This window comes from Myotis yumanensis, unplaced genomic scaffold (genome assembly GCF_028538775.1).
Source record: "Myotis yumanensis isolate MYYU_CA2020_CCGP unplaced genomic scaffold, mMyoYum1.0.hap1 SCAF_2, whole genome shotgun sequence".
Classification (NCBI taxonomy): Eukaryota; Metazoa; Chordata; class Mammalia; order Chiroptera; family Vespertilionidae; genus Myotis; species Myotis yumanensis.
The window spans coordinates 172,110,700-172,177,401 of NW_027223753.1; the positions used below are offsets into that span (position 1 = coordinate 172,110,700).

At 42.2% G+C, this 66,702-nt stretch overlaps 1 protein-coding gene across 1 annotated transcript; it reads right to left on the reverse strand.

The window, feature by feature from the left end:
* Positions 1-40,206: 40,206 nt before the first annotated feature.
* ADIPOQ (adiponectin, C1Q and collagen domain containing) lies at positions 40,207-58,692 on the reverse strand. The gene is made up of 3 exons (XM_070406606.1): positions 58,589-58,692; positions 43,368-43,589; positions 40,207-42,457 (listed from the first exon to the last, which is right to left on the reverse strand). Exons 1-3 carry the CDS (start codon positions 58,671-58,673, stop codon positions 41,937-41,939), a joined length of 828 nt encoding a protein of 275 aa, XP_070262707.1. The 5' UTR covers positions 58,674-58,692; the 3' UTR covers positions 40,207-41,936.
* Between the last annotated feature and the right edge of the window lie 8,010 nt (positions 58,693-66,702).

Consider the following 66,702-nt stretch of genomic DNA (forward strand, 5'->3'; position numbering starts at 1 on the left):
ATAAACTGTGTGCAGCCAAGCAAAGTACCTCCTTGGGTGAATATGCAGCCTGCTGGGCTCAGGCTTTAGAAGGATTTAAAGGAATTGCTAATATTTCAATATCCCCTGTGGTGAAGAAACATTTGAATGTCAGCAATCCCTTGAATTTCACTGGTTTCTAATTGTTGTTGTTATTTAGCTTTTATTTTTAAACAATAGAATATGGAATAATCCTGTGATTATAATTTTTTATATTTTCATGTATCATTCTAACATGCAATCTACTTGGAAAAATCTATAATCATGCTCACCAATACTTTTATTTCTGAATGGTAAGATTTGAAGGTCACTTATTACTTTCTTCCTTGTACTTTTCTAAATAATGTCTACCACTTTAGTAAAAAACAAAGATTTTTGAGAAAAGAAAATGAGAAACTTGCTTAAGTTTATATACCTTGAAGCTGAGATGCAAACTCATATCTTCTAGTCCTTAAGAACCATGCACCTAATCATTTATCCACCTTCTGCACCCTAAGGTTGAAGAAGTAAAAGTCTTAATGTGAGTAATAGATACACTAGTATATGATAGAAATTATGGTGCATTTAAAGTGCTTGGCACCATGTCCAGCAATAATAAGCAGCAAATAAATGTTTGTGGTTATAATAATGGTAATTATTATTATTCAGTGCTACTATAGTACATTATTAAAAATACAGTGATGGCATGAAAACACAGAGGAGAAAAACCTGCAAATCCAAAAAAGTAGTCAAGGAAGGCTTCCTGGAAGAGTTGACAGAAGCTGACTTTTAAAGAGTCTGATTTAGCCAGGTAAGTGGTGGGGAGAGCAGGGCATTCCCGGCAGCAGAATAGCATGATGGATTAAAATAACTGGTGTGGCTAGAAAATGGTATGTGGAAAATGCAGCTGGAGAAGAGATGGGAAAGGTAAATCATTGTTGGATCAGAGATTACCTCCTATGCCATGCCATGCTGAGTCTGGACTTGAAACTCAGTGGGAAGCCACTGAAGGGTTTAAAGCAGAGGAGTGTTTTCCCAGTGACAAACGCCTTTCTGAGAGCTCACTGCCTGCTGTGGGGAGGACTGGTTGGAAGAGATGACTCTAGAGCAGGGGTGGGCAAACTTTTTGACTCAAGGGCCACAATGGGTTCTTTTTTTTTTTTTTAATCTTTATTGTTCAGATTATTACATTTGTTCCTCTTTTTTCCCCCCATAACTCCTCTCCTTCCAGCTCCCACCCCACCCTCCACCCTCACTCCCCACCCACTGAGTTCATCCATAGGTGCATGATTTTTGTCCAGTCTCTTCCCAAATCTCCCATTCCCCTTTCCCCCCCAAGAATAGTCAGTCCATTCCCTTTCTATGTCCCTGATTCATTATAGTCACCAGTTCATTCTGTACATCAGGTTATTTATTCACTTGATTCTTAGATTCATTTGTTGATAGATGAATATTTGTTGTTCATAATTTGTATCTTTACCTTTTTCTTCTTCTTCCTCTTCTTAAAGGATACCTTTCAGCATTTCATATAATACTGGTTTGGCGGTGATGAACTCCTTTAGTTTTTCCTTATCTGTGAAGCTCTTTATCTGACCTTCAATTCTGAATGATAGCTTTGCTGGATAAAGTAATCTTGGTTGTAGGTTCTTGGTATTCAGCACTTTGAATATTTCTTGCCATTCCCTTCTGGCCTGCAAAGTTTCTGTTGAGAAATCAGCTGACAGTCGTATGGGTATTCCCTTGTAGGTAATTGAGCCTCTTTCTCTTGCTGCTTTTAAGATTTTCTCTTTGTGTTTTGCTCTTGGCATTTTAATGATGATGTGTCTTGGTGTGGCCCTCTTTGGATTCCTTTTGTTTGGGGTTCTCTGCGCTTCTTGGACCTGTAAGTCCATTTCTTTCTCCAGGTGGGGGAAGTTTTCTGCCATTATTTCTTGAAATAGGTTTTCAATATCTTGCTGTCTCTCATCTTCTGGGACTCCAATGACTCTGATATTAGTCCGCTTAAAGCTGTCCCAGAGGCTCCTTACACTATCTTCACACTTTCGGATTCTTTTTTCATTATGCTTTTCCAATTGGGTGTTTTTTGTCGAATCTTTGGTTTGATTCTTGTGCTCCTCTGGTCTGCTATTGGGTATAATATTCTTTATTTCAGTCCGTGTATGCTTACTTTCTAATTTCTTTATCGTAGCATCGAGGGTCTCATTAGTTTTCGTGAGGCTCTGCACAAATTTATGGCAAGCCCTCAAAATTGCGATTCTTAGCTCCATATCCTCCATTTCTGTCATGTTTTTTTGTCTCCGCATCTTTTATGCTTTCTTGGTGCACCCCCTTGTGGTCTCTGTGCGCAGTCTTGTTCTAGCCAAGCCTTAATTGTTGTAGTTAACACTAGAGGGATTTGACCACCAGGCCGACTGGCGGTGGAAATCAGCTGTGGGAAAACTTCAGTCCTCAGGGGAGGTGCTAGTCCAGCCCTTGCCTGAGGCGATCGGCAAATGGCTGTGCGCAGGGTTTGGGCGGGGCGGGCTCAACAGGGCGGGGGGGAGGGAGCAGCTATGGCCGCTCTCAGTCCGTCCCCAGGGGCTCTGCCTCTCTGTCCCAGCAATTGCTGCAAACCTCGGAGGGGCCGTAGCCAGGCAGTCCCGCTTCTCCCGTTTGAGTCTGGGTCCCTAGAGACTCGCCCGGATCTGTAGCCCAGAGTCTGAGACTCGCTCCTGAGTGAAAACGACAATCGCGCCCTCAGCCGCCAGCCCGCTTTGCGCGCGCACCCTCACCACCGCACCGCCGTACCTTTAAATTTTCCACACTGCGCCTCCGCTGAGCGTCGGAATGCTGTTGTTTTTGCTTCTAGTTGAAGAGACTCTCCTCAGCCAGCCTTCCCGTGGTTCTGGTTGATGTCCGCTCCGACTTTTAGTTGTATTTTTGAAGTGGTTGTCCACGGCGGCAGTCTCCGGTGTTTACCTATGCCGCCATCTTCGATTCTCCCCCACAATGGGTTCTTAAACTGGACCGGAGGGCCGGAACAAAAGCATGGATGGAGTGTTTGTGTGAACTAATATAAATTCAAAGTAAACATCTACACTAATAAAAGAGAAACATGGTAATTGGCGTACGACCGCTACCCTTCCCATTGGCTGATCAGTGAATATATACAAAGTAACTGTCAGCCAAGATGGCGGCCGGCAGCCAGGCAGCTGATGCGAACAGGGAGGCTTGCTTCCTTCAGTGACAGAGGACTCCAACGTTCCCCGCTGGCCTCTGAGCTTCAGTTGGAAACATAGTAACATTTATAGAAGATAAACAAAACTCCAGAAACCTCCTGTCAGTCAGCCGGGATCTCAGAGCTGGAGTCGCAACATTGTTTCGAATACAGAAAACAAAGGCCAGAAACCTGCTTTCAGCAGAGCCTCAGAGAGAAAGCCGGCTCTCAGCTCCAGTGACAGCCATTGAAGGTAAATAAATGCCAGAATAAAAAAAAAAAGAAAAAAAGGAGAGGTTTGGAGCTCCAGTCGCCCGCCAGCCTGAAAACGGCCCTCAGCCCCTCACCCAGACTGGCCAGGCACCCCAGTGGGGACCCCCACCCTGAAGCAACAAGATGGCGGCTAATTTGCATACTGAAGGCAGGCGGCAGCGGGCAAGGCTGTCTGCGGTCTGGGACCCGGATCTGCAACCCTGCCGGGCGGGATCAGCGGAGCCTCGAGGCCTCCCGGCACCGGGATCAGCGTGACAAGGGGCAACGCCCAAACGCCCTGATTGCCCTGCGGCTCTGTGTGTGACAGAGGGCAGCGCCCCAACCCCCCCTCACGGGCCCTGCTCTGTGTGTGACGGGGTAGAGCCATACCTCCCCATCGGCCCTGCCCTGAGTGTGACAGTGGCAGTGCCCCAACCTCCTGATCGGCCCTGCTCTGTGTGTGACAGGGTGTGGCGCCCCAACTCCCCTATTGGCCCTGCTCTGTGCGTGACAGGGGGGAGCTCCTCAACCCCCTGATCGGCCCTGCTCTGTGTGTGACAGGGTGTGGCGCCCCAACTCCCCCGCCCCACGGACCCTGCTCTGTGTGTGACAGGGGGCGGTGCCCCAACTCCCCTATTGGCCCTACTCTGTGCGTGACAGGCGGGAGCTCTTCAACCCCCTGATAGGCCCTGCTCTGTGCATGACAGGGGGGAGCTCCTCAACCCCCTGATAGACCCTGCTCTGTGCGTGACAGGGGGGAGCTCCTCAAACCCCTGATGGTCCCTGCTCTGTGCGTGACAGGGGGGAGCTCCTCAAACCCCTGATGGTCCCTGCTCTGTGTGTGACAGGGGGCAGCGCCCCAACCTCCCCATTGACCCTGCCTTGAGTGTGACGGGGGGCAGTGCCCCAACCCCCCAATCGGCCCTGCTCTGAGCCTGACCAGGGGCTGCACCTAGGGATTGGGCCTGCCCTCTGCCACCCAGGAGCAGGCCTAAGCCAGCAGGTCGTTATCTCCTGAGGGGTCCCAGACTGCGAGAGGGCACAGGCCGGGCTGAGGGACCCCCTCTCCCCGCCCCCCCCCCCCCCCCCCGGAGTGCACAAATTTTTGTGCACCGGGCCTCTAGTCATTACATAAAAGGGTACGGTCTTTTTTTTTTTTTAGTTTTATTCATTTCAAACGGGCCGGATGCGGCCCGTGGGCCGTAGTTTGCCCACGGCTGCTCTAGAGACAGAGAACTGGTTATGGTTATTGCAATAATCTTCCTAAGGCCTGATGGACCCTAAGACACAGGCAGAGTCAGTGGAGAGCTGTCGTGGACTGTGATTCTCAAAGTATGGTCCATAGACCTTTAAGGGTCCCTAAAGCCCTTTCAAGGGGGCTGTGACGTCAAAACTATTTTCAGGATAATAGTAAGGCTTTTTCACTATGTTGACACTTGGACTAGTAATACAAAAGCAATGATGGGTAAAACTAATGGTGTTTCAGCAATAACATCCACTAATAGTTTTGCCTTCTTCACTACCACATACTCATAGAAAAACAGAAGCCAATTTCTCTTTAAATATTCTTGATGATGCCAAAACCAGTTTGGCTCAGTGGATAGAGTGTCGGCCTGCGGACTGAGGGGTCCCAGGTTCGATTCCGGTCAAGGGCATGTACCTGGGTTGCAGGCACATCCTCAGTGGGAGATGTGCAGGAGGCAGCTAATCGATGTTTCTCTCTCATCGATGTTTCTAACTCTCTATCTCTCTCCCTTCCTCTCTGTAAAAATCAATAAAATATATTTAAAAAAAATATATTCTTGATGAGCCCAGCCAGAGTGGCTCATATTTTAAAAATCTATAATAATAAAAGGGTAATATGCTAATTCAGTGGTCAGCAAACTGCAGCCCCTTGAGTGTGGCTCTTCCACAAAATACCACGTGTGGGTGCGCACATACAGTGAGATTGAAATTTCGTGGCCACACTCAAGGGGCCAAAAAGGCGCATGTGGCTCACAAGCTGCAGTTTGCCGACCACTGTCCTAATTAGACCAGATGTCCTCCTGGACATCCCTCCTTCCAGACAAAGCTGCAGTGGGTGGGGGCTGAGGCAGTGGCGGGCAGGGGCTGGGGCCAAGGCCCTTACATGAATTTCATGCATCGGGCCTCTAGTAAATAAATAAAATAAAATATTCTTGATGGAGCAATCAAAATTACTACTTCTATAAAATCTTGACTTTTGAGTTTTTTCTTTTTCTTTTTTAGTATATTCAGTATGATGAAAGAGGAAAGACACATAAAGCACTTTTTAAAAAATATTTTTTTATTGATTTCAGAGAGAAAGAAAAAGGGAGAGAGAGACAGAAATATCAATGATGATATAAGCATAACTAATGGACATAAGACACTGGGGGGTAAGGGAGGCCAGGGGATTGTCAAGGGCGGGGGCGGGGGCGGGGAAGGACACATATGTAATACCCTTTGTAATACTTTTAGCAATAAAAAATAAATAAATAAATATCAATGATGAGGAAAAATCATTGATCAGCTGCTTCCTGCATTCCCTCCACTGGGGATCAAGCCCATAATCAGGGCATGTGCCTTGACCAGGAATCAAACCATGACCTCCTGGTTTATAGGTCAACGCTCAATCACTGAGCTACACCGGCCAGGCAAAAACACTTTCATTACAGAAAAATACAATCGTCTCAAACAAAAAGTGCTTTTTTTTGTGGAAAACCATTTTTGACTAAAAAATGACTGATAAACTAAAGTTGTTCATACTTGTATATTTGGGGCCCATTTTCTTAAAAATGAGCAAAGTAAACCTGCCACTTCAAGGAAAACAGGTATTGCTTGTTTTTATTTTAGTATTTATTAATTGTATTTGTTGCTGATGATGAAATTTTAGTTTTCAGGCAAAAATTTGAATTACAGAAATTTGTTTTTTCCATTGTGAATGTGACAGCTTCCAATTCTTAAATATTTTTCAGAGGAGGTGGTTGCTATGGGTTAAATTGTGTCCCTCCAAAAAACATGTTGTAGTCTTAATCCTCAGTACCAATGAATATGACCATATTTTAAAATTGGGCCTTTGCAGATATAATCAAGTTAAGAGGAAGTCATACTGAATTAGGATGGGCCTTAAATTAAATGACTGGTGTTTCTGAGTAAAAAAATATTTGGACCCTGGCCAGTTTGGCTCAGGGGATAGAGCGTTGGCCTGAGAACTGAAGGGTCCCAGGTTCAATTCCATTTTAAGGGCATATGCCACAGTTGTGGGCTCAGTCACCAGTGAGGGGAGGGGGCGTGCAGGAAGCAGCCAGTCAATGATTCTCTCTCATTGTTGATGTTTCTACCTCTCCCTCTCCCTTCCTCTCTCTGCAATCAATTCTATATAATAAAGAGGTAATATGCAAATTGACCCTCACACCCTCGTGTCATCACAAGATGGCTGCCCCCATGTCATCACATGATGGCCACCACAAGATGGCTGCTCACGTCATCACAAGATGGCCACCCCCACATTGTCACAAGATGGCCAGCAGGGGAGAGCAGTTGGGGGCTACGAGGTCTACAGAGGAGGGCAGTTGAGGGTGATTGGGCTGGCAGGGGAGGGCAGTTGGGGGCAATCGGGCCACCAGGGGAGGGCAGTTGGGGGTGATCGGGCCAGCAGGGGAGCAGTTAGGGGGTGATCAGGCTGGCAGGCAGAAGCAGTTAGGGGCAATCAGGCAGGCAGGCAGTCAAGAGGTTAGCAGCCAGCGGTCCCAGATTGTGAGAGGGATGTCCAACTGCCTGTTTAGGCCCGATCCCACAGAGAGTCGGACATCACTTGAGGGGTCCCAGATTGGAGAGGGTGTAGGCTGGGCTGAGGGACACCGTCCTCCAGTGCACGAATTTCATGCACTGGGCCTCTAGTAAAAATATGTTTAAAAAATATATATCTGGGTAGCCCTGGCTGGTGTGGCTCAATTGGTTGGAGCATTGTCCCTTACACTGAGGGGTTGTGGGTTCAATTTCCAGTCAGGAGTTCTATCCTCAGTCAGGATGAATATGGGAGGCAACTGATCAATGTTTTTCTCTCACATTGATGTCTCTCTCTCTCTCTCTCTCTCTCTCTCTCTCCCTTTTCCCTCTCCTTCCCCTTCCTCTATTTCTAAAACCAGTAAAAACATATCCTCAGGTAAGGATTAAAAAAAAGAGAGCCTAGCCGGTTTGGCTCAGTGGATAGAGCGTCGGCCTGCAGACTGAAGGGTCCCAAGTTCGATTCGGGTCAAAAGCATGTACCTTGGTTGCGGGCACATCCCCAGAGAGGGGTGTGCAAGAGGCAGCTAATCGATGTTTCTCTCTCATAGATGTTTCTAACTCTCTATCCCTCTCCCTTCCTCTCTGTAAAAAAATAAAATAAAAAATAAATCAATAAAATATATTTTTTTAAAAAGAGAGAGAGAGATTTGGGTAAATACACACAGGCACATACATGAAAGGAATCCATATGAAGGTGGAGGTAGAGATTAAAGTGATGCAGCTACAAACTAAGAAATGTCAAGGATTGGTGCAACCACCAAACGCTGGGAGACAGGCATGGAGCACATTCTCCCTCAGTGCCTCAAGAAGGAACCAACCCTGCCAACACCTTCATTTTTTGACATCTAGCCTTCAAATATGTGAGAGAATAAATGAATAAATTTTTGTTTTTTTAAGCCATCCCATTTGTACTGCTTTGTTTCAGAAGCCCTATCACAGTGGTGATAACAAAATGCATCAACATTTCAAAAAATCCAGTGCATAATTTTATAAAATAATGTGTGTGTAAAAGATCCATTCAAATTGTAAAATAGATCAATATATTTTAATATAAGAGAGTACAAAAAGTTCATCTAAGGTTTCAGTTGCCACTAACCTTTAAGAAACCAATACTTGTTGTACTTTGGAGTAGTATCAAAAAAAGCAATATACAATTATCTGAAAAGACTGTTTAAAAAAAAAAAAAAACACCCTCCCTTTTCTAACTATTATCAGTGTGAAGCTGGATTTTCTCCAAATACTTCAACCAAAATAACATTTTGGAAGAGATTGAATGCAGAGGCAGCTATGATCATCCAGCTGTCTTATATTAAGCTGACATTTAAAAGATTTTCAAAAATGTAAAACAATGCAATTCTTCTCATTAATTTGTTTTGTTTTGAAAATGAAGTTGTTCATAAAAATATCTTATTTGTGTTAATATGTAATTGATCTACTGTTATTTTAAGTAAATATTTCAAAATTTCTGTTTTAATTTTTAATAAATAAATATTTCTAACTACACATAGCTACAGCAATTGAAGGCCCACGAAAGCACAGTATCACAAAGGGAGATAACTTCCCTGAGAAGAGTGCTCAGGACGGAGTTCAGGGTTACACCAACATTAAGGTGTATCAAGAAAGCCAACTAGAAACTAATCTATGAATCAGAAAAAGAGTGTCCATGGAGAAGAGAAACCTTGCAGAAAGGGATGTCACAAAAATGAAGCAAGGCAGAATTTTCAAGAAGGGAAGAATCAATAGCAACAAACACTATAAAGCTATCATTGGAGTCATTATAATATCATTGTAATTGGCAAGTTATTAATAATATGAAAGGAGCAAAGAGAGAAGCCAGACATTACAGGCATGTCATTTTGGCAGCTTCACCAGGAAGCTGCAATTTTGCACTCTCCAGGAAACCACCAGCATATTCCCTGAAAGACACTGGGGAAAGGGCTACAACAAAGGGAAGACACATTCATCGTGGGGTGACATAGGGAAGGTACTTGCCTGTCAGTCAAACCTGGGGACACAGATGATTGGCCAGAATGGGCATGGCAAGTGCAAGTGCACAGAAATTTGGGAATACATAATCTCCTAAACAAAGGAGGTCTCTTGCTTGTGACTGTTGGTTCTCTTGTGCTCTTGTCTCTCTTGGCTTCCTTACTTTCGCCCATGTTTCCTCTATAGACATGTGGCCCTGCAGACCTGACATGCAATGAACTGAAGGACTGTATCAAGAAACAGAAACTATGCTAGTCTAATGTTGGATTGGATTCTGCTCCAACATGGAAAGAAAATTCTGGACACTGACTCTGATTTTAGCTCTGCTAAAGCCCCAGCTACACTTCTATGACTGGACAAAGGGAAACGGGAACTTGGAAACTCAGGGATGTAATCCCATGGAAATAAAACTTTCTACTATACTGTATCCTCCCATCTGAGTCTCAGAAAATTCTTTTTCTTGGGGTGTCGCAAAAAATCCTCCCCCACTAGCAACTGAGGAAGACAATTACTGACCAATTAAAAGCAGTCTAGAGAAAGAAGAATAATCATGGAGGCAGCAGGCACGAGCTGCTTGACAGTAACCAGCCTCAGATCTGAAGAGTGATATTTACATGATGAGTGAGAAGAAGGCCAGAGAACAGAAATTCAAAGTCAGAAAAGGGCGGTATAAACAACAGGACAAGACCTTCCAAGAAGGCTAGAGGATCAGACGATAGGACTTTCAAGTGCCCAGGAGACAGTGGGTTGTAGAAGGCAAGCCCATAATGGCTTTGGAACTAAACTATCTGGTTCAAGTCTTGCTGAGACTGAAAGTTTGTATCCCCTTAGTATTCTTATGTTGAAACTCTAATCCCCTCTTAACCCCCAATGTGATAGTTCAGAGATGGGGCTTTGCGGAGATAATGAGATCATGAATGAGGGTCGAGCCCCTATGATTAGTGCCCTTCTAAGAGACAAGAGAACTTTTGCCCTCCCCCTTCCCCACTTCTTCCCCCTTCCCCCATCCCTGTCCCATTCCCTTATTTCTGGGTTTATTAAAAGGTAGTTTAAAACTTCAAATTCACTTATACAGGCTGGAGCTGGGTTTCTGATGATGAGCACCACTTCCAGTGAGGTATGGCCAGGAGGGAGGGGAGAGGGGACAAGGTCACTCTCCCTACCTGTGCTGGGCTGCATATCTGGTGCTTTGGCCAGATGAGTCATGCTGTGCTGTCTGTTCCTAAAACACATAGATAGGAAGGTACTGACATCAGGCCAGGCCTTGAGATACGGTCTCATGGCCTCTTCCCAGCATGCAGGCCTTCTTTCTCAGAGGGCCCCGAAGTCTCATTCCAAATTTGGTTGACAAAGGACTGGAAAAAGTATAAATAAAGAGAGTTTCCTCCATATTGGGGGGCCCAGAATTTGAAAGACACATTTTTCTCTGGGCCTCCACAAAATTTAATAATAAAATGTAACTCCTGTAATCTGCGCTGCAGTTCAGCCTCTGCTCCGGCAGGGTGCTGTAACTGTAGTCAACTGGCCAGCTTAATAAAGGCTCTTAAATTAAATTCTGAGTCGGTGGTCTATCTCGCTGAGTGAACCCATAACACTACCCAGCCGCTGTGTGATTTGTTCTGCTGTTACTGCTGCTTCTCTGACTAATGCTGGCTGGCCCACTTGTCCCCTGTGTGGTAGATGTCCAAGTGCTGAGTCGGTTGTGCGCTCATCTGAGAACTGTTGTGAGGGCCCCCAGATGGGAGATACAGGTTGGCCAACCCCTCCACCCCACCACTGCTTGCCCCCAGCAGTCTGCCACTCTGCTGGGTGAGGGGCACAACACACAGCCTTCCCAAGGGGAGGAGCCAGCAAGGCACCTTCACTTGACCTTCACCATCATCAGCAGGATACTCTGCTATTTGCTTTTGACAATCCCCTATTTCTCCAGTCTTGGGGTAAGGGGTAGGGGTTGTGGTGGTTGCTGGGGGCAACAGAGCCATTTCTGCCACATCTTAATAAGCCCCAGGAAGGCAGCTGTACCTAAATTGGCAGCTGTCTTTAGAAGGGGAGGGAGGAGTACTACCACCTATTATTTTCAATTGTAGGCCCTGGTGCCTACAGCCACAAACAGGAAAACCCCTTCTCACCCTGTTAGATAGCTGGTGGGAAGTAAGTGAATAGCTGTTGGCTCAGCTCAGAGCTGCAAAGACATGAGCTTAGAGAATCATACCTGGCCAGGTCTCAAGGCACTGACAGATAATTCAGGTGAACTAATTTAGCCTGATCTTGAATTTCATGGCGTCTTTGAAGGGTTTTACTTGAAAAGAATGACACGATCAGATAAGGGTTTCAGAGGAATCAGTCTGGTGGGAGGTTGTTAGGTCTGATCAAATAATTGAATCAATAGCCCCTCCCCTGGGAAACTGACCTTCAGACCATTTTGCAGCCGACATTCTCTTTCACTTTGACCACATTCCATTTGCTAACATCACTACATTTCCTCTCCAGATTTGTCCAGGATCTGGACCTGCCCAGAGAATTCCCGCAAAAAGCCCGCCTACAGTCCTTTCAAACCTCTGGCTCCAGGCCCTGGCTGCTGACGCCATTTTGGGCAGCCCATCTGGTTTGCAGATGATCTAATAGATTTATGATCCCTTACCACTGTTGACCTCCTGCGTTCCTCCTTCAGCGACCCTAACAGAGGTCAAGACTAGAAAATGATAAGGGTCTGCACCAGGAGTGATGGTGAAGAGTCCTCCCAGAGTAAGGATGCCGGTCTGCCTCTGGATAGGCCTTCTTGGGCTCAGGGCACTGCTGGCACATCTGTGTGCCATTGCAGTGCTCTGCCTGAGGCAGGTTAGTAAGAAGCTGGGAAAATCCCTTGGCAAGTGGAATAAGGAAACTAAGACAGACTGCTGCAAAATAAACTAGCTGAGCAATTTACAGTCAGGTACAGAAGGTCACCAGGGCGAAAAGCTCCGGGTGCCTAACAAGGGACAAAACTGGGAAAAGAAGGACCTTGCCCTCAGGGTAACCTTGCCTCCCCTGGCTTTTCCTCCCTGGAGATAACATCTAGGCCTCAGTTGTATTTCAGCTCCAGGCCCAGAAAAGCAGCAAAACCCTATGGCTGACATCCAGACCAGCTGCATTGAATAATGATGCTCTGCCCTGGTGCCAACCAATCAGTGGAGACCAAGAACCTGAAAGGACCCACCTAGAAAGCTGATGAATATTCTATCGAGGTCCTCCCCCGGGACCTCCCCTAAGCTCTCCACCCTTAAAAGCTTTTAGGAAGGAAGACCCAGCATGCTCTCCCTCCTGGGGTCTTTCCCTTCCTCCTCTTTTTCCTCCACATGCATGCATCTCCTAAACTCCAAGGGACCCCACCGAGGCTTGCAACCAGGGAGCACTGGGCAGTGGCAGCTGGTCCCCGGCTAGCCCCTATCAGTGTATGGTAAGGAATGTCGAACCTGAAGAGGATTTTTATTAATTTATTTGAGCCAAGCTGATGACAATTGCCAGGAAGCAAAATCTCAACGCATTGCGAAAATGCTCCTGACAGTCACAGTTTTGTACCTTGTTTTACACATTACAATAATAATAATAATAATAAAAGGAGACTTAAGTGGGTAACATGAAATCCACTGATGATAGATTAGAGGGGTGAGAGAAAGCAAAGCAGGGATGGGGAAACGTCTGGAATTGGATAAAAAGTAAAACAATAGATTTATACTGTACATCTTTTATATAAGTGGGTATAGGATAGTTAACAGTCAACAATTAGCATGATAACAATAACAGTGAGGAGATTTGTGGTCTCTGGTCTGGTGTGGTGGTTGTGTCTGGAAAAAGGGAAGTTACCTTGACATTCCAAAGGTATGTTACCATAAATGCAAAAGACAATTGACAGGCTAAATTAAAGATTGAGTTTTGTCAGGGAAGATTCTAGCCTAGGACAGAATCTGACTATCCACCATAAAATTTTAGTTAAAACAGGTTTAATTTCAGACCAACCAGTGTGGTTACTTTAGGTCTCTGAGTTAGTAAGGTTGCCACGCAGGCCTCCCCTGAGCTTATCAAGTTTAGTGTGTGGCCCCTTTTTGTCCACACCCCCTGACCCTGTCTCCAAGGCCCCCTTTTCTCTGACTTCTTAGTGAGCCAAAGCAACCCAGCCTCAGCTCATTTCCCCACTTAATCCATCCTGTTGCTCCTACTATCCTCGGCACTTCCTGGTTCACTGTCCCCAGCTTTGATAAACATCCTCTAAAATTGTTATCGGTGGAAGTGGGATATCCCTTTCCCCACTGAGTGCTGGGGGTGGTGTCCTTACAATATCTCAAGAAAAAAGAATTTTCTGAGACTCATATGGGAGCATGAGTGATTTTTATTCATATAGAATTACATCCCTATGTTTCTAAAAAGTTTCATTTCCTTTAATTCAGTCCTGGAAAAAGTATAACTGGGGCTTCAGCAGGGCTAGAAGCAAAGCCAGTGCCCAGAGTTTCTTTCCATCTTGGAATTGGGTCCGGTACAGCATCAGGCTAATTGCAGTCCATTTATCCAGTGTGTGGGGGGTCCACATGGCTGTGGGCCATGTGGGCAAATGCAGGGGAGTGAGAGCCAAGAGAGCATGAACCAAGAGCACCAGCATCCAAGAGAGCAAACTCCTTTGCTTAGGGATTAAATATTCCAAATCTTCCCGTGCTTTCAGTAGCCACACCTACACTGGCCAATGACCTGTTTCCAGGTGCGACCGACAAGACAAGCAAGTACCTTTCCTATTTCACTCAGACTTTACTGGGCATGCGTCTATTCTCTCCTCCGTCCAGTCCCTTCCCCCAGCGATCTGTGGGGACTAGACTAGAGGCTTCCTGGGAGTGTTAAACTGCAGCTTCCTGGCAAAGCTGCACAAATGGCATGCCCACAATATTTGGCCTTCCCCTTGCTCCTTTCCTGTTATTAATAAGTAGGTTAATTACAACAGTGTCAAAATCCCCTGGACTCATATTGTGAAATCTTTCCTACACAAAGTCAAGAAACCACATACTACTGCCCCACCCTAGGCAGACCCATTCAGGGCCAGGTCCCCTTTCTGGTAACATAACCACCACTTAAAACATCCTATACTCAAGCCCTAGGGCCAACTGTGGGCTAATCTTGGCTATGGAGGCCCTCTTCTATAGGATCCACTGTGGGTCCTACTCCCCATCTCCTGACCCATTGTTTGAGCCTGGATTTTCCTGAAGTAGACACTGAAATAAAGTTTGGGATGCACTATGTGTATTAGGGATCAACATCTATAAAAGGAAGAGGGAGGAAGCAGGACCAGGCCCAGGAACAACTTGAACTGTGATGCAGGCCTGATTAATCATGAGCGTGATGGGGAGCTCTGGAGCCAGGGCTGTCTGTCAGTGTCTCAGACCAAGCACAGCGGTCCAGAGCTTTGTGCCTCCACTTCCCTCCGTTCCAGGATGCAGGATGCTCCAGAAAGGGCATGGCCACCTGTGAGGATACTCTGTAGCTGAGGCAGAATTTGACAGAACTCAGCACTGGAGCCTGTCTGCTGACCAGTCCCACAGCTGGGCAGCAAGCCTTAGAAGAGGGTCTAGACAAGGCATCCCCATGGCTGCCATCCTGCATTCCCCTCCAGCTTCAGGTCTTCATAGTCAGGCCTGCCCCGTCCAGCCTGCCTTGCCCACATCTGCAGAATTTGATAACCCAGGAAACACTTTAGATTTTGGAAATGTTTCCAAAACACTTTAGATTTTGGAAATTATCTGTCACTGTAGCCCCAGGCATCCATAATTAGGAAGGTGAGTTCACTTCTGAAGAAATTTCATAGCAGCATTCCTGGCAAGAGATATGTTGGAGATTTTCTGCTGTCTGTATCTGTGTCTGTCATCTGTATCTGACTTTTCACCCTCATCTGAAGTAACCTAAAACTGAGAGCACTGACCATTAACAAGATGGGGCCTTCTTGAGCCTTGGACACCTTATTTCTAACCCAGGTTTGGGGCTAACACTAACCAGATTTGCCCTTGCCCAGGAAAACCTGAATTAAACTAGAAGTGGGGGTGGAGGTGTTATTTTTATGTTTATCTATAAGTCTCCTTGAGTATCAACTTAAGAATGTAGAAACCAGCATGTTGCCAGGGGCTCAGCAGGAATATGATTCTATCATGACATTGATCTGAGATGAGCACAGCTAGCAGTCAACCATCCGACCTTCACTGAGTGAATTCCTGTTAAAGGGCAAAGCAGACTTTATTTTCAGGAAGGAGATCGGCAGATTAGTGACTGAGAGAGAAGATGAGGGAAGGACAGAGGCACTTCCAGTAAAGTCTCAATTTATGCCGGAAAGTCTATGTAAAACCCTGTGACTTCCTAAATGGGTAACCCTGAGCTAACTGCTTATTATTTATAAGGCTTGTTGGTAAAATGAGCATACTTTTAACACATACATCACAAGGCATTATAAGGATTAATGAGACAATAGGTCAAGTGCCGAGCAGGAGGCCTGACGCTTGAGGTGAGGTTACTCTTGTATTTGTTCATCATAATAAATAATGGCTTGTGTTTCACTGCAGAAGGGGAGAATGGGAGAGAAGGGACAATGAGGCATGGGACACAGAGGTTCTGATGGGGAACTCAAGAAGTTAAAAAATTTTAGCTTTAGTTATATTGTCAGTAGGCTTGGTAATTAATGCATATAAAACACTATTGTTACCAGGAACTGGAATCTGATTAACCTTTTTCCTAAATTCCAAACCCCTCACCTACTTTGTCCTGAATTTCAAACCCTTTACCTACACTTTTCTTCTTATAAAAAGGTTGGCTTGAGATGAGATGTAAGAGGTCTCTAACCGTCTTCTCTGAATAAAGTGCCCATAAAGATTCACTCCTTATCTCTGCTTATTGGTTCCAGTAGTGACAGGCAGCATGAATACTGACTTTTCCAGTTTCATTTCTTTACTCAGGCACAAAGAAAGGTACCCTGTTACTCATCATTTGTTTATTCATTCATTTAAGATACTTATTGAGTACCTACTATGTGCCAGATATCATGTAAACAAGACAGGCAGAGATTATTTTTTTTAAAATATATTTTATTGATTTTTTACAGAGAGGAAGGGAGAGAGATAGAGAGTTAGAAACATCGATGAGAGAGAAACATCGATCAGCTGCCTCCTGCACATCTCCTACTGGGGATGTGCCCGCAACCCCAGGTACATGCCCTTGACCGGAATCGAACCTGGGACGTTTCAGTCCGCAGGCCGACGCTCTATCCACTGAGCCAAACCGGTTTTGGCAACAGGCAGAGATTATTACCTTTTTGAAGCTCACATTCCAGCGGAGAAGACAGACAATAAAAATATACAGCATATTAGGAGATGGTGAATGCTGCAGAAAAATAACTTAGGAGTTGAGCCTTAAGGAGGATCAGAATTGAGGGGGTGAGCAGGGTGGAGGAAGGGAGGCAGGTTACAAATGTAAACACAATGGCCAAGGTTAGTAAGTGTCCTTGAGGAAGTGGCATGGAGCAAAATCTGAAAGGTAAAGATTGCTGGACATCTAGGGGCCAGCAGGCCCACAGCTGCAGCAGAGCTCTGGCAAGAGCAGCCCCACAGCTGCAGCACAGAGCTCAGGCAGGAGTTTCTGGAGCCGTCTCTTCAGGGGCAGCAGGAGCCGGAGTGTCTGGGCCAGTGAGCAAGGGGCAGAGAGCACAGAGGGGTCACATTGAACAAGGAGCAGAACACATTGGCTGTGTGGCTTTGTAGCAGAGTTTGCTTCTGCTCTGAGTGAAACAGGAGTCTTTGCAGGGTTTTAAACAGAGAAGTGATAGGATCTGACTTTAAAGGGCTTATACTGTCTAAGATAGGGGATCCTTGAGAGGAATTTCTACCACCCTTCTATATGGTGGATGTAAAGGAATCTGTTCAAAGATAGATTACATAGTTTATGTGGGACAAGTCTCAGCAGGTTGTTGCTGGGGATTACAGAGAACAAAAGCTTTCTTAGGTAAGAGAAATGCAAAAAGATGCAGATCCAGATCTTTCAGGTTTTATGCATAAACCATTCATCTTCTGCAAAGAAAAAAAAAGAATGTTTAAAATGCAGACAAAAATAAAAGATTGTGAGACTCTGATATTTTTCCCCTATTTTTACCTAGTTGCATTTTTAAATAGGTATTACCTGCATAAGATACTTCACAAGGTACAAAAGGATGCAAAATATGTCTTTTTCCTTACCTCTTTCCTGGTCCAACAGTCCTCCCCTCCCCAAGCCAGGCCCCATAGAATCAAAGATGGTCACCATTGGTTGTGTAGCCTACTAGAAGCATAAAAAATAGTACATATGTGCCTTATTATTGTGGACTGAATTGTGTCATTTCCCCACCTTCTCACCGACCCCTGCCAAATTTATATATTGAAGCCCTAACCCCAGTACCTCAGAATGTGATTGCATTTGGAGGTAGGACTTTTAACAGGTAATTAAGGTTAAATGAGGTCATTGGGGTGGTGTCATATGACTGATGTCATAAAAAGAGGAGATTGGGACACAGACAGACACAAAGGAAAAACCAGGTGAAGACATCAAGAAAAGATGGTATCCACAAACCAAGAAGAGTGACCTCAGAATAAACCAAACCTGTGACAGCTTGATCTCAGACTTCTAGCTCCTAAAACTCTGGGAAATAGCCCTGGTCAGTTTTTCACAGCGGTTAGAGCAGTGGTTTTCAACCTTCCTAATGCCGAGACCCTTTAATACAGTTCCTCATGTTGTGGTGATCCCCAACCATAAAATTATTTTCATTGCTACTTCATAACTGTAATTTTGCTACTGTTATGAATCATAATGTAAATATCTGATATGCAGGATGTATTTTCATTGTTATAAATTGAACATAATTAAAGCATAGTGATTAATCACAAAAACAATATGTAATTATATGTGTGTTTTCCGATGGTCTTAGGCAACCCCTGTGAAAGGGTCGTTCGACTCCCAAAGGGGTCACAACCCACAGGTTGAGAACCCCTGGGCTAGAGCATTGCCTGGTGCACCAAAGGGTCTCAAGTTCAATTCCTGGTCAAGGGCAAATACCTGGGTTTCATGTTCAACCACCCTCAGGGCATGTGCCAGAGGCAACCAATTAATGTGTGTCTCTCTCACACTGATGTTTCTCTCTCTCTCTCTCTCTCTCTCTCTCTCTCTCTCTGTCTCTCTCTCTCTCTCTCTCCCCTCACACCCTTCCACTCCCTCTAAGGATCAATAGAAAGAATATCCCTGGGTGAGGATTAGGAACAACAAAAAACAGACACAAATCAGTGGAACAAAATAGAGTCCAGAAGTAAACCCATGCCTATATGATCAATTAATATATGACAAAGGAGATAAAATATACAATGGGGTAAAGACAGTCTATTCAATAAATGGTGTTGGCAAAACTGGACAGATACATACAAAAAAAATGAAATTAGACCACCTTATTACAATATATATAAGAAAAAATTCAAACTGGATTAAAGACCTAGATATAAGACCAGAAACCATACAATTCCTAAAAGAAAACATAGACACCCAACTCTTGCCATTGCTCTTAGTAGTACTTTTTCTGATATATCTCCTCAGGCAAGGGAAACAAAAGAAAAAAATAAACAAATGGGAGTACAATGAACGAAAAAGTTTTTACACAGCAAAGGAAACCATCAACAAAATGCAAAGACAACCTACCGATTGGGAGAAGATATTCACCAATGATACATCCAATCATCAGAGAAATGCAAATTAAAACCACAATGAGATATCACCTCACACCTGTCAGAATGACTATTATCAATAAATTAACAACAGTGTTGATGAGAATGTGGAGAAAAGGGAACCCTCATGCATTGCTGGTGGGATTGCAAATTGGTGCAGCCACTATGGAAAACAGTACAGTACGAGAGTCCTCAAAAAAATCAGTCTGACTTACAAGAAACAAAAGTTTACTCCTGCCAGGATTTGATTTCCCTGTTCCCTTGACTCTTTCATTCACTTTTTTTTTAACATTTGCAATTAGATTTTTTAAAATTCTTTATTGTTTAAAGTCTTACATATGTCTCCTTTTTCCCCCATTGACATCTCCCGGCCATTCCCATCCCCCAGCACATGCCCTCACCCCCCTACTGCTTGTATCCATGACTTATGCTTATATGCATGCATACAAGTTCTTTGATTGAGCTCTTATCTACCCTGCCCCCATCCACTGCCTTCTCTCTGAGGTTGGATGGTCTGTTCAATACTTCTAAGTCTCTGGATCTATTTTTGTTCATCAGTTTATGTTGTTCATTATATTCCACAAATGAGTGAGATCATGTGATATTTATCTTCCTCTGACTGGTTTATGTCACTTAGCATAATGCTCTCCAGGTCCATCCATGCTATTGCAAATAGTAAGAGTTCCTTCTTTTTTTATAGCAGCAATAGAGGCCCAGTGCACAAAATTCATGTGCAGGTAGGGTCCCTAGCAGCTGCTGGCTGCCAGCCGGGTGCCTCCCTTCCCCTGGCCTCCTGCTGCCACCACTGGCCCCACCCCCTGGTCAAACTCCCAGTCGAACTCCCAATCAAGGGGACAATTTTCATGTTAGGCTTTTATTATATAGGTTAGTTTTCCATTGTGTAGCTATGCCACTGTTTTGTGTGTGTGTGTGTGTGTGTGTGTGTGTGTGTGTGTGTGTGTGTTTAAATATATTTCTTTATTGATTTTAGAGAGGAAGGGACAGGGAGAGAGAGATAGAAACATCAATGAGAGAGAATCATTGATTAGCTGCCTCCTGCACTGCCCCCACCAAGGATCAAGCCCACAACCTGGGCATGTGGCCTTGTCTGGAATCAAACCCCGGACCCTTTAGTCTGTAGGCCAATGCTCTATCCACTGAGCCAAATTGGCTAGGGTATGTACCACTGTTTTTTAACCCACTCACCTGCTGATGGGCACTTGGGCTGTTTCCAAATCTTAGCAATTGTAAATTGTGCTGCTATGAACATAGGAGTGCATATATCCTTTCTGATTTGTTTCTGATTCCTTGGGATATATTCCTAGAAGTGGGGTTACTGGGTCAAGTGGGAGTTCCATTTTTAATCTTTTGAGGAAACTCCATACTGTTTTCCACAGTGGCTGCACCAGTCTGCATTCCACCAGAAGTGCATGAGGGTTCCTTTTTCTCCACATCCTCTCCAGCACTTGTCGTTTGTTGATTTGTTGATGATAACCATTCTGACAGGTGTGATATGGTACCTCATTGTCATTTTGATTTGCATCTCTCGGATGATTAGTGACTTTGAGCATGTTTTCATATTGCTCTTTGCCTTCTTTATCTCCTCTTTCAAAATGTGTCTATTTGGGTCCTTTGCCCATTTTTTGATTGGATTGTTTATTTTCCTTTTGTTAAGTTGTATGAGTTCCCTATAGTTTTGGAGATTAAACCTTTGTCGGATATAACATTGGCAAATATGTTCTCCCATGCAGTGGGCTTTCTTGTTGTTTTGTTGATGGTTTCTTTGCTGTGCAGAAGCTTTTTATTTTGATGTAGTCCCACTTATTTATTTTCTCCTTTGTTTCCATTGTCCTAGGAGCTAGTCTCGGTAAAGATATTGCTATGACATATGTCTGATATTTTGCTGCCTATAGATTCTTCTAAGATTTTTATGGTTTCCCTTCTTACATTTAAGTCCTTTATCCATTTTGAGTTTATTTTTGTGTATGGTGTAAATTGGTGGTCTAGTTTCATTTTTTTGCATGTATCCATCCAAATTTCCCAACACCGCTTATTGAAGAGACTGTCTTGACTCCATTGTATGGTCTTGCCTCCTTTGTCAAATATTAATTGAGTATAATGGCTTGGGTTGATCTCTGGGTTCTCTGTTCTGTCCCTTTGGTCTATACGACTGTTTTTGTGGCAGTACCAGGCAGTTTTGAGAACAGTGGCTATGTAATTCATTCACTTTCAGTGCCTGCCTCTCCATTGGACCTGGTCTCCATTGGATTTGCTTGCAGTTCTGCCCTGGAACCTTGGCTTTCATTTGTTAGGGGGTTGTATCAAGGCCTTGACAAGCCTAATAGCTAATGTTCCATAACATACCACTCCAAAACTTGGTGGCATAAAACATTTTTTTGTGGTGGTTACATGAGAATATACACTTCTGTAAAATCATTTCATTATATACTTACAATGTGTACATTTTTGCCCATTTGGAGTGGCTCAGTTGGTTGAGCGTAGTCCTGGGCACTGAAGGGTTGCCAGTTGATTTCCAGTCAGGGCACATATTTGGGTTAAGGATTCCATCCCTACTTGGGGCACATGCAGAGAGCAGCCAATCCATGTTTCTCTCTCACTCGCTCTCTCTCTCTCTCCTTTTCCCTTTCTTTCTCTAAGCATGTCCTCAAATGAGGACTAAAAAATAAATTTTAAAAAATGTGTGCATTTTTATATGTAAATTAAACCTCAGTAAACTTGATTAAAAGCACAATGAGGGCCTGGCTAGTGTGAGTCAGTAATTAAGCATTGATCTATGAACCAGAAGCCCATGGTTCAATTCCTGGTCAGGGCACATGCCCAGGTTGCAGGCTCTATCCCCAGTAGGGGGCATACAGGAGACAGCCAGGGGATGATTCTCTCTCATTACTGATGCTTCTATCTCTTTCCCTCTTCTTTCCTTTTTCTGAAAATAAATGAAAACATATTTTTTTAAAAAAATACACAATGAGGCACATAACACTGTGAATGTACTTAATGCTACTTAACCGTACACTTAAAAATGGTTAAAATGGTAAATTTTATGTTATGCCTATCTTACTACCATAAAAAATGCAATGAGGTACATTTTTTCCAAAATTATAACACTTAATTAGAATTCTAAAACACAAAGATAAATGGAAAGAATAGTACAATTATTTTCTCTGTATCCTCCATACATTATCTAGATTTACCAATTTATCCACATACTTTATAGTTTTCAGCATGGAGGTTTAAAGTTAGATATTGTTACACATTATATTTTTAAAATATCTCATTGTTATTTTAGTTTTAATTTCCTAAATACTAATAAGAATAACCATATTTTCATATATTAGTAGCCAATTATGTATTTTGATAATTTTATAGAACTATTTTTTAGTTTTTTATATTTCCTGAATACTAATTTTTATCATTAGTAATATGTGGTGCAAATAACTTCTTCCAACTTATGGCTTGAGTCTGTCTTAAAAAATCCTTTTAAAAGTTTTATAAAATTTGTTCTTTTTTTATATTTCTAAAATTTTTAAGTTTTCTCTTTCATATTTAAGTTTTTAACTTTCTTGGAATTAATATGTGTATAATACAAAGAAAGTACTTAATGTCATGGCTTTTTCAATCTATATACCCAATTATTCCAGCATTATTTATTAAGTGATTTATTATTTTCCCACTGAAATGTGAGGTAGCCTTCATTATGAATGAAATGCTCATATATCACATATCCATGTTCATATATATTCTATGTTTTTCTTCATAAACCACATTGTCTTAATTACCAATAGCTTTATAATAAGTCTCATTGCCGAAACCGGCAATTTTTCAAGGAAAAATTCAACATATTCTATTGAAAGGATTGATTAATTAAGCAGGAAAAGTTCGTTTATAATTATATTCTAACTTTATAATTCCATTTATTTATTTTATTTTTTAAATATTTTTAAAATTGATTTCAAAGAGGAAGAGAGAGATAGAAACATCAATGATGAGAGAGAATCATTGACCTGCTGCCTCCTGCTGGCTCCTACTGGGGATTGAGTCCACAACCCGGGCATGCCCTTGACCGGAATCGAACCTGGGACCCTTGAGTCCGCAGGCCGACGCTCTATCCACTGAGCCAAATCAGCCAGGGCCCCCCAACACCGTTTGTTGAAGGAACTCTCTTGATTCCATTGCATGCTCTTGCCTCCACTGTCAAATGTTAATTGAGTATAATAGCTTGGGTCTATTTCTGGGGTCTCTGTTCTGTTTCATTGATCTATATGCCTGTTCTTGTGCCACTACCAGAGAAGCTGCCTGACATCCTTTTTTAAAAAATATATATTTTTATTGATTTCAGAGAGAGAAACGGAGAGGGAAAGGAATAGAAACATCAATGAGAGAGAATCATTGATTGGCTGCCTCCTGCACGCCCCCCACTGGGGATGGAGCCTGCCACCAGGGCATGTGCCCTTGACTAGAATCAAACCTGGGACCCTTCAGTCCGCAGGCTAACACTCTATCCACTGAGCCAAACCAGATAGGACCTGCCTGACATTCTTAAATGAAACATGTTTATTTCTAATCTTATTCCTTTTGCTTAAGAAGAGGGGCTTAAATGCTGTTTTCCTGCAAAGCTACATGTAGAAACTTTCATGGAGCACATGGGGTCCTTCAGTGTCTGCCATCACTACAGACAGTCCTGTGTGGAGAGAATGAGTAGCAGGCTGAGAGCCCTGACTATCCAACCTTCTTCTAATTCTTGAACTTCCCATAACCCAGACATATTCCAGGACTTCAAATTCCCTCATCATGGCAGGCCTCATTAATTTCTCCTGCTTGGTTTCATGTTTGATCTCAGGAAGACTTTGCTCAGAAACAGGAAATCGTTAGGAAAGTGCTGACTTTCAGGGAAAACAGGGATAAGAAAAGGATGTTTACCCAACAGGGGAGTGAACCAGATTCAACACTAAACTGACAAAGGGAAGTGGTACCACTGGTTAATCAGGTCAACTGACTCTATGTAAACACTTCCTGCCCCTTTCTGAGAAGCCATAATTGACCTTGGATAGGCTGAAGAGTGAATTAGAAATCTCATCTTCATTGAGGACCCAGGCTCTTATCAACTATGATTAACTCCTAAAAGCTCTACACCAACAGGCTCTCCTCAGCCTTAGAAGCCATTTATAAAGGGCTCATACTTACATAAATTCCAAATATCTCACCCCCTGTTGTGCATAACACCATCCCTCAACATATAGATAGCCCTGTGTTCAAATAACAGAATACACTATAGAAATATAAGATGAGAAAATAAATGAGTTAAAAGGCGATAGTTCTCAATACAGAGGTAACATTTCAAGAGTTCCTTTAATAAAACAGACTTCCTAGGAGGAAGTGGCCTTCTTGTAACTTCAAGTGCCCAAACGTTAGGGAGGTTACAGAGGATTTTCCTGAATGAACTGATATACACACCACTTTCTAACTCTGCCTTAGTATGTAGGACAGAGATGGTGCTAAACCCTATGTCTTTATTCTCTGTGGGTAGGAGCTGAGACACCTGCCTTCACCTAATATACACTCATGGTTCTTCTTTCATCTGGCTCATAACAACATTTTAATTGAATTAAGCAGGAAAAGTTAGTCTACAATTATATCCTAATTTTATAATCCCAATATAGGAATATGTCAAGAATTGAGTCTTTCCTCTTCAACTCAATTACTACTACTTTTGTCTTCACTTGCTGGGACTCAGAAAAAATACCCTCCAATCTAGTCTCTCAAAATCAATAAGGCCAGCAAATTACCTTAATAGAATGCCAGCCTAATTATATCATGCTCTTGATTAAGAAGATTTTTGTTGGGAGGGGGAAAAGGGTACATCTGTAATACTTTCCACAATAAAGATACAGTTTTTTAAAAAGATTTTAGATGGCTTTCCATCACCAAAAGATTAAATTTAAACACTCTACCCTACCAGCCTCTTCTTCGCCTGCTCTTGACACACCTGTCTGTGGTCTTTTATCTTGCATATTTTTTCTCTCAGTCACATTAACTTCTCACCTTGCCTTATCAGCCTATTTATGCTTTTAAAACTTTGTATCTGCTTTTCACTGGAATGTTCTCCCTTGCACCTTCTCAGTTTAGCAAATCCCTTCTTATATTCTAAGACCAAGTTCAAATATGATCTCCAATGAGCAGACTTCCTGACCTCTCTGGCAGCCTAAAGCATATGCCCCTCTTAACTCCTAACCATATTTTATTAGTTTTTATGGAAACAGTTATTAAGTTAAAGGGAAATTGTGATTTTATATGTCTATCTTACTTCTAGAAGTGCAAGTCAGGAGAACTTTCTGGATGATGGTAATGTTTTTCTGTGTTGCCCAATAAATATTTATATGTTGCTATTGAGCACTTGAAACCTGGCTAATGTGACCAATAAATATTTACATGTTGCTATTGAGCATTTGAAATGTGGTTAGTGTGACTAAAGAAGTGAATTTTTAAATTTTTATTTACATTAATTTCAACAATTTCAAAAGCCACATGTAATTAGTGTCTAACAAATTGTACAGCACAGTTGTATTCTGTGCCCAGCACAGATCCTGCCTAATAATAGGTAGCCAATACCTTTTTGTTGAATGGATAGATGGATGGATGGAAACAATATCACTATTTTAGCTTTCAAGCCATCTACTTATTACATATACCTCTAGTCCTAAGAAGAATACAAGGTTTTTCAAATGTATCTAGGAGTTTCTGAAAGTCATAGTACTCATTTCAGAACACAATAAAATTGATATATTTATTTAATTATAAAAATAAAAAAATGTTATTATATTCCCAAAATATACATAAATTTTTTTAAAGATCACTTTTTAGCAGGATAAATCCTCTTACCAAAGTTATGAGAAAGTTGAAACTGATAGCTTGAACAAAAAGCTTGATACTATGTGTATTCTTTGACAATTAAATGTTTCTTTCCAGGAACGTTCTGTGCTTTGTTTGAAGAAACATGGGTGGAGTATTGAGTTTATCTGAGTGTTCATAGTAGAGGTGGGAAGTTGTGTTCTAAAGGAATAAGGAATGCTAGCAGCAATAATAAATGACCACAAAAAATTTCATAATGCTGCAAATCACAACAAAACGAGTGTTTATTTCTTGCTCAATCATAGTCTGGCGGACTTTGGGAAGCTCTCTAGGGAGGCTCTCCTCCAAAGGTTGGCTCAGGGATACAGGCTCCTTTCACCCAATGACTGTACCAACATTCATCATTAACATTTAGCCTCCACTCTCACTGTGGACGGAGAGCACAGTGTGTGGGAAGGCACATCAGACACTTAATCACTTTAGCTTGGAAATGACACCCATCACTACTCACATTCCATTGACCAGACCTAATTGTGGGCAAGAAAATTTAGAGGAACATGCAAATATCAGTGAGTTCCAATGCTTAAGGCCCTAGCCAAATCCATTAAAATTACTCTTGACGATTTGATTTACCCTTAAGAATTTTTTTAAAAATATATTTTATTGATTTTTTACAGAGAGAAAGGGAGAGGGATAGAGAGTTAGAAACATCGATGAGAGAGAAACATCGATCAGCTGCCTCCTGCACATGCCCCACTGGGGATGTGCCCGCAACCAAGGTACATGCCCTTGACTGGAATTGAACCTGGGACCCTTGCATCCACAGGCCGACGCTTTATCACCGAGCCAAACCGGTTAGGGCCCCTTAAGAATTTTTATTGTTGCTGTTAATCCTCACCCGAGGATATCTTTGATTTTTAGAGAGAATGTAAGGGAAAGGGAGAGACAGAGAGCGAGAAACATCGATGTGAGGGAGAAAACATTGATTGGTTGCCTCCCACACCTGAACCAGAGACAGGGATAGAGCCTGCAACCGAGGTACATGCCCTTGACTGGAATCAAACCCAGGACCCTTCAGTCCACAGTCGGATGCTCTATCCACTGAACCAAACCAGCTAGGACTACTTTTAGGAATTTTAAATACACACAAAGTATTTTGCTTACATCAGTGGCTATATAAGATGATAAATATTCATCTCTATATAACAGATAATTCTCAATCAGGTGAGAAGCTCATGTCCAAGAAAGAACTAAAGAACAGTAAAGGAAACCGAGGTTCACATCTCAGTTCTCATTTTACTGCGAGGGCTGTAATTTCCTCCACATTTTAAAGACAGCTCTCTCTAAAAATTCATTTTTATGAGACTGCACTACAATAGGAAAAGATGGAGAGTAACGGTAGCATCTTTTGTTATATCTGGGAAATCATGGCATATTTTATCTCAAATTTGATCAGGTTACTACTACTGGGAAACATCTTAAATCTCTACTACACCTGAGTTCTACTCTGCGCTCCTCCGTTCATTACTGGAGACAGGGAGTGTGCTATTGCATGGACTGTGTCAGAGTTTCCAGTTTTCAGAGAAAACACTCACTTGTGAAAGTAACTTGGCTTGCAGACATTTGCAGCATTGTACCACTCCTCACAGACTCATCGTCATGAAATCATTCTCTGAGAGAAAGTTTTCCATGGTGGGAAAGCAACTCAATAGAACTTTTTCTTCATTTCAATACCAGAATTCCTGCTTCTTCGTGTGTGTGTGTGTGTGTGTGTGTGTGTGTGTGTGTGTGTGTGTAATTTTGTCATGAGTAAGGAAGATAATAAGGTCTTTGTCTTTAGGATTCAGATTTAATGTATTTGTATTTACTGAAATAAAAGTGTCTGCAAAGTAAGCAAGACTATGAACCAGATAATATCTTGCTTCCAATAAGTCGAAAAGATGGTGTGAATTTGAGAAACAGCTGCTATTTCAACTCTTAACTGAATACTGACTGGTGCTTTGCCAGACTTCAGCCAGTCAACAGCTGTGTGTGTGCGCCAGTAGAATATTAAGGGAGTTTTCTAGAAGCTCAAATTATAGAAAACACTTAAGCTTTCATAAGCCTGGATTTTCTAAGTTTTGCTTTGTTAATATTATTCAAACACATCCATGTGTCTGTGGGACATTTCCTCATCTCCATTTTTTTTGGCTGTAATTAATACTGAGCCAACTAGCTCAGAGTGGAAATTTTCAAGTTATTTCGGCTGTGACATATTCTCCAAAATAATCAGGCATTTTGCCCCCTCTGTATACACATCTGCCAACATGTGTCACTTCTAGGTATTCACATTATCCAAATAAGTCTCTGTGACATCCTGCTATGGACTGAATGTTTGTGTCGCGCCCCCCTCCCCCCCCCCCCAAATTCACATGTTGAAACCCTGTGTGATGTATTTGGAGGTGGAGCCTTTAGAAGGTAATTAGGTCATGAGGGTGAGCCCTCATGAATGGGATTAGTGCCCTTATACAAAGAGACACAAGAGAGACCATCTCTCTCTCTCTATCATGTGCTAACAAGAAGATAGCCATCTGCAAATCAGGAAGAGGGACCTCCTATACCTGACTATGGTATCAGATTTCCCAGCCTCCAGACCATAAGAAATCAATTTCTATTGTTTTTATAACCTAGTCTACAGTTTTCTGTTACAGCAGCCTAGACTTGGAAACATCTATATATGGAACATTATGCGCCCATACAAAAATCACACTTACAAACTATATTTTATGACATAGAAAAATATTTAAGATATTTGAAAAGTCAGGGCAAACAGTTCAATGTGATCCCAATTTTTAAACAAATATATTGTGTAACCCAAGTTTCCTATTTCTCTTATCCCTTTTAAATGGTCTGTTTTCTCTAGAAAAAAAGATATTGGAAAAGCAAAGTTTGTGTCTTAGGTCATTGCAGGTGGCCCTCTTGTGGAGGGGCCTTGCAGCTTTGCCACAGGCCACATCTTCCTTGTCAAACACTTCTGAATCCAAACCACACAATGTACTGTTTTCTCTCCATAAATACTAGAGATTAATATGACAAGTATCACCTTATTTGATTGTCTTGTTCCTTTCTTGTCCAGAACACCACCACTAAAAACTGTACTCAGTGGCTGATGAAATTTAAGGAAATATTATTACATGTGGGAAAAGCAAACCTAAAGAAATGCTCAAAATATGACTTTTACCAAAGAGCAAAAGAAACTTCCAAAAAGTTAATCCCAGTGTAGGAATCCTATTGTAGGAATAATCCCATCTTTTTTGTAAAAAAATATTATTGATTTTAGAGAAATAAAGGGAGGGGGAGAGAGAAAGAGAGAGAGAGAAACATCAATCTGTTGTTCCACTTATTTATGTATTCATTGGCTGCTTCTTGTATGTGCTCTGACTGGAGATTGAGCCCACAACCTAAGCATATCAGGACGATGTTCTAAGCTACTGAGCTACCCAGCCAGGGATAACCTTTCTATTTTTAATTCATAAAATATTTTAATAACAAGTGATTGAACATTTACTCAACCTATTTCAGCTAGCATAAACAAGCTATTTTGCAAGTTCCATTTTTTTCTTATATCACACAAAGAACCTCAGTGCAGTCCTCAGAACTTGTCCCCATGAATGATGAGTGAGACATTTCATCATATTTCCTTTTAACAACCAGACTTTCCCTCATGTAGCAAATTTAATGACTCATTTACAAAGGCAAGTTTTCCACTACTAGTATTTACAGGATTGCTACAGGTTGTGTAAATCCCCCATCCTCCAAATGTCATGAAACTAAGAAGAAAATGCTAGTGGGATTGTGGTTCATTCTTTATACAAGCATGAGCTTCAGAGTCAGGCACATCTGAGTATGAATCCTTGCTCTACAATTTACTAGTAATGGCTTTAGGCCATAAGTTAGCTTCTCTAAGCACCGGTTTATTATTTGTCAATAAGGCTTATGATATTTAATTTATAGGGTTTTGTAAGGATGAAATAAAGGAATATATTTTAAGCAGGTATTTAAAAATGATTATTTATATTATTACTAGAGGCCCAGCGCACAAATTTGTGCACCAGTGGGGTCCCTCAGCCTGGCCTGTAGGATTGGGCTGAAACCGGCTCTCTGACATCCTCCGAGGGGTCCTGGATTGTGAGAGGACACAGGCCAGGCCAAGGGACCCCACCAGTGCACAATCAGGGCCAAGGAGGGATGCAGGAGGTTGGCCATCCAGGGAAGGACTATGGGAGGACTCCAGAGCAGGTCCGGCCCGTCTCGCTCAGTCCTGATGGGCCGAACCCCAGCAGCAAGCTAACCTACCGGTCGGAGTGTCTACCCCCTGGTAGTCAGTGCACATCATAGCGACTGGTCGACCAGTCTGCCCCCTGGTGGTCAATGAATGTCATAGTGAGTGGTTGAGCGGCCTTAGCATATCATTAGCATATTATGTTTTGATTGGTTGAATGGCTGACCAGACAACCAGACACTTAGCATATTGAGCTTTTATTATATAGGATTATTGCTACTTTTTTTTTTTAAAGAGGAGACTAAGTAGTCTTCTCTGTTTCTTCTTTTTTTTTTTACATACATGTTTATTGATTTCAGAGAGAGGAAGAGAAAGAGAGAGAGATAGAAACATTGATGAGAGAGAAACATTGATTGGCTGCCTCCTGCATGCCCCCTACCAGGGATTGAGCCTGCAACCACGGCATGTGCCCTGACTGGGAATGGAACTGGTGACCTCTCGGTGGATGCTCAACCACTGAGCCCCACCAGCCAGGCGCTACTATTTTTTTTTTTTAATTATTATATGCCTGGCACATAATAGATACTGAATAAATATTTACTGAATGGATGAATGATCTCTATAAAGAATTTAAAAATGAAAAAGAAAGTTCTGCTCACAAGTAATTTCCTAGCTAGGAAGTTGGTAGCTAATAAAATAAATATAAATGAAACTAGAGTTCTAGGTTTGATTTCATGGGACCTAATGACTTAATTTTATTACCCCATTATCAAATATTCTCAGTAACTAGAACTCAGCATAGTCCCTGAGCATAGACAATTCTGAGCATAGACAAGTCCCTGCCCTGACTAATTCCTGACCCCTTGTATTCTTTGAATGTGAGTAACAAAAATCAACTCAAGGTAGCTTAAGTTAAAAGGGGAAATGGTACAAAAATCTAGGAACTGATGTCTCATGGGAGCCATGGGCAGGGATACACTGAGTGTTAAGGACTGGAATAAAAAAGTGGAAAGCTTCTAGGAACCAGAGTTCTGATTCTCTCTCTCTCTCTCTCTCTCTGAATTTGGCGATAAATATTTCTGCTTTGATATCTGTTGTTGTGGCTATGCTGACTACTTTATTCTCTTCACAGCCTGTGATGTATTACTATAATTTACTCCAGGCATAGGACAAATCAGAGGCTGGGTTATAAGCAAGATCATACTTGGCCTCAGCCTCCCTTGGTGAAGGAGTTTTGAGTACCCCCCAAATTCTCTCTTCAACAATGGAATAGTGGTTTATCTCATGATTAGATGATTGGACTTATTTTCATTTATTTATTTATTTATTTGTGTATTTATTTATTTATTTATAGGAAGGGGGAGAGAGAGAGAAATATCAGCGAGAGAAACATCAATCAGCTGCCTTCTGCATGCTCCCTACTGAGGATGGGACCTGAAACAGTAGCATTCACTCTAACCAGGAACCGAACCGGCAACCTATTGGTGCATGGTTGACACTCAACCACTGAGCCACACCACCTAGGGTAGACATTTTCTTTGACTTCCATCAATTTGGGGTACATTTTATGCCTTCTTAGGGGTCCTGCTATTCCTTAATTCTTCCTCTTTTTTTTTCTCCCTCCAGGAGTATTACGAAACATGGGATGTTTAGTACCAACCAAGATGAAGTAAGTCAACTATAGTTTACATTTTTCCACTTATTACAACCAAAAACTGGGTAAAATGAAAAAAAAAAAAAAAAAAAAAAAAAAAAACACCACAACCACCTAAATACATGAAAAAATCTGAAGGGAAAAAACCCACAACCACCAAAATACATGAAAAATTCTGAAAAGTAAACACTACCAGGCTGATTGAGGACTAAAGTAAAAATTTGAATAAGAACCCATAATCTGCCTGCCCTACTGGTTTGGCTCAGTGGATAGAGCATGGGCCTGTGGACTGAAGAGTCCCGGGTTCAATTCCAGTCAGGGGCATATGCCCGAGTTGTGGGATCAGTTCCCAAGTAGGGGGTGTGCAGGAGACAGCTGATCGATGATTCTCTCTCATCATTGATGTTTATACCTCTCTTTCCCTCTCCCTTCCTCTCTGAAATCAACAAATATATATATATATTTTTTTTTTTTTTTTTTTAAAGCTCTGGCTGGTTTGGTTCAGTGAATAGAGCATTGGCCTGCAGATCGAAGGGTCCTGGGTTTGATTCTGGTCAAGGGCACATGCCCAGGTTTCGGGCCCCAGTAGGGGGCGTGAAGAAGGCAGCTGTTCAATGATTCTCATCATTGATGTTCTATCTCTCTTTCAATATATATATTGAAATCAATATATATTGAAATCAATATATATTGAAATATATATACTAGAGGCCCGGTGCACAAAAATTTGTGCACTGGGGGGGGGAGGGAGGGGGGTCCCCCAGCCGGGCCTGTGCCCTCTCGCAGTCTGGGACCCCTCGGGAGATAACGACCTGCTGGCTTAGGCCTGCTCCCGGGTGGCAGAGGGCACGCCCAATCCCTAGGTGCAGCCCCTGGTCAGGCTCAGAGCAGGGCTGATTGGGGAGTTGGGGCGCCACGCCCTCATGCACAGAGCAGGGCGGATTGGGAGGTTGCGATGCCACCCTCAGTCACGCTCAGGGTAGGGCTGATTGGGGGGTTGGGGCACCGCCCCCTGTCACACTCAAGGCAGGGTCGATGGGGAGGTTCCGGCACCACCCCCTGTCACGCACAGAGCAGGGCCGATCAGGGGGTTGGGGTGCTGCCTCTGGTCACTCACAGAGCAGGGCCAATCAGGGGGTTGGGGTGCTGCCCCCCTGTCACTCACAAAGCAGGGACAATCAGGTGGTTGGGGTGCTGCCTCCTGTCACTCACAGAGCAGGGACAATCAGGGGGTTGGGGCACTGCCCCCGTCACTCACAGAGCAGGGCCCATCAGGGGGCTTGGGGCTCCGTACCCTGTCACGCACAGAGCAGGGCCCATCAGGGGGTTGAGGAGCTCCCTCCTGTCATGCACAAAGCAGGGCCCATCAGGGGGTTGAGGAGCTCCCCCCTATCACTCACAGAGTAGGGCCGATAGGGGAGTTGGGGCACCACCCCCTGTCACACACAGAGCAGGGCGGGTCAGGGGGTTGGGGTGATGCACCCTGTCACACTCAGGGCAGGGCCAATGGGGAGGTTATGACTCTACCCTGTCACACATAGAGCAAGGCCCGTGGAGGGGGGTTGGGGCGCCACACTCTATCACCCATAGAACAGGGCTGATCAGGGGGTTGGGACGCTGCCACTGTCACACTCAGGGCAGGGCCGATGGAGAGGTTATGGCTCTACCCTGTCAAACACAGAGCCACAGGGCGATCAGGGGATAGGGGAGCTCCCCCATATCAGGCACAGAGCAGGGCTGATCAGGGGGTTGGGGCCCCACCCCCTGTCACACACAGAGCCACAGGGCGATCAGGGGGTTGGGGAGCTCCCCCCTATCAGGCACAGAGAAGGGCTGATCAGGGGGCTGGGGCACTTTCCCCTGTCACGAACAGAGCAGGGCGGATAGGGAGGTTGTGGCCCCGCCCCCTGTCACTCACAGAGCCTCAGGGCAATCAGGGGGTTTGGGCGCTGCCCCCTGTCACGCTGATCCCAGTGCTGGGAGCCTCGCTGCTCCGCTGATCCCGGTGCCGGGAGGCATATTACCCTTTTACTATATAGGATAGAGGCCTGGTGCACTGGTGGGGGCCGGCTGGTTTGCCCTGAAGGGTGTCCTGGATCAGGGTGGGGGTCCCCACTGGGGTGCCTGGCCAGTCTGGCTGAGGGGCTGAGTGCCGTTTTCACGTTGGCAGGTGATTGAAGCTCCCAACTGCTCCTTTTTTTTCTTTTTCTTTTTTCTATTCTGGGCCAGCTTTAGCTCTGAGGCCTCGTTGCTGAAAACATCGATACAATGTTGCGGTCAGGCTGGCTGAAGGCAGGCTGACTGAAAGCTGGTTTCTGGGGTTTTGTTTAGCTTCTATATTTGTTACAATGTTTCTTAGAGTTGCAGCTGAGAGGCCAGCAAGTCAGGCAGGGAACATTGGAGCTCGCCATCACTGGAGCAAGCAAGCCTCCCTGTTCGCTTCAGTGCATGGCTGCCAGCTGCCATCTTGGCTGACAGTTAATTTGCATAAGGATATGCTGATTAGCCAATGGGAAGGGTAGCAGTCGTAGGCTAATTATCATGTTTCTCTTTTATTAGTGTAGATTGAAATATATATATATATATATATTAAACCCATAGTCTGAGTTAGTTTTATGGAGGTTTTTTTTTCTTTTTTGTCTCATGGATCTGACCTGAGGGAAGGTCAAGTCCTGGAATTGTTTACCAGGCATTGTTGAAAAAACTTCAGAAGAAATCACCTCTTGGTGACCAGAATACCAGGAAAAGCAACTCCTGTGTGACATAGAGCATAAAAGGAATCATAGGTACTATTTTACATGCTTTATTTTTCTCTTTTCTCTCCCAGCTCTGCCCTGAGACCAGCCCCAGCCACTAGGCTTATTGCCATAGCAGCAGAGGCAACATGGGATCTAAAATTCCCAAATAAAATCCGTCTCTCTATGTAAAAGGGCTGTGCTGATTAAAGAATGTGAGATACTCCTTGTTATTATTTTTTTCTTTCTTTTCTCTTGCTGCTTTATCCCCAAAGGCAACCCCAATAAACACAACAAGAGAATACTGCAGGAAACTAAAACTTAGAGAGAGCCCTTGCTTCCTGAGCATAAGAATCAGGAAAGGGGGCGTTCCTTGGGGATAGAGAATATAGGGAAATATCAGAGAGGAAAGAGCTGGAAAAGGACATCTTTAATTCTGAATGGAACCCTACAAAAAGTCCCAGACTCGGTGCCCAGTTGTACACATGCAGAGCAAACTCAAAGAAGAATTAGCAAAGGCTTCGGGAACTGAATTACTAAAGTTCCAGACTGAACTCTGGGTGTAACATGCTGCAGATAGATTCAAGTAGCATAAAAAGGCTTGGAAATGGAATTGACATTGGTATCACAGAAGGTGAGACACAACTAGTACTCTGAACCTCAGCCAGTTAATTACCTGCTAGCACAAGCAAACAAAAAATAAATCAATATACTCTAGGGGATTTTAACAGAATCTGGAATCTCATAACATAATGTTCAAAATATTCTGGATACAACCCAAAATTACCTAATGCAGAAAGAACGAGGAAAGTCTGACCAATACTCAGGAGAAGAGAAAATCAACAGATGCCAACTTCAATATTACTCCAATTGGAATTTCCAGACCAGAATATAAAACACCTACTATAACTATGAGGTAAAGATGAACATTCTTGAAATAAATGGAAAAGGTAAAAGTTCTCAGCAGAGGAAGATAATTTTTAAAGAAAAAGTAAAATGAAAATTTTTAATCCGTAAGACATAATATCTGAAATTAACAGTTCACCAGAGGAGCTCAATAGCAGAATGGAAATGACAAAGGAAAGAGAACTTCAAGATAGATCAATAGCCCTGACCAGTTTGGCTTAGTGGCTAGAGTGTCGGCCTGTGGACTGAAGAGTCCCAGGTTCGATTCCAGTCAAAGGCATGTACCTTGGTTGCGGGCACATCCCCAGTAGGGGGTGTGCAGGAGACAGCTGATGGATGTTTCTCTCTCATGGATGTTTCTAACTCTTTATCCCTCTCCCTTCCTCTCTGTAAAATATCAATAAGATATATTTTTTTAAAAAGATAGATCAATAGAAATTACACAATAAAAATAACAGAAAGAAAACAACACAACCTTGGGGGCTTGTTAATTTAATATTCATATCATTGGAATCTCAAAAGGAGAAAAGAAAGAGGTAGATTCAGAAAATATATTTGATGTAAAAAAAATAAAAAAGCTTACCATTTGCAACAGCATGGATGGACCTGGAGAGCATTATGCTAAGCAAAATAAGCCAGTTGGAGAAAGACAAATATCACATGATCTCACTCATTTGTGAAATATAATGAACAACATAAACTGATGAACAAAAATAGAGCCAGATAAAAAAAAAATATTTTAGAATATAGGAAGTAATTTTGTTATTTTCAGATTTTTAATATTTCCTACAACTTTTGTGATATTATACTATGTTAGTACAGTTTGGGTAATATTATACTGGAGGCCCAGTACACAAAATTCGTGCATGGGTAGGGTTCCTAGGCCTGGCCAGCAATCAGGGCTAATCAGATTCCCTGCCTCTCCACTTCTCTGCCTCCCCACCTCCCTGCCTCCTCCTTCCCTTGCTCCCTCAATGCCCTGCTGCTGCCGGTCGCCCGCCATGTTCCATGCCACCCCTGGTGGTCAGCACACATCATAGCAACTGATCAAACTCCTGGTCTCCTGGTTGAACTCTCAAGGAGACACTTTGCATATTATATATATATATTTAAAATCTTTTTTCTTGAAATATTAATGTTTATTGCATGTAACATTATTATATTTAAAATTGTTTTTATTGAAATATTGTTTATTGCATGTAAATGGCCAATTATTTTGTATCTACAATCTGGTAATAGATTTATTTTGTAAAAAAAATTTTTAAAAATAAAATAAATAACAGAAAGAAACAGATTTTTAAAAATTAACACAACCTTAGGAGCTTGTTAATTTAATACTCATATCATTGGAATCTCAGGAGGAGAAAAGAAAGAGGTAGATTCAGAAAATATATTTGATGTTAAAAGGAAGGAATGCTTACCATTTGCAACATCATGGATGGACTTAGAGAGCATTATCCTAAGCAAAATAAGCCAGTTGGAGAAACATAAATATCACATGATCTCACTCAGTTGTGGAATATAATGAAAAACAAAAACTGATAATAAAAATAGAGCCAGAGAAAAAAAATATTTTAGAATATAATAGAAGTAATCCTATTATTTGCAGATTTTTAATATTTCCTACAACTTTTGAGATATTATACTATATTAGTACAGTTTTGGTAAATATTATTATATTTTAAATCTTTTTTCTTGAAATATTAATGTTCATTGCATGTAACATTATTATAGTTAAGATCATTTTTCTTGAAATATTAATATTCATTGCATGTCACATTATTATATTTAAAATCGTTTTTCTTGAAATATTAATGTTCATTGCATGTAACATTATTATAGTTAAGATCATTTTTCTTAAAATATTAATGTTCATTGCATGTAACATTATTATATTTAAAATCATTTTTCTTAAAATATTAATGTTTATTTCATGTAACATTATAAATTTTAAAAAAGTTAAAAAAAAACAAGAGAAAATATATTTGAAGAAAAAATGTCAGAAAACTTTCTAAATTTGGTGGAAGACATATGTTTACAGATTCAAGAAATTCAATAAATCCCAATCAGATTAAGCTGGGGAAAAAAATACCCAGATATATCATAATCAAACCAAAGGTAAATAAAACATCTTGAAAGAAGCCAGAAGAAAAATAAATTACACATAAGGGAAACTATGACTGCAGACTTCTTGTCAAAAACCATGGAGACCAGAAGACAGTGAAACAATATCTTCAAAGTGTGGGAAAATAGGTGATTGATAGATAGATAGATAGATAGATAGATAGATAGATAATAGATAGATGATAGATAGCTGAAAGGAAAGAACTGTCAACTCAGAATTCTATATCCAGGAAAAAATATCATTTAGGAATATAGGCAAAATAAAAACATTTTCAGATGAAAGAAAGCTAAAAAAAAGTATCACCAGCAAACTTAAAAAAAAAGAAAGAAAGAAAGTTTTTCAGGATGAGGTGAAATTATACCAGAGGGAAATTTAGAACTTAAGGAATAAAGAAAGAACAAGAGCCCAGCCGGTGTGGCTCAGTTGTTGTGTTGACCCATGCACTGGTTTGATTCTGGTCAGGGTACATGCAGGTTGCAGTCTCAATTCCCATTGAGTGGGCATGCAGGAGACAGCTGATTGATGTTTCTCTCTCCCTTCTTCTTTCTCTAAAAATCAATTAAAAATATATTTTAAAAAAACAAACAAGAAAAATGATGACTATCTGAATAAACAGAATATTTTGTTTTCTTAAATTCTTTAAAATATGTATGACTGTTGGAAGCCAAAATTATAACATTGTTTGTAACGTTTCAATGTATCTAGATATAATCCTATATAATAAAAGGGTAATATGCAAATTGACCCTAACAGCAGACCAACCAGGAACAATCGGTCACTATGATGCTCACTGACCACCAGGGGGCAGACACTCAACACAGGCACTACCCCCTGGTGGTCAGTGCACTTTCACAGGGGAAGCGCTGCTCAGCCAGAAGCCAGCTCATGGCTGGCCAATGTGGCAGTGCTAAGGATGTCCAACTAACGGCTTAGGCTCTGTTTCCATAACATAAAAGGAGTAGGACAAAGAACCTTTGTGATTATAGACATCTATATTTTACCTGAAGTGGTAAAATATTAGTGCTATCTAGACTATGAAAAGTTAGGTATATACATTATTATCCTGTGAGCAACTACTAAAAAATACAGTTAAAAAGCAAATAACTACATTAAGGTAAAATATTCAAATAATCCAAAAGAAGCCAGGAAAAAAAGTGAAACACAGGGAATAAATAAAAAATATATAAAGCAATATGTTTAATTTCAATCTAACATCAATTATATTATATATATAAATTGTCTCAGCACCAATTAAGTGAAAGAGATTTTCAGATGGAATAAAAAAAAACACAAGAATCACATGCAGAAAACTTATTTTAAATATAATAATATAAATAGATTTAAACTAATGTGATGGAAAAATATGCAAACAATAATCAAAAGAAAGCTTGAGTGCCTATATTAATTTCAGATAAAGTAGACTTCAGAAAAGGGAAAATTGCCAGAGATAAAGACAGTCATTATATAATGACAAAGGGTAAATTCACCAAGAAGATGTAAGACTGAATGTGTATGTATCTAACATGACAGTTCCAAAATACATAAAGCAAAAGCTGACAGAACTGAAGAGAAATAGAAAAATCCACAATTAGAGTTGAACATCATGGGACCATTAACCCATAATTTTTGGCCACAGTTTCTCTCAGAAGGTGTTATGAAAATTTGCCCTCTCTGTTTCCACAAAAATAATGATCCTCTTCCAGAGACTTTAGAGTGAGTGTGACATCATGTCCAGTGCTGCGAGAATCCCACCCTAACCAGGTGCAGAACTGTAAGCATGGTCAGACATTAGTTACTTAATGAAATTTTAGAGAAAATCAATAGTAATTTCCCAGCAACATCTCTCCGAGAAACCTGAGAAAACTCAAACTTAACATTAACAGCTTGTTGTAAACAAATGTTGTTTTTACATTCATCGTCTATTCTCCCACTTCTGGTAACTGTATTCAGATTTTGCTTTAGGGAAAATACCCCTTCTCCAGATTGACCATAATCAACTTAAATCAACAAGGACTGTCCAGCCCAGCCTGTGTGCTCAATGGTTGAGTGTTGACCTGTGAACCAGGAGGTATGGTTTGATTACCGCCCAGGACACATGCCCAGGTTGTGGGCTCGATCCCCAGTATGGGGTGTGCAGGAGGCAGCCTATTGATCATCCTCTCTCTTCATTGATGTTTCTATCTCTCCCTCTCCCTTCCTGTCTGAAATCAATAAAAATATTTTTTAAAAAAAATAAGGATAGTCCATCCTCCTGACCCCAGTGAGATTGATCAAGGATGGACATATAGCCCAGTCAGAGCCAATGAGATGCAAGAACTTGTTTGCTGGGGCTTCCAGGAGAGAAAACTTCCCCTCTCCTCCTGGGAACCACCAGAAAAAGAGGATGTCCCTTTGGCTAAATGATGTGGTGAGAGTGTATGACAGCTGGCAGGCTACAGACTTTTTTATATCATGAGGGAGAACCTAGAACTATACTGTGTAGAGCCTGAGGTTGAAGCCTGTGCTGTTGAAGAGAGAGTGGAAGGACAGACAGAAAAAGGGTCTTTAATGACATCATTTGAGCCTCTGACAGAACAGCTCTGATATTTCCCATTATGCAAGGAACATTTTTCTTTTTTGCCTATTAATTTGAGTTGGGTTTACCCCTTCATTCCTCTCTGAACCCCATGTGTTTCTCCAAAAATTAAAACAAAAGCCATGTGATGCAAATGCTTCTACTTTTAATGCTGGATGATATCTTTATCTTTAGAAAATAATAATACAAAAGCATTAAAAAAGACAAAATTTTATATGTAGAAATAATCACTGAATGAATAGCAATGCATATATAAAAGGGAATCATTCAGAATTTAAAACTGTAAGAAAAAAATGGGTTTTCCATTTCTATATTTATACAGAATGCTGTTAATTCTGCTTTCACTAAAACATTTGAAGAACATCCTGAGAAGATATTTACCACTATCAACCACTTGTAATTCTATTTTTTTGAGGAATATTTTATAATTAAAAATGTTTATATATTTAAAGGGTATAATTTGATGATTTGATATAGATATACATTGTGAAATAATCTCCACAATCAAGATAATTACCACATCACCTCAGAGAGTTTTGGGGATTTTGTGTGTGTGTGTGTTTTTATAATTCTTAAAAAACTAGAATAGATTCAGAAGGCCCAGGTCTTCCCAAACCCAGTTGGTACTCAAGGAAAGAATAGTTTTCAAATTCCTTCATGGGTTTTTACATTACAGGCTCAAACTATCTATCTCCTCAAGGAAAAATTCTTCAAGTGTTCTGGAAAGCATAGTCATTCCTAACCTTGGTGAAAATTATTCAAACTATACAGTGGAACAAGGAGTAGGTGTTTAAAATCAGAGAGCTCCTAAAATAACAATATTTTTGTTGATAAGGATTAGTTACATGAAGGGGCTGAAATGGAGTTAATTCTGAATAGATGTGGTCTTTGTGAGACATTGACCAAGGACCTGCAAGGGGACTCAGACATGTAGAAAACATGGTACTTCTGGGAAGTTGTCCTTGATCTGAGATGTCTCCCATGCCCAGGGCTCTCATCCAGGATAACACATGAAGAAGCACAGGGGTGCAGTATGTGAGAAAGATTTGCAGGGAAGAGTATCACATCAGAGGAGCTTCCTGACCAGGTGGCTTTGAGGACCAGGGAAGATTTCAGCATGTGGAAATGGAGGTAGCTTTCTGGATTAGAGAGAAGAGCATGAGGAAAGAGAAGTGCAGGGGCCATTGAGTGGTCCAGCTGAAATGGGACCTGGTTATAGAACCACTTGTTCTGAGGAAGCTCTCCTGGGGAAAAACTTAACTCATTATGAGTTAAGGCCCTCAGATAAGATGGATGAGAAATGCCCCCTACCAACATCCCAAGGAGGGCAAGTACTTCTAAAAAAGGACACGGTATAATAGAAAAAGTTCATGACCCCGAGTGTGATTTCTAACTCCACCACTTTATACCTGGATGATGTCAGGCATTCACTTAACTCTCTACGTCTCAGCACCCCAAGTGTAAAAAGAGGAGAATAGTATCTTTCCTGTGTACCTCAGAGGATTGGCATGAACTTGAGGAGAAACCGTGGGCACAAAATAGCGCTGTCAAATACTTTCCTGTGTCAGTTATCTTGTCATGTATGTGAAGCTCCCCAGTAAATACTGTTATCCTTCTATTTGACACTATGTACCAAATCCTTGCAGCCAGGGAACATATCTCCTTTAGGATTGAGAATAAACTATTAACTTTTTTAAAAAGGCACTTGATGAATGAATGAGTAAATGCATGAATAATGTCCAGAACTCTCCAACTAAATAATAATATCAGTCTCCTAACTACACTGAAAACCCTTGGGCTGTTCTTTGACTTCTGGGTTGTTTGGCCCAGTGGAGGCTCTGGTTAAGTGGTCACTAATTAGTGTCATGGTAGAGAAGGAAGCCTGTGAAGGTGGAGTCATTGATATTATCTGCATAGAGCCCATTATTCTCCCCTTCCCCATACACCTGGAGCCAGACTTGGTCACCCATCTCCAGATGGAGGAGCACAGAGCCAGAGGCTTGGTCCAAGTCCTGGTCCTGGTATTTGTCAAAGGTAAAGAGCACAGCCTTGTCCTTCTTGTAGAGGCTGACCTTCACATCTTTCTGGTAGACCGTAATATGGTAGGAGAAGTAGTAGAGCCCAGGAATGTTGCAGTGGAATTTGCCAGTGGTGTCATCATAGTGGTTTTGCTGATTGTAGAAGATTTTGGTAAAGCGAATGGGAACATTGGGAACAGTGACCCGGGTCTCCAGTCCCACACTGAACGCTGAGCGGTATACATAGGCACTTTCTCCAGGTTCTCCTTTCCTGCCTTGGACTCCTGGAAAGCCTCGGGGACCTTCAACCCCAGTCACTCCAGTTTCACCAGTGTCACCCTTAGGACCAACAAGACCTAAAGAATGAAAAGATCTCAGTGATCACAAGAAACAGAACTCCTGCCTAAGTAGATTCCAACCTAAAACACTGTTCCTATGGCCCCTATATACAACCTGCTTCACTTCGAGCAAAGAACCAGTGGGAGCACCCAAAGGGGAGAGTTATACCTCCTATTTCCACATCCTCCCCAGCAGGCTTCCACTAATTCTTTCCAACCTTATGTCCAATAAGTCTCCATTATCGACCTGTCAACTATGTACTGTCTCAACCAACCATACTTTTGCTCTTCTATCCCTTTGTGTAGGATGCCCTCCCTTCTTTACTCTGTCCATTCATCTTTCAAGACCTAGCTTAAGCCCTTCCTCCTCCATAAAGCCTCATTGTTAATCTAAGTTTGTTCTAAGGGCACCTTTTCTCTGTTCCATAATTTGGCATTTGTTCATATTCAATTTGGCATATTTGGAGTGGACTTCCCAATAGTAACCTTTCACAGTCCTGTGCATTAGGCTTCTCTTTTTAACTAGACCAGGAGCTCTCTAGGAGCAGGACTGTGACCTGCAGGAGGTGAACACTAAGTGTGGTTGAATGTCACTGCATGGAATGGGAATTAAGGGCAAATGAATAGAAATAGGAATATGAACAGATTGGGACTAGGGATGGATGAGGGTGGGTATGGCAAAGGGGACAGGGAAGGAGATACAGATAGAGCAGAATCAAAGATACTTGATTTTTCACAAGTACCCCTATTGTCACCACTGGAAGGCCAACCCCAAATCCACTTTAGGTTGCTTATGAGTCACATAAAAAAAATTTGCTTCTTTCCTGTGTCTAGACCTTAGTCAATAACTAATACCCTTATATAGTTCTAGAAGCCCTCCTCTACCCAAGACAAGTCTGTTGGAGAAGGCCAAAAAACTTGTTCTTACCTGCATCTCCTTTTTCACCCTTCTCACCAGGAATGCCATCTCTGCCATCACGTCCTGGGGTCCCATTGTGGCCAGGATGCCCTGGGATGCCCGCCACCCAACCAGTGCAGACCCCCTTAGGCAGGGGAGGTAGGACTCCAGGTTCTTTGGTCGGAGTATCTTGACCACGACTGGGCAGGACTAGTAACAGTAGAACAGCTTGCAGCAACAGCATCCTGAGCCCTGAAATCAGACCAGCCATGAGAGACAGACCCCACACAGCACACTCATACTGGATCTAAGCAAGACTCATACCACCTCAGCAGGGTCCACTTCTGAGACCTACTCTCCCAATACTCACCTCTTCCAGGAAGACTTTTCTATTTCAATCCACCTCAATCTTTTTCTGCCCTGATATTTGCAATATTTAACATATTCCTTATGGGTAACCACTTTTCCTCAACAGGATTGTGAGTTCAGTGATGGCACAACAATGTTACTCCAATTTACTCATATCTGAGCACAGGACCAGGCACAGGGAAAGCTCTAAGAGTCAACTTTTCAAGAATCCTTCCCTTGAGTTTTCCAAGGATGTTGACTCAGATCATTCCATCCAATTATTTTATTTTTTTAATATATTTTTCTTGATTTCACAGAGGGAGGGAGAGGGAGGGAGAGCTAGAAACATCAATGTTGAGAGAGACTCATTGATCAGCTGCCTCCTGCATGCCCCACACTGGGGATCGAGCCTGCAACCCGGGCATGTGCCCTGACCAGGGATCGAACCATGACCTCCTGGTTCATAGGTCTACACTCAACCACTGAACCATGCCAGCGGGGCCATTCCATTCCGTTCCATTGTAACTAATTCCTCTCTCTTGGATCATTTCAGTTTCTTCTTTACTACCCTGACCCTTATTTTTTTTTTAATATATTTTATTGATTTTTTACAGAGAGGAAGGGAGAGGGATAGAGAGTTAGAAACATCGATGAGAGAGAAACATCGACCAGCTGCCTCCTGCACACCTCCTACTGGGGATGTGCCCGCAACCAAGGTACATGCCCTTGACCGGAATCGAACCTGGGACCTTTCAGTCCACAGGCCAACGCTCTATCCACTGAGCCAAACCGGTTTGGCTACCCTGTTCCTTATTTTCTATGTCTGTTCCTCCTCCTTTTTCTCCCATTCTCTTCCTCCCTCTCCCCTTCTCCTGGGTGACATTAGGCCATTTGGTATATTACACACATGCACACACACACACAGCCTTGCCTTGGATTAGTCACACAATAAAAGATACATTGTCCATTTGCCTGGGCCTCCCTTATCTGCATCTCCTCACATGCCTGATCCCTATGCAGCCTTCGGGACAGTTAAGATGTCATCTCGCAGGAACCCCTTCTGGTTATCTCTCCCCCAACTGGATTGGTTCTTTCTCCTCTGTGTTCCCCAGTGGCCTCACTTATCTCCAGCATTGCACTTCTTTCACTGTACTGCAATTCTTGATTAGCTCACCCATTAAACTACATGTGTGGGGGGAGGCAAAGCCTGACACACTACCAGCATAGAGTAGGTACTAAATAAATATTTTTATAATGAGAAAAAGAAAAAGAAAAAGATCCAGAGAGAGGAGGGAAGGAGGAAGAAAGGGAACAAGAAAAGAAGACAAGAGGGAAGGAGTGTGGAGTATATTTGAAATATGAATTATAGGAGCCCAAGCAAAAAGCTTAAGTGGCACAGGTGGCCAAGGGTCTCTCTGTCTCAGAACCATCCCTCGATAACCCCCTCCCAGAAGATGGTCCTTTACATACCTAGGGACTTGTACCCTCATAACTTCTTTCTTGATGTTAGAGTGATCTTAGCTCCCACATCTGATTGCCAGAGTGTTAGTCTCCCCATCCCTAAAGTACGCTAGAGAGTTGAAAGCACCAAAGAGAGGGAAATAGGTCCTAGGACCCTGCATCACAGGTATTGCTAAGACCTTCTGTCTAGTTTGAAAGGTGGTTAATCCCAAGAACCTGATTCTAAACAAAACACAGTCCATATATATTTTATTTCCCTAAAGACACTATTTTTCATCAGGTTGCTTATCTCTTATAGATTACATGAAATCTCCAGAATTGGGTTTGGCTTTAGGAGACAACTCCTCTGTGAAGGATGCAGGAAAGACCCTGATTGGCAATCTTACCTCCAAAGAGGTGCATGGTGTCTGGAATCCACTCCTATGCCCCATTACCTGGGCTCTATGTGACAAAACCACCTTATCTTCATATATATATACTCATCTTCCATATATATATATATATATATATATATGCACACTAGAGGCCCGGTGCACGAAAATTTGTGCACTTAGGAGGGTTCCTCAGCTGGGCCTTTGCCCTCTCGCAGTCTGGGACCCCTTGGGGGATGACCATCTGCTAGCTTAGGCCCACTCCCTGGGGAATTGGGCCTAAGCTGGCAGTCAGACATCCATCTGGCAGCCCGGGAGCCCTCGGGGGATGTCCACTTGCCAGTGGGGAGCAGGCCTAAACTGCAGTCGGACATCCTTAGTGCTGCTGAGGAGGCGGGAGAGGCTCCCACCACCACCGCTGTACTGGCAGCCATCAGCCTGGCTTGTGGCTGAGCAGAGCTCCCCCTGTGGGAGCACTCTCCACCAGGGGGAAGCTCCTGCATTGAGCGTCTGCCCCCTGGTGGTCAGTGTGTGTCATAGTGACCAGTCATTCCCAGTGGTTCTGCTGTTAGGGTCATTTTGCATATTACCCTTTTATTATATAGGATAGAGGCCTGGTGCATGGGTGGGGACCAGCTGGTTTGCCCTGAAGGGTGTCCCGGATCAGGGTGCGGGTCCCACTAGGGTGCCTGGCAAGTGTGGGTGAGGGGCTGATGGCTGTTTGCAGGCTGGCCAAGCCCCCCAGTGGCCATCCTGAGTGAGGGGCTGATGGCTGTTTGCAGGCTGGCCACGGCCCCCAGCCACCCAAGCTCCCAGTGGAGGCTGGCTGGAAGCAGGTATCTCGGATTTATTTGCCTTCTATAATTGAAACTTTGTTGCCTTGAGCCGAGGCCACAACTGGCCAGGGCAGGTGGGAAGCTTGGCTTCCTCCATCTCCGGGGCAACCATGCCTCCTGCTTGCTCCAGCGCTGTGGCTGCTGGCCGCCATCTTGGTTGGGTTAATTTGCATATGGCCGCTCTGATTGGCTGGTGGGTGTGGCTTGGGTGTACCAGAGGTGCGGCCAATTTGCATGTTTCTCTTTTAATGTATATATCAGTGGTTCTCAACCTTCTGGCCCTTTAAATACAATTCCTCATGTTGTGACACAACCATAAAATTATTTTCATTGCTACTTCATAACTGTAATGTTGCTACTGTTATGAATCATAATGTAAATATCTGATATGCAGGATGGTCTTAGGCGACCCCTGTGAAAGGGTTTTTCAACTGCCAAAGGGGTCACGACCCACAGGTTGATGAACATATATATATATGTTCATCTTTTGCATATATATACATATATACACACACGTGTGTATTCATTAAAACTAGTAATATAAACCCTTTGGAAACTACAAAAAACAAAACAATCTTCCATCCTAAGAATGTCTCTGCTTATTTTTAAACATAGTGAAAACATACTTTACGTAGAAATTTTATTCCCCTATTTTTGCCTTGTCTTTTTCTAGTTTTTGCAATCATTATGTTAGTCCATTAAATAGATACAACCAAAATATATATAACCATTTCCATTTTGTTGAACTTTTGGGTTATTTCCTGCTGGAAGCTGGTCCATCCTTGCTGCTTGACACAGTCGCTGCAGGAAAGAAATATCTGCACAGCATATGTTTCAAGGGACCTGGCGTATATAGCATAGTGTTCTTAATATGTTTGCTCCCCTTAGCGCTATGTGTTTTAACCAAGGTCACCTCTCTGAGAAAGGTTGTTTCCCCAGGTAGGGATTTTTCCCTGAAGTTAAGGAGGGGATAAAACCCCTTAACTAAATGCCAGGCAGGTAGTTAATCACTTTAACTACAAACAATCACCCTAAGCTACATAATCTTTACTCCCTGGAATGGAGATAAGAAACGCCCTAGCCTTTGCAATAGAAATTGACAGGATTAAAATCAACTGGTATAAATACAGATGTAACAAGACAATAAAACACAGAACCTGGCTGGGGAACCTAATCAGAACTTGGCTGGAGATCCAAACCAGAACTTGGCTAGAGATCCTGGTTAGGCTGCTGATCAACTGAACGCTGTCTCTGTGTCATTCCTTCTTCGCCGACTCCGTCCACACCTTTGGGGACCCCTGGAACTGCTGGGGTTGGACCCCAGCAATTTCCATTTTTAAAATATTATTTTTAAATCTGTAACCAATATCCTTAGGCATATAGCTTATTGCCAAATTGTTATATGACATATTCTCAGAAGTAAAATTACTAAACCAAAAACTATGAACATTTTTAAAGTTCTTGATGCATATTCCCAAATTGCAGTTTGTTATATTGTTACCGAGTAGTATGTCAATGTGTGTATCAAAGAGCCTACCTTAACTACTCTTACCAGCTTGGGATATTATCATTAAAAATGTTTTTTGTTGTTAATTGACTAAAAGAAATGATACCTCATTACTTTGATCATTAGAGAGCTATACATTTTATTAAAGGCCTGTTTTCTAATTTAATTTTCTATTCTAATTTAATTTTTTCATTCATAATACCCCTGTTAATTTTTTTCACTTATGTAATTAGAACACTATGTGCTTTTTGAATTAATTTTTGTGAGTTCTTTTATACCAACACTTTATCACATATGCTATGACTCTTTTCTCTAGTATGCAGATTATTCTTTTGTTTATCCTGATTTTTTTTGGTGACAGAAGTTTTAGTTTTTATATAGTCAACTCTGTTGATATTTTTCTTTGCTTCTAATGTTAAACAGTCCTTATTCATGCTAGGGTTTGATAAATATCCTACTTTGTTTTCCTCTATTGTTTAATAATAGAATGACTGTTTCACTCTTTAGTACATCTCTAATATTTTGTTTTAGTGTAAACTATGATCTAAAATATTCAAATGATTTCTTAAAGACATTTGTTTAAAGATATTAAAACTAGTTGTTTAAAGACATTTAATTAAATTAATTCTCTCTAGTGATCTGATGCATCATTTATCAAATATCAAGTTCAAATGTGACCTTATACATAAAGTGAGAATTGAGAATGAGATGGGTGGATGGAGCGGGGACAGAGAGACGGAGTCAACACAACACAGATAGGGATGCTGCCCCTTGGTGGTCATGAGTCTCTTGTCAAGACTCACTCTTACCATCTACATGTACCTTTGTCGCCCTCTACTGGGTGGAGAGCTCAGGAGAGTGTTCTCAGTAGCTCCTGGGAATACAATGAGATGGCTTAGATTTAGCTCATGTCAAGATAAGAAAGAGGGGAGGAGGGAGAAAAGAAAGAGCTGAGCGGAAACCGGTTTGGCTCAGTGGATAGAGCGTCGGCCTGTGGACTGAAAGGTCCCAGGTTCGATTCCGGTCAAGGGCATGTACTTGGGTTGGTTGCGAGCACATCCCCAGTAGGAGATGTGCAGGAGGCAGCTGATCGATGTTTCTCTCTCATCGATGTTTCTATCTCTCTCCCTACATCTCTGTAAAAAATCAATAAAAAATATACTTAAAAAGAAAAGAAAGAAAGAAAGCTGAGTTAAAGGAGAAGCCAAGGAAGAGAGACCAGCCAAGCACCTTTTGTACTTGGGAAGAATACTTGTTCTGAGACTTTTGAGATTTCATACGTCTTTAAACTTTCCCACTGTTTGTCACCTCCATTCTTTTTTCTTATGGGGTTATCACTAAAACTCCTGAGAAGACCTCTGAGAGGCTCTATGCTTGTTTCTCCAGAAATTAGAAGGGTGGAATCAATGAAGCTGCATTTTCTTTTCCCACAGAGAAACAGGAGGAGAGAATCCAGAACGTGAGAATTGGAAGGGGCAGCTATGGAGGGCCCCAGAGATCGTAGCAATGGAGGGCTGACTCCAAAGCTGTTGGGAATGCATTCTCGCAGCTCAAGGGATGGCATTCTGTTTCAACACTTCAGTGTGATCGATTTTTTCCACTAACAGGGACAGTGGGGTTCCATGACAATGGCATGGGGTGGAGGTATTGAAAGGAGGGTGGGGGAAGATGGGTACATGATCCTAGAAAGTTTCTGAAGTGAGGAACAGATTCTGATTGAAGATAAAAATTGTCTTCCAGTCTAATTCTGGGTGGATAATTTTGTAATTGCTAACAATTGACAGTCGGTGCAGAGGTACCTCCGTTTCAAAAAATTATTCCAAAATTGTTTGTGCTCGGACAACCAAGATGGTGGCATAGGTAAACACCTGAATTTGCTGCCATGCACAACCACATTAAAACTACAACTAAAAGACAAAATGAATATTATCCAGAACCACGGGAAGGCTGGCTGAGTGGAAATTCTACAACTAGAAGGAAAGAGAAAAGTGCATTGAGTCCGGTAGGAGGTGCAGAAACATGGAAGTGCGGAGGTACGGAGGTGCGTGCAAAAGGGGCTGGAAGCGGGGTACGCTGTTGTCTTTTTCAATCTGGAGGTCAATACAAGCTCCTGACTGCTCTAAATTCCAGTTCGGGGTGAGAATTTGGGGACCCAGACTCATATGGAGAGAAACTGGACTGTCAGGCATCGGGCCGGAATGTGAGGGCGGCTTTCTCACAGAGGTGCTTGCAGCGGTCATTGTTCCTGCAAGGGGCCGTGGGACACACACCCCGGGACCTCTCTGAGGCAGAGCAGACTGGCAGCCATTGCGGTTTGCTCTGCCCTGGTGATTCCCTGAGACCCCCCACCCCACCCAATTTACAACCCACCCAAGCTATGCACAGAGGCTTTTGCATATGAATGGCCTGGCCTTTCTCCACCTAAAAACCTAGGCAGGCTCAGTGAGTGCCAAAGCCCCACTGAAGCAAGTCCTGCCCCATAAGGGTGTCTCCAGCACAGAAGTTCTCCCATTGTAGACACAACTGGTCCTCACAGCCAATTGGCCTGGAGGTCAATTCCTTCCAGTGATACCAACAACAATCAAGGCTTAACTACAACAAGACTGTGCACACAGCCCACACAGGGGTGAACCAAGAGGGTACACCACATGTAATTAGGGAGGTTGAGCCACTGGGCCCTATAGGACACCTAACACAGAAAGCCACTCTATCAACACAGGGAAGCATAATAAAATGGGGAGACAAAGAAACAGGCCACAAATGACAGAAATGGAGGAAAGCAAACTACTGAATATAGAGTTCAAAACCGCGGTTATAAGGTTTTTAAAGAATTTTCTAGAAACCGCCAATAAATTTAGTGAGACCCTCGAGGATATGAAAAAGGACCAACTAGAAATTAATCATACACTGACTGAAATAAAAAATAATATACAGAGATCCAACAGCAGACAAGAGGATCTCAAGAATCAAGTCAAAGATTTGAAATACTAAGAAGCAAAAAATACCCAACCGGAAAAGCAAAATGAAAAAAGAATCCAAAAATATGAAGATAGTGTAAGGAGCCTCTGGGGTGCCAGAAGAAGAGAGAGAGCAAGATATTGAAAACCTATTTGAAGAAATAATGACAGAAAACTTCCCCTACCTGGTGAAAGAAATAGACTTACAAGTCCAGGAAGCACAGAGAACCCCAAACAAAAGGAATCCAAAGAAGACCACACCAAGATACATCATAATTAAAATGCCAAGAGCAAGAGACAAAGAGAGAATCTTAAAATCAGCAAGAGAAAAACAGTCAGTTACCTACAAGGGAGTACCCATACAACTGTCAGCTGATTTCTCAACAGAAACTATGCAGGCCAGAAGGGAGTGGCAAGAAATATTCAAAGTGATGAATAGCAAGAATCTACAACCAAGATTACTCTACCCAGCAAAACTATCATTTAGAATTGAAGGTCAGATAAAGAGCTTCACAGATAAGAAAAAGCTAAAGGAGTTTATCACCGCCAAACCAGTATTATATGAAATGCTGAAGGGTATTCTTTGAGAAGAAGAAGAAGAAGAAGAAAAAGGTAAAGATAAAAATATGAACAACAAAGTGACAACAAATACATATCTATCAACAAGTGAATCTAAAAATCAAGTGAATGAAAAATCTGGGAAAAAACCAAGATGGTGGCATAGGTTAACGTCGGAGTTTGCTTCCTCGAACAACCACTTCAAAAATACAACTAAAAGACGGAACGGACATCATCCAGAACCACAGGAAGGCTGGCTGAGTGGAAGTTCTACAACTAGAAGGAAAAAGAATAGCATACCGAGACTCAGAGGAGGCGCAGTGCTGAAGTGAAATACTAAGGTGCGGAGTGTATGTGGAGAGGGCTGGCGGCTGAGGGCGTGGTTGTTGTTTTCAATCAGGAGGGAGTCTCAGACTCTGAGCTCCAGATCCGGGCGAGTCTCTAGGGACCCAGACTCAAACGGGAGAAGAGGGACTGTCTGGCTTCGGTCGAAACTCGAAGGCAGCTTTCTCTCTGAGGTTTGCAGCTGTTGCTGGTACTCTGAGAGGCAGAGCCCCTGGGGACGGGACCGAGAGCAGCCATAACTGCTTGCTCCGCCCGCCCTGTAGATCCCCGGGGACCTGCCCCGCCCAAGCCCTGCACAGAGGCATTTGCTGGATAGCCTTAGGCAAATGCTAGATTAGCACCGCCCTAGAGATGCAGCACAGAAGTTCTTCCACTGCAGACACAGCTGATTCTCATAGCCAGTTAGCCTGGAGGACAAATCACCCCCAGTATTACCGACAACAATCAAGGCTTAACTACAACAAGACTGGGCACAAAGACCACAAGGGGGTGCACCAAGAAAGCATAAACAAATACGGAGACAAAGAAACATAACAGAAATGGAGGATATAGAGCTCAAAACCGCACTTTTAAGGTCTTTCAATAATTTTCTTGAAACCGCCGATAAGCTTAATGAGATCTACAAGAAATCTAATGAGACCCTCAATGTTGTGATAAAGAACCAACTAGAAATTAAGCATACACTGACTGAAATAAAGAATATTATACAGACACCCAACAGCAGACCAGAGGAGCGCAAGAATCAAGTCAAAGATTTGAAATGTGAAGAAACAAAAAACACCCAACCGGAAAAGCAAAATGAAAAAAGAATCCGAAAATACAAAGATAGTGTAAGGAGCCTCTGGGACAGCTTCAAGCGTACCAACATCAGAATTATAGGGGTGCCAGAAGATGAGAGAGAGCAAGATATTGAAAACCTATTTGAAGAAATAATGACAGAAAACTTTCCCCACCTGGTGAAAGAAATAGACTTACAGGTCTAGGAAGCGCAGAGAACCCCAAACAAACGGAATCCAAAGAGGACCACACCAAGATACATCATCATTAAAATGCCAAGAGCAAAAGACAAAGACAGAATCTTAAAAGCAGCAAGAGAAAGAAACTCAGTTACCTACAAGGGAATACCCATACAACTGTCAGCTGATTTCTCAACAGAAACTTTGCAGGCCAGAAGGGAGTGGCAAGAAATATTCAAAGTGATGAATACCAAGAACCTACAACCAAGATTAATTTATCCAGCAAAGCTATCATTCAGAATTGAAGGTCAGATAAAGAGCTTCACAGATAAGGAAAAGCTAAAGGGGTTCATCACCACCAAACCAGTATTATATGAAATGCTGAAAGTGAAAGGGTGAGGGCTAGGCCCTCCACCTTGCCCCAGGGTAAGGGCTACGCCCTCCACCTTGCCCCAGGGTAAGTGCTCCATCTTACCTTGGCCACGTGCTTGGCAAGGAGCTCCTTCCCGGAAGTCTAAGCCTCTGCTAGCCACACCCAGGAACAAGACACAGACTTGTGCCTGGCCAATCGGCAGAGCACAGTGCTTTCTCCTCCCCTTCCTCCAACTCCCCCTATATAACCCGTCTCCACACAGAGTTATCTCTCTCTGCTTCCTGTCGCTGTGTCAGCAAGGTGGGGGAGCCGAGCTAGCTCGAATAAAGACTCTTATGCTTTTGCATCGGACTGGCTGGCTCCCTGATGTGGTTTCTTGGGGATCCTGAAATCTGGGCATAACAAAAGGTATCCTTTAAGAAGAGGAAGAAGAAGAAAAAGGTAAAGATACAAATCATGGACAACAAATATGCATCTATCAACAAGTGAATCTAAGAATCAAGTGAATAAATAATCTGATGTACAGAATGAACTGGTGATTATAATAGAGTCAGGGACATAGAAAGGGAATGGACTGACTATTCTTGGGGGGGAAAGGGGTGTGGGAGATGCGGGAAGAGACTGGACAAAAATCGTGCACCTATGGATGAGGACAGTGGGTGGGGAGTGAGGGCGGAGGGTGGGGCGGGAACTGGGAGGAGGGGAGTTATGGGGGGAAAAAGAGGAATAAATGTAATGATCTGAACAATAAAGATTTAATTAATAAAAAAAAGAAAAATCTGATGAACAGAATAAACTGGTGAATAGAATCAGGGGCATAGAAAGGGAGTGGATTGACAATTCTCGGGGGGAAGGGGGTGTGGGGGGTGCAGGAAGAAACTGGACAAAAATTGTACACCTATGGACGAGGACAGTGGGGGGGGGGGTAAGGGCAGGGGGTGGGGTGGGAACCAGGTGGTGGGGAGCTATGGGGGGGAAAAGAGGAACAACTGTAATAATCTGAACAATAAAGATTTATTAAAAAATAAATTAAATAAATAAAAATTGTTTGTGCTCTTTGTTTGAATATAATAATAGTTACATTTTGATTTTGAAAGACTTCTTTATTAAAATTATTAAATGAAACCATGTGATCTAAGACTCAATTGTGCATATAAAGAAACCTTTCACATTGACCATGAAGATAGTGCCAAGTTCCACTTCTAATTCTTCATTGTGTAGAAAGTCCTACTTCACTTGATATTTAATTCTCTCAGCCATTTTGAGAGACAGTATGAGGCAGAAATAGGGAGCACATGCTTCATGATATCAGTGCTCAGGTGAAAATAATTTGTTCTTACCTGTAACATGTTTCAGTCGCATATTAGTTGGAGGATTGTGTGGCATAAACCATACAATGTACTTAGAACAGTGCCTGGCACATGTCAGTGTTCAATAAATGTTAGTTCTGGCCCAGCCACTGTGTTCAGTGGTTGAGCATTGACCTATGAACCAGGAGATCTCAGTTCAATTCCCAGTTGGGACACATGCCCGGGTTGCGGGCTTGTTCCACAATGTGGGGCGTACAGGAGGCAGCCAATCAATGATTCTCTCTCATCATTGATGTTTTTCTCTCCCTCTCCCTTCCTCTCTGAAATCAAAAAATATATATTTTTTTAAATGTTAGCTCTGATTGTATCCATTTTAGAGATGAGAAAGTGGTCTTCAAGGAGGTTAAGTGACTTGGCCAACATCCTCGACCTACACATAGCGGAGCTGGAAATCAAACTCTGGCCTTCCAAAGCCCAATAATGAACTCTTAGGCATAGCCCAGAGGAGGAAAACAGCATCAGGGTCACACATCTGTCTTTTGCTATTCCATCCATAGGATGGAGACATCCAATAGCATGAACAGACCTCCAGATCATGATGCAAGTGACCTGGCTCCTAGTCTAAGCTCCACCATTAACTTGCTGGGTGACTTACCTGCCCCTACTCCCTTTTGGACACCATGATCTTTGCCTGCAAATGTGATTATTAATCCTTATATCATTTATTTTACATTATTATGTACAAATCAATTGACTAAAAATATTTTATAAATGTATGAAGTGTTCCATACATGTAAGTGAAGAGAATGACAGCAAACAAATATTTACGGGGAAGCTTTGTGGACCACCCCTATTAATCTTATTTCATCCCCACAACTCCAGAAGGTAGGACTCGATGCCCACAAGAGAAATCTGATAACCAGAGAGGTATGATAACCTCTGCCCCAGGATAACAAGTGGAAGCGTGCAGAGGTGCCATTTGAAATAGAAGGCTAGCTCCTCTCTACTGCACTGGCTTTCATGGCCCCATGCACAGGAGCTGTTTGCTTTTAAAATTGCAAGGGCTTATATGAATGCATATAAGCAGAACCAATGGACACAGACACTAAGGGGGTGAGGGCACAAGTGAGGGGGTAATGGGGGGATAAGAACACATGTAATACCTTAATCAATAAAGAAAAAAATAAAAATAAATAAAAAATTACAAGGGATGATCATGATGTTCTTTGAGTCCTCAAAGGCCATGTTATGATCTCTCATTTTCATATCCTATATAATAAAAGCCTAATATGAAAAGTGTCCAGTCGTCTGGTCATCCATTCAACCAATCAAAGCGTAATATGCTAATGATATGCTAAGGCCAGTCAACCGCTCACTATGATGTGCACTGACCACCAGGGGGCAGACGCTCCAAACAGGTAGGTTAGCTTGCTGCTGGGGTCTGGCCAATCAGGATTTAGCAAGATGAGCCGGACATGCCCTGGAGCCCTCGTGTGGTCCCTCCCTAGCTAGCCAACCTCCCACATCCTTCCCCGGCCCTGATCATGCACTGATGGGGTCCCTCAGCCTGGCCTGCACCCTCTCACAATACAGGACCCCTCACGGGATGTTGGAGAGCCAGTTTCAGCCCAATCCCGCCGCAGGCCAGACCAAGGGACCCCACTGATGCATGAATTCATGCACCAGGCCTCTAGTGTTAAAATGTATGAAAACTTCCACTTTGACCTGCTGGAATTTTAGTAACAAGAGCAGAGTCTTGTGAAATACAAGGATGAGGTCTCCTTTGGGGCTGACAGGGGACAGAGCAATATGGGGGGAAGAAGTTAACACATCAGGCGCCAACTCTTCCAGCAGGAAAGGGCAGTAAAGCACAGTTCACACAGCCCCTGGGAGACAAGAGGGGCCCCAGAAACCATCTCACCCCTCCCCTGCTTTTACAAATGGAGGACTAAGGGCAAGGAAAGAGTTGCATTTATTAGATTAACCTAGAAACTAACTCCCACACCAGGAGCTTTTATGCATTATTCATTTTATTTATTACTTACTAGTATTTTAATCTTTATAAGAACTCCATGAAGCAAGGAAAATAACCCCAACTTTTGGGATGGGGAAACAGATTAAGATGATTCCTGTGAGATTCCCATCTGGCTTCCAAACCAGTGAGCTTTCCATCACATTACACTGCCTCCCAAAAGGCTTCCCAGGCTCAGCTTCTTAATCCGCTAAATGAGATCATGTAAGATGAGGGCCATGAGAACACTTTGACATTAGCAAGAGTACTTTGGAGCATAAATTGCGTGAGGCACTTTTAAATCTGATTTAATTTAATCCTCCCTATAGCCCAGCTTTTGACTCCCTTATATAGAAGAATGAAGAGTCCAAGATGTTGGTTTAAAAATCATACAACTTATTTTTTATTTATTTTTTCTCTTTTGATTAAGGTATTACATATGTGTCCTTATGCCCCCATTGCCCTCTCCACCCATCCCCACTCATGCCTTCACCACCCACCCACCCCCCCCCCCCCCCCGGTGTCTGTGTCCATTGGTTAGACTTATATGCATGCATACAAGTCCTTTGGTTGATCTCTCCCCCTTATCCCCGCCCTCCCCTACCTTCCCTCTGAAGTTTGACGGTCTGATCAATGCTTCTCTGTCTCTATCATACAACTCTTAGTTTGAATTATATGAACTTGACATTTTTAAAGGTCAAAAAATGGTAGAATACTGGCAATTTCACATGGTTCGACCTAATACTAAATGGCAGAAGCAAGCATTAGCTCAGCTCCCAGGAGAGTTACCTGAATGCTTTCACTCAGCCCTGGGAAAACTGTCAGCATCTCCATGCCCAAATCTCTCTCTCTAACTCACACACACACACACACACACACACACACTCACACTCACACTCATACACTCATGTTCTCAAAGAACTAGTAAAGCAGAGCATCCCTCCACCACATTTTTAGCATCGGTCTCTCTGCACATGAAGGAATTCCCAATTGAAAGCTTCTTGTCTCCAGAGCTTCTACCTCCTGACCTCTGCCAAGTGTCTGTCTGAGGCTGCTAGTCTCCTGGCTTGACAAGTAGTAGATGGAAAGTTTGTCCCTGCAGCTACCTTAGAAAGGACAGGAACCAAGTCCTGTGCCTCTCTTTACAACTCCTCAAGCATTCTGGGAGGGTGGCCACAAGGACTGCCAATTAAGCTGCAGAGCTGGCTTTCCACTGTTTTGCTTCAAGAACAAAGTAGACACCCTCATGCTTCTCTGAGCATATTCTGCCAGCATAAAGGCTCCCCTGCTCCCCAAACTTGTTAGGAGGAGCCAACCTTGCCCCTAAGAAAAAGTCACCAGGACAGAGGTGGCTACACATAGTGCAAAGCTTGATCTGAAAACCAGAACCTTCCCGACGAGGGACCCACATCCTCTGACACACAAGGACTGGCCTGACATCTAAAGTGCCTCCCACTCTGGCCTCTATGTTAACAGCTAGAAACAACCAGGATGCCTCAGACACTGCTCACTGGGGAGAGCAGAATTGAGTTTGGCAAAGGCCAGGCAGACCCAGCTGTTTCTATCAGAAAATGTCTTCTAAAAATAAGATTTTTCATAAGCCCCTCTAGTATATGCCAGGCCTTTTGCTCACTTTGTCTCATTTGAACCTCTCGATCACTCTGTGAGATATCCCCCACATCTCCGTAGATATCCCCATATCCACAGATACTCCCAAATCTATAGGCAACAATGTCTCATTCATCTTTGTGTCTTGTGAACCCGTAAAATCTGCTCAATAACATTTGCTGAGTAGAATCATGTGGTAGACCTGGATTTCAAACTCAGTCTGAGGTCAGCGCTCAGGCTTTTCCCAAACTGCCTCTTCCTGTGCTTCTTTCTGTGAGAATCATTTGATCCCCTTCTCCTCTTATCTAATTGGACTCTACCACTGGACCATTCCTCCCCCTTGCTGACCCTAACTTTTTCTCTGGGGAGGCATCTTGCCACAGAGTGAACTGGTCAAAATTCAAGATGGTTCCAGGCATTTTGACCAGAGGAACAGTCTTTTTTCCCTTGGAGCTGTGAAGAGAATCAAGAAAACTGCCCTGGCCAAGCTTTGCAGTATCACTCACCACGCTGCTGCAACAGGAGAGTGTGGGGGCACCTAAGCCAGAGGCCCCAAGGCAGGGCAGCCACCACCAACCCCAGCCTCGAACTTTAATCACATTGCTCTTACCTCCAGGTATGGGATCAGATCCACAGACTGCAGTCAGGATGGGAGAGAGGAGGAGATGGCTCGGCCTCAGCACCCTGCTACTCATGGGGGCAGGCAGTCCCCACCTCACAGCTGTCCCTTCCCATTGGCCAACCCTGTGAAGGCCAGAGACCAATGGGCCAGCACCTTGCCCCTGGCAGCTGCCCAGGTCTCTACTCTGGGGAACTGGGGCAACCCAGCTTGGTCTGAAGAGGCCAAGTGGAGACTCAGTCAAACCCTCATGTTCCCAGGCCTTGGCCCTTATTTTTGCTTCCTATAACAGCAATAGAAGATGGGGTAAGGTTCAAGACCAGAAGCAGGAAAACAATATATTTCTGCATCACGGGGGAAATTTTCTCATGTAAAATGGAATCATCCAATGGTCCAGGAGACCTCACTAACATTTGCCCTAAAAGTCAGAGGCACCAGTTACCACAATCACACTCCTGGTCACTGCATATGATGAAGTGTGAAACTGTGTGGTTCAGTCATTGGCACTACAGAAAGGGGAACAGGCAGAGGGGGCTGCAGTAGAGTAAGAAACAGAATACATCCTCCACGCCTAGCCTGGACCCCAGTTTTGTGAGAGACTATGTGTGTTAATTCTGAGAACTGAGGTGAGGGGAAGTTTCTGGATGGTGTGGGGCAGGGCCAGATTATGACCTTTAAAGGCCCTGAATTCCAAAAGATTATGGAGCCCCACCCCTATGTAACTCATATTCAATATAACAGAAAACTTACATAAAATGTGATATTAGAATACCATCTTCCAAGATATTTCTAGTTCCAAAATTCTAAATAAGGCTTTAAAAGCTAACTTTTCAGGTGTGTGTGAGTTCTCTTTTACCAGTGCCTTAACCATGTGCCTAATCCACCTATTAAGGAACCCAGCTCTGGGCTGGAGCAGCCTGGAGGACCAGACGCTGCCATCCACATCGGTGTTCCTAGGCTTAGGCTTAAAATAGCAACATTCATCACCTTGGACTCTTTCTTGGCAGACCCATGTTATATTTTTGAAGAGCAGGATCAAAGTTGCTTCTTGCAAGCCACAAATTCTGATGCATTAAATGATCCCAGCAGGTCTTGAAATCTCAGTAACAAATTCTACAAGACATTCAGAAACAGAGTGTTTTCAGGCAGAGGATGGGCAAGAAAGTGTCTGGCTACCCCCAAATACCACCTTCACTGGCTACACAGAGTCTAAAAGTCCACCACCAAAGTAAAATAAAAGTATGACCCAAGGCCTCTGCCTTCTGCTAATATAATAGGTCCTCACTTAATGTCATCCATAGGTTCTGTTTTATGAAGCGACATAAAACAAAACCAATTTTACCATAGTCTAATTGATATAAACAGAAGTTAAGTTCCTACAGCATCTTATCAATGTTATAATAAAACATTGAATGAAATGATGTTATTTTAGGACATGCTGTATGCAAATGTTTCCAGAGAAGTCACATTAAGCCATTAACATTTAAAAAAAATTATTGAATTTATTGGAGTTACATCAGTTCATAAAATTATGTAGGTTTCAGGTATACTGCTCTACAATACACCGTCTGTATAATGCATTATGTGTTAACCACCTAAAATCAAGTCTCCTTCCATCACCATTGGACCATTAAAATTAATCATGAGACCCTCTCCAAGGGTCTACTGGCTTAGATAAGGGGCCTGTGAAAATGCGGTTCTATATAGTTACTAGGTAGTTTGAACCAAGAAGAAAACACAGAGAAACTGCAGCAACTCTCTGTTTCATCATTGTTTCATTTTTATTGTGGCATTTTCTTATTTATTTTGGTCTGTGTTACTCTCTTTCTCTACTTATTAGAATGTAAACTTCATGAAATCAGGCACATTGCCTGTTCAATATTGTGTCCCCTTGGCTCTAGAATAAGATCAAGTACAAGGTAGGCAATAACAAATGTTGAATCAATTAGTAAGTGAGTTGTTATAACCTTCCCTTGGAGATAACTATGATTGTTTCCCATTTTACAAATAAAGCATCTGGAGTTCATTCTAGTAAGTGACTTGTCCAAGGTACAGATTCAAGATTTGAACCCAGATCCATCAGACTACAAAATTCTTAGGCTTTGTAATACCTCATGTTCTTCACCCCTCCAGGTGGACTCTGACACTCTAAGATTCGTGCATGTATTTTAGGGTAGTTTTGAGATTGGCATAAAAAGTATTTTTTCCCAACCTTAGGGACTGCAGCTGGTTATTGCAAGCTTTAACTATTGCACAAGGTGCAATGACTTTAGCCCCAAAATCTCGCCAAGCCTGTGCTGGATTGAACTGTCAGCCAGTGACATTGCGAAAGTCTGCCATTCTGAGGCCCCAGGGAAATCTGCCAGCTACTACAAAGGCCACCTTGTAGAAAGAAGCAATGCTGCTGCATACTGGTTTAGAGACTCTAACTGAAAAACAGTCAGGAATGCCTGGAGGCTAATCTTTTTCCCAGGACAGAACTGTTACTGGAATGAAATAATAAAAAAATGTGATCATTTCCTCCAGGGTATCGTGGCTACTGTTCAAACCCCTTCAACATGTGCATTGGGATATTGAAATAGCAGGCCAAGTGTCCATGAAGTATGGTTAAATATTGCCACACAGTTTTCCTTGTAGTGATTTTTAAAAACATAATCTTAATTGAGCAATAAGCATAATCACCATTTCAAAAATAATACAGAAGATTGGAGCAGGATGGCAGAGTAAGCATACCCTGCAGCCTTCCATTCCATCCCCGAATCCTCAGAAATGTCAAGAAAGGAAATATTCCTTTATATCTTCCAAAGATTTGTCTACAATTGCACTCCATTCAAGGCAACCCCGAATTCTAACTTAAATATCTCTTTTGTCCCTCATGCTTTAGACTAATAATAACCCAGTTCTACTGGCAAGGAGGCCAGTTCCGATAAGCAGCCTTAAATTTATATCTATGAGAGCCTATCTGCTTGGACTGCTTCCAATACCAAAATACTTCATCCATCAAGGAAGTTGCTACCATAATTTTGGAAAGGCTGGAGAAGCAAAGGGAGGAAGATGGTGTTGCCCATAGATCAGGAAGTGGCTACAGTCCCTGAGCTGTAGCCCATAAGCCTGCACTCACTACCTGAACAGTAGCAGGGCCACTGACACTGCCATGGGCATTGTCTGAAACACAATACTTCTCCCCTTCTTCCCTCCTTCAATCTTGTGTGACTGTCCTTCATTTGAATAATCTAAATAGCACTCATCTGGCAAGGGAGTCTGGGATATGTCATTTCAAATACCCAGCTTCAGGAATACAAAGGGGATTATAGCAAAGTGGATATAGGGCTAAGTACCAACAGACATGATCTGGCATAGGCCACAACTTCAACAAATAAAAGAATTTACACCCAAGGAAACAAAGCTAATAATAATAAAAAAAAAAGTTGTACAGCTTAAGAATAATTATTATATTTAGAGAGGTGACAGGATATAGCATGCATAAAAATAATTAATGAATATTTTGCCACAGTCAGAGGTGAAAATAATTTTCTCTTCTTTAAGTCACAATGTTTATGTTGATTTGTTATAGCAACTCTAGGAAACTAATACAGAGATGTAGAGTTGAGAAATAATTCTACATATGACACCAAAGGTATGATCATTAAAGAAAAAAATGGTAAATAAGACTTCCTCAAAGTTAAAATTTTTTCTCTGTGAAAGACCCTGTTCAGAGGATGAAAAAGCAAATTATAGACTAGGAGAAAATATTTGCAAATCATATAGCTGACAAAGGGTTTGTATTGAGATTATATAAAGAACTCTCAAAACTGAACAGTAAAAGAAATTCAATTAGCCCTAACTGGTTTGGCTCAGTGGATAGAGCGTCGGCCTGCGGACTGAAGGGTCCTAGGTTCAATTCTGGTCAAGGGCATGTACCTTGGTTGTGGGCATATCCCCAGTAGGGGGTGTGCAGAAGGCAGCTGATTGGTATTTCTCTCTCATCGATGTTTTTAACTCTCTATCACTCTCCCTTCCTCTGTAAAAAATCAATAAAATATATTTTTAAAAAAAGAAATTCAATTAGAAAATGAGTAACAGATATGAAAGATATTTCACAAAATATGACATATGAATGGCAAAGAAGCACATGAAAAGATGTTTAACATCATTAGCCATTAGGGAAACACAAATTAAATCCACAAATGAGATATCACTACATACCTACTAGGATGGCTACAATTGAAAATAGTAGGAACAGTATAATGGTGAGTACATGTCATTATGCATTTGTCAAAACCTATAGAAGTACAACACTAAGTAAGAGTGAACTCTAACATAAACTGTGGACTTAGAATGATTTTTTTAAAGGTAGGGAAAGTAGCATAAATTTTTCAGGATCAAAAAACCACTAAGAATACTAAATTTGGGGAATGACATAATGAAAATGGACCACTGATTATTTGCCAGTGGGAATGAAAAATTTTCTAGCCATTCTGGAAAATAGTTTGGCAGTTTCTTTAAAAAGTAAACAGTAGTTACACTCCTAAGCATTTATTCCCCCCAAAATGAAAATTAAGTCCAAACAAAAACCTACACATAACCTGAATATGCCTCTTCATATATATCTTTGCTCATAAAATAAATTCCTAAAAGTAGAATTGCAAGATCAAGGCATATACACATCTTAAATTTTGATTGTTGTGAATTGACTTTTAAAAATTCATAGTGTTTTATCCTGTTCCCAACATGGTATGAGAGTACCTGTTCCCTTATACTCTTACCAATATTGCATACCATCAAATATTTTAAAATTTGACATTCTAATAGATTTTCAAGTATCTTATTTTAATTTGTAACTCTTTGATTATGTGTTAGGCTATGCTTATATTTACTAGAGGCCCGGTGCACAAAATTCATGCATGGGGCCGGGGGGGGTGTCCTTCAGTCTGACCTGCAATGACACCAGTGTCCCTCGCTCCGGCCTCTGGCCCAAAGGCCCTCTGCTCCCCTCCCTCCATGCAGCCAGAACTCAGATGCTGGCCTCGCATTGCCAGGGCAACGCCACCAGTGTCTCGCCCCGGCCACTATGGGCGTCACCATCTTTGTTGTAAAGGGATGGTTAATTTACATATTACTCATTTATTAGATAGGATTAGTTATTTGTATTTATTTTCCTATGAATTGTATTTATTTCCTTTGTCCATTTTTCTTGAATTATTTTCATTAATTTTTTTAAAGTGTTTCTATATCAAGAAAATCAATCCTTTGTTATATGCTTGGAAATTTTATCTTTTAACTTTAAAAATGTTTTATACAAAAAAATTTTGCTTCCTATTTATCCTAATTTTTTTTTACCATTTCCTTTTGGCTTCTGGATTTTGTGTTTTGCTTAAAAGATCCCTCCCATTCCAAAGTTATTCTTTAAAATATGTTTTCTTCTAGAATGTTCATGATTTCCTATTCTTTCATTATTTTACCAACCTGTAATTAGGACAAAGACCACCTATAGAGTTAATCAAAGGCTATTTATTCAAATCTTACTGTTGAAAGGGGGTCATTGCCATCACTTTTATTCCAGTAGAGACAGGAAGGGGATTAAAAGGAGAGTGGATTTTATAGGCTGGAAAGAGGAAGTCTTATGACAGTCTTTGGTGAGCAATCTTTCAGGGTGGGATTTTCTAATTCTAGTAGGGTGGAATTTTTGAAAGTGAGGGAAGCTTTTTAATTGGCTTTCAAGTACATTTGGCGGTCTTTGATTGGTCCACTATTTGCTGGTACCTAAGTGGCAGCTTTCCTGGATGGGTAGGGTCATATGGGTTTTCCTGGTTTGGTGATTATGATATATATTAATGGATTGATAGCTGAGAAATTGCCTCCATTATTAGGGTCTATAATTTCTACCCCTTTCTTGAAGCTAGGAGTTGCCATATGACAACATTTTCAACACTAGAATTTGACAGAAGATGATGTGTGCTACTTCCAGACAGTCTTAAAATATTGCACATATGATCCTTCAAATTCTTCTCTACCTATGAACTGGAATGCAGATATACCTGTGATCCAGTTCTTTGTAAGGGAGGTTTTCTGTTTTATGTGTTTTGAGAACTACATTTTTTCCCAAGTTTATTGAGGAATAATTGACAAATATAATTGTATATATTTAAAGTGTAAAATGCAATGATTTGATATACATTGTGAAATGATTACCAAGATCAAGATAAATAACATCTCTATCACCTAACATAGTTAATCCTCTCTCTCTCTCTCTCTCTCTCTCTCTCTCTCTCTCTCTCTCTGTGTGTGTGTGTGTGTGTGTGTGGTGAGAAAACAATCAACTCTCAGCAACTTTCAAGTATATACAGTGGGGCCTTGACTTACGAGTGTCCCGACTAACGAGTTTTTCGAGATAGGAGCCGTCTCTCGACCGATTTTTTGCTTTGAGTTGCAAGCTAAAATTCAGGTTACAAGCCAGCTTCAGATACCCCACCGCTAGTTGGCGCAGCGAACATCACAGTGAACGCCACAACATCAGCCCAGCATCACGTGTCTCACTCATTCCTTTTTGATTTGACATACGAGTAATTTGAGTTACAAGCTCCGTCACGGAATGAATTAAACTTGTAATACATATTATTAGCTATAGGCCTGTGACCCAATTTTGACCATACAGACAAAGATGATGTTCTAGGGTTGGTGGAAAACCCAGATAGAACTGGGAATTTTGACTAAATCTATGGAGTAGAGCAGTCTTTCTACCTGCCCTGGACTGTTACATGAAATAGGAATAAACTTGTCATTATATTGTTTGACCTCTTTGTTACAGCAGCTGACTAATATAAATGGCAAGTGACATTCCACAAAGAAAAGAGTTCTGTAGTCAAAGAGTTTAAGAAATGAGAGGGTTAATAAAAGTATGCAAGTTTTCTTCCTAGAAAAATTCTTTGAGCTAGAATAAATCTTTTCTTTTCTCCCATATTGCAACTTGAGGGAGAAAATTCTTACTGGTTCTGAAAGGCACATCTGGAACATGCTGATTTAGATTATTTATATTTTCTCTAAATATTGCATAATGCACGGCTAGTGTTTAGTATGCATTCAGAACACCACCAAATTTTAAAGAATCAAGGCTGGCTTTACTCCAAGCACTTCAGCCAGAACATGTCATTTCTAGAGGACGACAGGCAATATTTTTAAACCATAGAGAATGTGAATAATTCTTCCAAAAGCTTTAGATTTTGATCTCATCATTCTGTATTCTTTTTTGTCAAACAAATGGTAAGATGACAAATGTTTTACCCACAGCAGAGTCATTTCTTATTTATTTACTAGAGGCCCGGCGCATGAATTCATGCACGGGTGGGGTCCCTTGGGCTGGCTGCCCAATTGGGGCCTATTGGGGCCCGTCTCACCCATTCCCAGTTGGGCTGATTGGGACCGGGAGGTTGGCCGGCTGGGGAGAGGGACCGCAGAAGGTTGGCTGGCCGCGGGAGGTTGGCTATGGGAGCACACTAACCACCAGGGGGCAGCTCCTGCATTGAGCGTCTGCTCCCTGGTGGTCAGTGTATGTCATAGCAACCGGTTGACTGGTCATTTGGTTGACTGGTCTAACGGTCGCTTAGGCTTTTATATATATAGATTTTCAAAAGGCTTTAAAAATGTACTGCAACCAGAATTCATCCAGCAACATTTCCTGTGTGGCAACTGTGCATGAGGCCCTTGAAAAGATACAAGGTTCACTAGGTCAAATGGAAGGCCAGAGAGGACCACCCAGAGCAGCTGGGAGACATCTGGGAACACCAGCCATGAGGCCTAGTATCGCACTGGCTCCTCTGGCTGCCCATCTGGGATGTGAGAGATGTGAGGTTTGTGGAGAGGGTCTTCCTAGGGGGCCAGGGAGTTTGGGCACTTTGTGCTCAGCCAGCACTGTCAAGTGTGGCCATTTTCAAAGATTCAGAAAACAACAATGGTCCAAAGGATGGTGAAAGCTTTGAGTTGTGCTTCTGTAATCAGTGGCTGGCTAATCAGTGGAAAAGGTGTTTCAGAGGATCCAAGTGATGTGTTTCCCGACTGTTCTAATAGTCAGAACCCTGAGGATTCTTCTGTCCAGCTCTAGTTTTACA

What these genes read in the sequence shown, in the direction of transcription:
- ADIPOQ (XM_070406606.1), bottom strand. Translation starts at nt 58,673, where the DNA reads ATGAGTAGCAGGGTGCTGAGGCCGAGCCATCTCCTCCTCTCTCCCATC. An exon ending in ATCTGATCCCATACCTGGAG is followed by an intron (nt 43,590 to 58,588) that starts GTAAGAGCAATG and finishes GTCTGATTTCAG; the next exon opens with GGCTCAGGATGCTGTTGCTG. An exon ending in GGGTGAAAAAGGAGATGCAG is followed by an intron (nt 42,458 to 43,367) that starts GTAAGAACAAGT and finishes TTCATTCTTTAG; the next exon opens with GTCTTGTTGGTCCTAAGGGT.